General features: G+C 44.8%; 1 long non-coding RNA gene and 1 pseudogene across 1 annotated transcript in view; one reads left to right on the plus strand and one right to left on the minus strand.

The window, feature by feature from the left end:
• Positions 1-33,261: 33,261 nt before the first annotated feature.
• LOC112819808 (large ribosomal subunit protein uL18-like) lies at positions 33,262-34,513 on the minus strand (annotated as a pseudogene).
• A 30,814-nt stretch (positions 34,514-65,327) lies between these two features.
• Positions 65,328-72,089, plus strand: part of LOC141372416 (uncharacterized) — a 146,897-nt gene continuing 140,135 nt past the window's right edge. The window contains exon 1 of the long non-coding RNA XR_012377652.1: positions 65,328-65,402. This is a non-coding gene — a long non-coding RNA (uncharacterized lncRNA). The remainder of the gene's footprint in view (positions 65,403-72,089) is intronic.

Here is a 72,089-nt window from a genome sequence, read left to right on the forward strand (position 1 = left end):
GAAAACATTCTGGTGGGAAAGGGGAAGTTTCCCAGGGCAGAGCCAGGAGGATCAAAGGGAACAATGAGTTACTTTGTAGAATCAAGTCATTTGATTTTGAGATTTCCCAGGGCCTGAAAGATGTCTGAGAGGTGACAGGCAATGTGAGGAAGTCTCAGAGCAGATGGTGTTTTCTGAAGATGGGCCCCTATAACATCTCCTGTTGCCCCTGCTCTTCTAGCCAGAGGTGAATCTGTGTCCTTCCTCTGGGCCCTGGGTGGACCTTTGTGATGGTCTCAAAGCTGCTAGAAACATCCAGATGCAGGTCTTTGTGTGGATGTGAGTTTTCAGTTTCTTTGGGTAAATACCAAGGGGTGTGGTTACTGGACCGCATGGCAAAAGTATGTTTAACTTTAAAATAAATCGCCCAGCTGTCTTTCAAAATGCTGTACCATTTTTGCATTCCTTCCGGCAATGAATGAGAGTCCCTGTCGCTCCGTGTCCTCGCCAGTGTTTGGTGTCATCCGTGTTCCTGATTTATGCCATTCAGATAGCCATGTAGTGGAAACTGGTTTTTACTACTTAGTTGGCGGTGGTTTGTGAATGGCAGTAGTGACGGGAGGTGGGGGTGGAGAAGCTGGTGAAGAGTGTGTGAGTGAGCAGCACACCCCTGTGGGCAGCAGGACATGAGTCCCCCAGGAGTTCTCTGGGAGGCCATGTGTCATTCCCCCTTGGGCCGGGGGCGGGGGGAGACACTGGGCATGTGTTTCCTGTCCCCATTCCTGTTGGGGGGCGTCACGTCGGGAGGGTCCCCTGGGTAGCTCCTCCCCTACCCTGTGCTTTGAGTGAGCTCTCCAGCAGCCAGAGAGAAGCCTGGTCGTGGGGGACGTGGTGCTGGAGGCGGCAGCGGTGGCTTGTACGGGACCGTCTCCTGGTTGGGCAGTGGGGTTGGGGTGGGAACCAAGTACATTTCTTGCCAGGCTGCAGGAGCCTGGTCTTGAGTTGCTGCCTGTCCCTACCCACATCCATGATGCTGGGCACAATATTTAAGCTCTGTGTACTGGTTAGAGTCCCCAGGGGTAACAGATGGTATGTTCTGTTAGGATAAATTGAGGAGGTTTTATTTGTAAGGCAGTTGTTACAAAGGCATGGCAGGTTTCGGGGAAACCATGGCATAATGCAGGGACCAGGGCTAGCAACCGTGGAAAACTTGCCATCCTAGGAAGGGAGAGGTTACTGAAACCCAGAAGGAGGGATTACAGCTGAAGCAAGCCTCCTTGAGAGGAACATTCTGTGACATTCTGCGGAAGCCTTACCCGTCCAAGTTGTCCTCAGTGAGGAACCAGAGAACAAACACTCTGATTCACTGTCGTCTTCCTCCTTCTCCTGCTGTTTTTTTTTTTTAAGATTTTATTTATTTGAGAGAGAGAATGAGATGGAGAGAGAGAGCATGAGAGGGGGGAGGGTCGGAGGGAGAAGCAGCCTCCCCGCCGAGCAGGGAGCCCGATGCGGGGCTCGATCCCGGGACCCCAGGGTCATGACCTGAGCCGAAGGCTGTCGCCCGACCAACTGGGCCGCCCAGGCGCCCGTCCTGCTGGGCTTCTCACTAGCTGAACCCAGCTGGAAGCCAGACTTCTCCAGCGTCCTGTTCTAGAGTTTCATCAGTCCAGCATCCTGGGGCAGAGACGAGGGTGGAGAAGGATGGAGACAGACCCAGAAGAGCAAATGGAAGGTTCTGGGGCCAGCATCCGTTCCTCTCCTTCTGGATGAGGAGCCCACCTCCCCAGCAGAGGGAATGTGTGAAGTCCCAGCTATTCTCATGCAAGGTGATGTTAATTTGCTCAGTATTTCCATGTGAAGCCTGTATCGTTAGCCAAGCCTGTGTGCTTTATACCAGGAAAATAGAAATGGGGCCGTCATAAAGAACTAGGAGTGGAAACCCAGCTGCTGCAACCCCCAACTTGGTAGCCACTCAGGAGGCCTAGAGAGGCAGCCTTTCCCACCACCCAGTGTTTGATACCCCTGCCATGAGCCAGCCCTGCACTGGATGATTCTTTACCTGGGGAGGTGACCCACAACTTCATTCCTGCAGGATATAAGATCTTGGTAGTCGCCTAGTTCTCTTGAAACTACAAGGTCTGCAATTTCATGCTGACCAGGAATGTGGGGCAAGGGAGGAAGAAGAGATACCCCAACAAATCCTCCAGGCTTCAAAGTCCTTCTTGAAACAACCCCTCTCATTTTCCACTGGACCCCGACTCTGGCTATTGGCTCACTGGCATGAGGAGGGCAAAATAGACTCATGGCGGGGGTGGGGGGCGGGTCTCAGCTTCCTGTTGATCCGTGACCGTTTCCTGCTTTGGTCACAGTTGTGATCATACCCAAGGTTATGGGCATGGGATGCTCAACTTCCAGTCTGTTACTAGCTAGGGCGGTAAGAGGGGCCGCTCCTACCTCCACTCCCTGTTTCCCGGGTCCGTGCTCCCGGCTACTGGGAGGAGATCACGCCATATGTTGATCACTGGCTGAATCCTTAAATTTTAAGGTAGACATGTACCCTATAACCTTGTAGATGTTTGCTTCCAGCTGGTACTGTAATTGGGTTTTTAGCGCACCATTCCATCATTGTGTCAAGCGAACTGCTTCCGGACAATAGGCATGTGCTAGACACCGGGAATGCTTGAGGCATGAGACCATCCAGTCACTTCCCTTATTGAAAATGTCCCTTAGCTGATGTTCTGTGGGCTACCAGGGTGCTGGCTCAGACATTCTGACATTCTGTAAATCCACTACTAGTGAAGCTGACAGAAGTGCTGAGGGCAGGGGAAAAAATTCATACTTGGAATATGTGGTACCCTATGAGGACGAGGCATTGTGCCCTCCATAAAGGGAGGAGTCCAAGGTCGTGAGCCTGCCAGCAGGGAGCCAGCTGGTCCCCCTGGGGATGGTTCCGTAGGGGAAGCTCAGTACTGTCCTCTGCTGTTGCAGGTGGGGCACTCAGCAGTGATGGTCACCATATTTTATCTCAGTGAGGGCAGCCATGCCGTTGGGCTGTTGCGTTAATGTGTGGTATCCATCCTGGCCCCGTGGCCAGGTCTTCCTGTCCACCTGTTATAGGATGCCTCTTCCACTTGCCCACAAGCTAAATGTGGAGTTGGAAAAGTATCATCTTCTAGCCATTAAAGACCAGTTCAGGCAAAAGGCATCACCCGAGGGGGCAGCTTTGAAGAGCAAGGTGTCTGCATGGTCTCCCAGTGTCGCCCTACAGACTGCTTGTAATTACAAGGGGGGGGGGGAAGAGCGACTATGCAGGGGAGAAATTAGGCACTACTTTGACCAGGTGGTAAAAATCAGCATCACCAATGAGGAGCAGATCGGATATCATGATCTTCCAGGTATGATGCTCTAAGAAGGACAGAGCATCACTCATGGCATTTTTTGGTCCTAGAATGGAGCAACCTGAATCCAACCACAAGGGACCATGAGACAAACCCAAAATGAGAAAGAGTCTGTTTTTTAAAAAATTTTATTTATTTGGTGGTGGGGGGGAACGTGAGGAGGGGCAGAGCGAGAGAGAGCATTCTTAAGCAGACTCCCCTCTGAGCATGGAGCCTGATGTGGGGCTTGATCTCACGACTCTGATATCATGATCTGAGCCAAAATCAAGAGTTGGCCGCTTAACCATCTCAGCCACCCAGGTGCCCCAGGAAGAGTCTATTCAAAATAAATTGTATTTTTTAATGGTATGCCTTAGTCCGTTTTTGCTAAAAAAAATACCATAAACTGAGTGGTTTAGTAAATTTTGCATTAAAATGAGCCACACTGAGTCTGTGGGCTGCAGTACGGATATTGGAAGGATTTCTTTCTTTTGGAGCCTTTTATTTTAACCAAAATTCTGACCAAAACTCTCCCATATAACTACATCTCCATTTGGGCCAACTAACAAGTCAACTAGTGGGTTTTAAGTGTTATGTCTGTACATAGACTCCCATTCCACAGCTTCCCAGAATGCTTCAAGTGGCCTTTAACACAGCTCTTCGTAGAGCTGTCCTGTGGGCATTGCTGTATCAAAATATTTTCTTTCAAACGGAAATCCCAGTAGCTCCAAATCATCGTGCAATGAAGCAGGAGAAAATCTGATTTAATATCCATCTCTGCAAAGTGAGCACTTAGGTGAGGAAGGCAGGGGCCGAGGAATTCCTTCAGAAGGGGGAAGGAAGCCAGCGACCTCAGGCAGCCACTCATCCATGGACAGCAAGGGAGGGAGGAGAGGTCTGGCAAAGGCCAGGATGTCACACGGGATTTCAGGGGAGCGCTCCTCGGGGGAGGAGTAAACTGGGTTACCAGTTTAGGAAATGAAGTTATCGAAACCCCACTCACCCTTCTGTCAATCCCAGTTCCAACTCTTTTTTCTCCCTACCCCTCACCTTCCCCGCTGTACTGGGTTGAATAGCGTCCTCCTAACGTCATCTCCACCCTGAGCCTCAGAAGGTGACCTTCTTTGGAAAGAGTGTTTGCAGATGTAATTAGTAGCAATGAAGTCATACCAGAGTGGGGTGGGCTCTAACCCAACGGCTGGTGTCCTGATAAGAGGAGAGAACAGGGACACAGACACAGAAGGGGGCCACGTGGTGACGGAAGCAGAGAATGGAGGGGTTGCATCTATAAGCCAAGGGACGCTAAGGGTTGCTGGTGAACCAGCAGACGCTAGAAAGGGCAACAGAGGCTTCTTTTCCGAGCACAGGACCCTGCCGACACCTTTACCTTGCACTTCTGGCCTCCAGGACCGTGAGAAAAAAAGTTTCTATTGTTTTCAGCAACTCGGTTGTAGCCATTTGTTTCAGCAGCCCTAGGAAGACAACACGCCCTCTTAGAAGAAGCGGTGTAGCTATTTGGGGGCCATTTGAAGGACCAGAAACTTCTTTATCTTCTTGGGTGGCCCAGGGTCTCTCAGCGTGGCCCCATTTGCACTCACAGGTGGGTTAAGTAGCTGAACACAGGCTAGTTTGGGGTTTGAAGTTGTTGAACTGTCAGGCTTATTTCAGAGATGGTGGCTTATTATGTCTTTCGGTTGTCTGAGGGCTCCCTGGAGCTGAGTCTCAACTGGTCTCTGAATTCTATGAGAGTACGCTTACTCAGGTATTTAATGAAGTTCTTAGCTCTGTGTCTGGTGCTGCGGGGGCTCCCTCCCTTCTGGATGAGGCGGAGTTGGACGCTCAGAAATGTAAGAAGTGCACAAAGCAAAGGATGGGCTGTCGGGGTGAGCTGGGTGTTCTCTGCTGGGAGGAGGGGAGATCACATTGGGACAGGTTAAGGGGTGGAGAGCCTGGGCGGGCATTGTAGGACATGCTGGAAGAAGTACCTAAGAACTGTTGTCTTCGTAGGAGTTTGCAGGATGGGTCAGAGGAGGGGGAAGCCTGCAGATAGGGAAAAGGAGAAATCCACCGGGACAGCTTCTTTTCCTGGGTTCTGTGCTGGGACCGACTGCCAGTTCCAGACAGCATCACCACCAAGACAGCCCTAGCTGGTGAAAGGCAAATGGGGCCAGGACCTTGCAGCCCATGGCCCTGAGGGGACTTTGTTTTCCACCCCAAAATACCAAATCACCCGCTATCATGCCCAGTTTCAAATGGCACATAAACAATTGTAAAGTGGGTTGGAAATGTGAACGGCCCAGAAATGATAAACCGTGCTTCCCACGATCAAACCAGTCTGGCATTAGCTTTGTGCTGCGAAGCTTCTGACTCTCTTTACTTTCCACTGACCTCTGAGTATTTGACGGTGAATAGGTTTTTTTTTTTTTTTCCTTGTATAAACACACGCATGATGTCCTCTATGTGGAAGTAAACGTCCTGGTTTATTTTTCCCTTGCATTTCCTTCCCAGCTGTTTTTTGAGGACCAGATCTCCTACGTCTACTAGCTTCGTGGACGTGATTAGGAGCGTAGCAACGGCAGTATGCATGCACCATGTGATATTTTGCAGAAATCGAGCTCTGCAGAGCTTCTGTAGTTGAGGGAAGGCCTCGAAGTGTGGTGGGCGGGACTTGAGATCTGTAGGGCTGGGTCCTGCTTGCCGGTCACTGGTGGTGATTACCATTTGGTGGGTATTATGCTCAGGGCCCTGTGCCTCATGAAATGTTGCTGTCTTTTGCAGGTCTTTTCAAAAATTGACATGAAATTCACATAACGAAATTGACCATTTTAAAAGGAATACAATTCAGTGGCCTTTAGTATATTTACAATGTTGTGCAACCACCACCTCCATCTAGGTCCAGAACATTTCCAGTACCCCAAAAGGAAGCCCTCTGCATGAAGCTGTGGCTTCCTTCATGCACCCCCGAGCATCCACCCACCTGCTTTCCTTCTCCGCGGATTTACCGGTTCTGGATGTTTTGTATGAATGGGATTGGACAACCTCTTGGTTCAGGCTTCTTCCATTTACTGTAACATTTTTTTTTAAAAAAGATTTTATTTATTTATTTGACAGAGAGAGGAGAGAGAGCATAAGCAGGGGGAGTAGCAGAGAGGGAGAAACAGGCTCCCCGTCAAGCAAGGAGCTGGATGTGGGGCTCGATCCCAGAACACTGGGATCGTGACCTGAGCCGAAGGCAGACACTTAACCGACTGAGCCACCCAGGCGCCCCCATTTACTGTAACATTTTTGATGTTCATCCACGTTGTAACTTGTCAGCGTGTCATTCCCGCTGATGGCCGGATACTCTCCATCGCGTGCATGGCTGTGCCATACTTTGTTTCTGCGTTCATCTGCTCGTGGACATTGGAGCTTTTGTCCTCCTTTGGCTGTAGCGTAGTGTTACCATGACTGTGTGCACATACATGCATTTATTTGAGTACCAGTTTTCAGTTTTGGAGGGTATATCCCTAGGAGTGGAATTGCTGGGTCATATGATAATTTTATGTTTAACTTTCCCCACAGCGGCTGCCCCATTGTATGCTTCCACCAGCAATGTACGAAGGTACCCACTTTTAAAATTAAAAAAACCCATTTTTATTGAAGTATAATCAGCATATAGTGTTATATTAGTTTCGTGTGTACAATGTAGTGAATCAGCAATCCTATAGATTTCTCAGTGCTCCTCAGGATAACTGTACTCCTAATTCCCTTCATCTCACCCAACCCCCACCCGCCTCCCCTCTGGCAACCACCAGTTTTTTCTCTGTATTTAAGAGTCTGTTTTCTGCTTTCTCTTTTTTTACTTTGCTTTGTTTCTTAAATTCCACATGTGAGTGAAGTCATATGGTATTTGTCCTTTTCTGTCTGACTTATGTCACGTAGTGTTATACTCTCTAGATCCACCCCTCCATGTTGTTGCAAATGGCAAGATTTCATCATTCTTCATTTGCTTTCTTCATTCATCTATCGATGGCCACTTGAGCTGCTTCCATATCTTGGCTATTGTAAATAATGCTGCAGTAAACATAGGGGTGCATATATCTTTTCAAATGAGTGTTTTTGCTTTCTTTGGGTCAATACCCAGTAGTGGAATTACTGGATGATGTGGTAATTCTACTTCTGATTTTTTGAGGAAGCTCCACACTGCTTTGCAAAGTGGTTGCACCAACTTACACTCACACCCACAGTGCACAGGGTTCCCCTTTTCTCCACATCCTCACTAACACTTGTTATTTCTTACCTTTTTGATTCTGACCATTCTGACTGGTGTGAGGTCCTATCTTATTGCAGTTTTGATTTGTATTTTTCTTTTTTTTTAAAGATTTTATTTATTTATTTGACAGAGAGGGATATAGTGAGAGAGGGAGCACAAGCCGGGGGAGTGGCAGGCAGAGGGAAAGGGAGAAGCAGGCTCCCCAGTGAGCAGGGAGCCCAGTGTGGGGCTTGATCCCAGGACCCTGAGATCATGACCTGAGCCGAAGGCAGACGTTTAACCGACTGAGCCACCCAGGTACCCCTGATTTGTATTTTTCTGATGACTAGTGGTGTTCAGCAGTGTGCACCTTTAGGGAGGCGCTTAACTCTCAAGGGTCACACGAGTACCAACCGTGCATTTGAAAGACCCCTGGCAAGTGCCTTCCTCGTCATGTGTCTGTCCCTCTGGGATCGGGCTCAGATTTGTCCATCCTGGGTTAGGTGCCCACTGCAGACCAGTCCACAAGGACAGGAGTGGGGTCTGTAGGCAAGGGACATCTGCTGTTGGGAATCTGTGCTTGGAGTGAGTGGGAAACATTTTCCGGAATGAAGGAAGAACTTTCTCTGTGGAAGCAGGGAGGACTGGTGGGAAGATTGTCTCTCGAATGGGGGGCAGGTCTCTCACTGCACCTCCAGTCCCCGAACGATCTAAGGCAGGAGAGTTTTATTAGCATACCTACTGCGAGGAGGAAAATAGGAAATCTGATTGCATATTGAGACTATCTCAAGCTTGGACAATTTGCTTAGCAGCACTTCTGTTTTCTATAAAATTGACAAGGTAATTTCCTTGGCTTACGTTATACTGTACTTTGATACCTTTTTCTACATTGTGGCATGTGCAGAAAATGACAGCATAAATGGAGTACGTGGAGGCAGCTGCCCATGGCCCGGGTGGGGGGTCTGGGCTCTGGATATTCTGGGTCTAAAGGTGTGCAACCCCACAACCACCTTTAGCCTATTTGCCAGATGCCCTTGAGCTGTGGCACCCCGCTTGGGAGACTCTCTTCCAGGGGACAGTTTCAGTGCCAAGTCATTATCTTTATTAAGAAAATTCGCACCAGGGCACGATGTGGGTGGCTCAGTCAGTGAAGCGTCGGACTCCTGATTTTGGCTCAGGTGGTGATCTCAGGGTCCTGGGATCGAGCCCCACATTGGTCGGTCTCCATGCTCAGCACAGAGTCGGTTTGGGATTCTCTCCCTCTCCTTCTGCCCCCCCCCCCCCCCGCGCCCGCTCATGCTTTATCTCTCTCTACGGTAAATAAATAAAATGTTAAAAAAAAAAAGAGAAAATCTGCACTTTGTGGCAGCCATTGTCTGTTAGTAAGGCAGCAATTCACATACGCGGAGTCCTAAGGAAATGATAACCTGCTTGCACAAAGAAGTGTAATGGCTACATACAACTCTTCATGCTAATCATTCATTCATTCATTCACATTTAGTATTCTCTGCACCCAACATGGTGCCTGAACTCATGACCCTGAGATCAAGAGTTGCATGCTCTACTGAGCCAGCCAGGCGCTCCCATGCTAATGGGATCCAAACACAAAATACCCTATCGTTTTAAATTCCATTGAGTTCAGTTCATCCAAAGAAGAGTTAACCCGCAGCGGAGAATGCCTCCTCCTTACTTTGGCTACTTATTACGTCTAAATGGCTTATTAAATGCAGAACGTTTTCCATCTACACTCATCACAGATGAAGAGATGATTCCTGTGGTTGGATGTAATATCTATTCTTTGGTTTATAGATCCAGAACACCGCAGAGAGTTCCATGGGAGGTCTGGCGCTTGTATAATAAATCAGAACTAACTGGAAAAGGTTTCAAAGTGCACCTTGTACTGTTATCTATGCTACAGAGAAGACTTCTCTGGAAAGTGCACAATAGGTCTTAATAATCCCTTCTGTTTTTAGTGGAGGTAGAGGTAGGAGAGGGGGAGTGGCTTGATGCCACTACCCTGTGGCCTCCCTTGCGCAGAATGAAATCCGTTCCCATCATGGAGCAGGGCAGGCTTTGGTCTTTGTTGGTTCTGGGTAAAAGCAGCTAACTGAGGAAGTGAGGGGACGGACGGAAAGTCACTGAGTGTCAAAACTACCAATCATCCCAAACCAAGGAGCTGCTACTCAAAGGCATCGAGGCCATGGGGTGGATGGACTGAATAATTACATGGCAAAGACTAAGGGAAAGGCTACAGAGCTCAAAATAATTTTATAATTTATTATTATATAAAAAGCTAAGAGGCAACCGCTTGCCCTCATCCCCCCATATCCCCAGCGTTGGGAAGAGTACTTGGAACATGGTCAGGGATCAAGAAATATTTGCTGAATGAATAAATGAATGAACCCAAGTGTTTCTCTGCACCCCTTTTCCATATCCTGGGAAGATATCCCCCATAACAGAGGGCAAAAATCCGACTAGTCAGATACAAGAATAAAATGTTGTGTTAGAAATGTGAAATGTTTTAAAAATTGAGAAAACGGCATGGGGATGGAAGGTACAGCAAAGGGAATATAGTCAGTAGTAGTGGGAAAGCGCTGTATGGTGACAGATGGCGGCTACACTTCTGAGCGCAGGGTAACATACAGAGATGTCGAATCACTGTGTTTTACACCTGAAATTCATGTAACGTGTGTCAGGCATATTTTAAAAAATTGAGCATAAGACAATGTCGAAAACGAAAGTAATCTAAAAACTACTCAGTGATGTAGTGGAATGAGCACCAGGTTGGGAATTAGGAAACCTGACTTTTATACTACGTGTTTTTCAACTTGATACACACCGTTACGAAGGACAGATTATTCAGGGCTGGTGTGGGAACCCTTGGTAAGGAAATGGGAAAAAATATCAATCTTACCCTACGACTGAATAAATTCCAGCTGTATTAAAAAGTTAAATGAAAAAGTGATAAAAGTGGTCAGATGTGAGACCATAGAATTTGTGTACTTATTGAGCTCTTGATGGAAAGAAATTTTTGTTCAAACGTTTTTTGGATTAGTGTGGGTTTTAAGAGCTCTAGAACATTATTTTCTTATTTTTGTTCAAACTTCTTTTGGATTTGTGAGGGAATTATATTTATAAGATAAACCGGAAAATACACAGGCAATGCACAGACTACTGCCCGACGTGAGGGTGACCAGAGTCTCGCAATTCCAGCGCCCCTCCCCTGCTCCCCTCCCCCTGCCCCCAGGGAGCCACCAGGAGGTCCCTTTTCAGATTCTCCTGATATACAAGGTATCACACCTTATAAATTACTCCAAGACTTGTAGTTTTCATTCAGCATTGTGCCTTGGAGAACTATCCATTTTAGTACATATTGATCTGCTTTTTTTTTTTTTTTTTTTAAGTGCTCAATGCAGGATATGAAGACAAATAGGGCAGTACCTGGAAAATCCTGGGGGAATGTGACTTCATACAAGAATGACAGTGGAATTCTATGCCCAAAGTATCCATCAAGTTGGAGGGACGCATAGAGACGTTTTCAGATGGGCGTGGGCTCCAAGTGTAAGGAGCAAGCGTTCAGCCAAGTGGCTGGGAGTCACAGATGGTGGGACTACCTGAGGCTTGAACTTGCCCGGTCCCCTGATTATGTTACATTTGCTCTGACTCTCTGTCTGTCTCTCTGTCTCTGTCTCCATCTCTTTCTGTCTCTCTCTCTCTCCCTCCACTTCTCATATTTCCTGCTTGCTCTCCTCTTCAGGACCCTCACCCCTCCTCTGAGGGTCCTCGCCAAGCCCCGCCCCCTCACTTTATTACACAAAGCAATTCAGTCCTCCTTTTGTTCCCCTGGCCCACCTGGCTCTTTACTGCCCCAAACAGTCATGTCCCTCTGTGCAGAATTCTCTCCCCACCCCCGACTGCGCCTCGTGGCCATTTAACATGGAGCGGGCATTGAAATCCAATAAAAAGTCACTCAGTCGAAAGAAACTCTTGTCTGGGCAAGACTTGCCTTCAGATTTATTTTTTCTACTGTCTTTCTTCCTTCTAACTTATTAAGTCCTGCCTTTTTCTTTAATAATACTTCATGTGGCTTTCCTTGACTTTCCCTTGTGTCCTCCCAACGTTTTCAGTGGGGTTCTTCATTCATTTTATGTTCATTCTTTGTTTTTCTTCTCTTTTTAGTCAGTGGAACTGAAGTGTTTTCTGCTGAGCTTTTCTTAGCTCTCTCCTTTGGATTCTTACTGTGACCATTTCATGACAGTTTCTAGAAATTATGTATTTATTTGTCCATTTTCTTTAACTCAAGGAAAGTGTAAGAGCATTTCCCTCCGTCCCAGGTGGATAGGACTTTTGTGTTCTAATTTAATTTTCAGTTTCTAGTTTTATTGCATTGTGATATAGGAAGTGTTCTGCCCTGTCTTTCTGGAGATTTTCTTTTTGGTGCCTCACCGAGTCCAGGTTTTCTGATACTTTCATGGGCACTTGAACTGAAGGTATTTTCTTTGTTTTTAGGGTGTGTGTGAATGTATGCATGGGTGTATTTCTGTACGTATAAAACAGACCTACTTATTAATTATGCTACTTAGGTCATCATCATCTATAATTTATTTTTTGTCTACTTTATGTTCAAGGACAGAGGGAAGTGCACAGAAATTCAGAGCTGTTATCTTTATTGTGAGATCATACCATTTAACTTCATAGAGTGCCCATTTTTGTCTTTTTTGTTAATGCTTTGTGGCCTGTAGTCTATCTTGAGTGATGTTAGGATCACAACCCTTGCTCTTTTTTTGTTTGTGCTTGAGTTTTGAAAACCTTTGATTCATAAAGACTGAGAAGTCTATGAAATATGTTGGTTCGGGAGTGGCTGCTGTGTATAGCTTGCAGTTGGGTTTGCTTTGGCCCCCGGTCTCTTCCCTCATTCCCTTCCATCATAGATGAGTTGAACTCATTTACCTCTATTAGTGGTAGATGGGATCGATTTTTAGTTTTTCATATTATTTTACATTACGATTTTAATTTTTATGCTTTTATATATAGTCATCTACCAGGTGGTCTATTGTCTTTGAACATCTTGCTGAAGTTTAGGAAGGTTTGCATTATTATTCTAATGGTTGCTTCTATAATTTCATTTAAAATTAACACCCTGGGTCCTCTAGTTTTTACACAGTATGTTCCCCTCAACAGAGTAATGACAGAATCACTGTGTGCTTCCCTCCCATACACCCAGTTTTAGTCAATAATACCCATGTGTTTTAGCACGCATCCTTGTAAGACAGACATATTTATACGTCTACTACATGATTTGTCAGCTGTTAATGACTTGTTGCTTTTCAGTTCTTGTAAATGAGGCAATTGACAAACTTACTCTGCCTCTCACCTTCTTATTCCCTTCTTCTGCCCAGTTTTGTTTTTATATCATTTCTACATTGTCATGGCCTGTGGCATTTACTTCTGCTCTGTGAAACTGGTTCACACGTTTGTTTTGGTCTTATTTTTCAATCAGACATATCCGGTGCTCACTACTAGGTTCTTTCCCTGTGGTTTTCCTAATCATCTTCTGGTTGGCTGAAGTTTGTTCTCTTGTAGCTTTCTCAAGAAGGACTCATGATAACAATGCTCCCTAATTTCTTGCAGTTAAAGAAAAAAGTACACTTTATACTTGAAGGACAGGTCATACTTTCCCCATCAGTACCTCTAAGATGCTGCTTATCTTTTGGTGATTAATGGTGGATAAATCCGAAGCCAGATTGAGTTCTTTGCCTAGAAGTTTTTTTCTTTTTTTAAAATCCAGAAACTTTACTGTGATTAAGTCTTGGCGTTGACCATTCTAGGTCAGCTTTTTGTCTGATACACAGTATAATCTTTCAGTTGTCCAGATAGCATTCTTCTTTTTTTTTTTCATGAAAAATTTCATGAATTGTGTCATTAGATATTTGCTTTGTTACATTGCTTTGTGTTTCTTCAGGGATTCCAATGATGTAGGAGTTGCATCTCCTTTACCTGTCTTCCAGATCTATCATTTTCTCTCTAAGAAAAAAAATCCTTTCTTTAATTTTGTTTTATGATGCTCATATTTCTTGTTATTATTCTCTCTGCTTCTTAGTGAGCTTCCAGAGTATCTATACTCATTTTTGCTCCTTCTAACATTTATTCATGTAGTCTTTCGTGGAGTATAGCAGCTCATGTTTTATTTCTTTCTGATAAAAATTTTATCTTTCCTATGTTCCCATGTTTCTGATTGTCCTTAATAGAGATAACGGCCACACTGAATATTTTAAAATTCACGGTGAAATACTTAGTTAAAATTTTTATTTGCTCTGTGGCAACATTTTTCTGGTGAGTGTTCTTCATCTTTGATATGTTTTGTTGCTCTGTCCACCAGTATTTCCTAGCTCATCTTTGTATTAATGCTGCACTAATTCTCTTTTTATCACTGATCACTGAATGATCATATTCTCCTTAGTCAGTCTGTAAGCGGTTTCCAGTTTGGGGCCAGGGTATATTGGGACTAATATAGCTTTCCAGAGGCTGACTGCTTCTTGCAAATATGGCTTTTAGTGTGATTCTTTTCAGAAGATTTTATTTATTTTGGCGCACATGAGCAGGGGGAGCAGGAGGGAGAAGCAGGCTCCCAGCTGAGCAAGGAGCCTAACGCAGGACTCCATCCCAAGACCCTGGGATCGTGACCTGAGCCAAAGGCAGATGCTTAACTTATTGAGCCAGCCAGATGTCCACTTCTGGTGTGATTCTTAATGGAGGCTCTTCTGCTCTGTTTCTTTCAGTCAAACAGGATCAAGGCAGGCTTTTGCCCCTGACTCTGCCCCTGCCCATCATTCACACTCACTGCTGTACATAGGGGCATGTCTGTTACTAACAAAGTGATAGCCTCTCATCTTCAGGAGGGCCATTCGGTGGCATTTCTGGGCTCTGGCAGCTCTGAGTCCGCTCCATGCTCCCTCTGTTTTTTGTTTTTTTTTTTTGTTTTGTTTTGTTTTTTACTTCCTTCCATGTGGCTTCTGCACAATTTCAACTGCATTTCTCAGTCTTTATATAGATCTTCAAGTCCACCAATTATACTTTACTCCAAGTCTCACTGGGAATGAAATTCCTGGTTGTGTCGGCAATGCTCTTATTGCTTGTATCATCTAGGGGGCAAAGAGGGATGCGTACACTTAAATAGCCATGTTCAGACTTGAAGTCCATCTATGTTTCCTTAAGCAATCTTTATGATTTCGTTTTTGATGTATAACTAAGCCATCAGGCATTTACATTTTTGTAAAATATGAGCTTGAGGTCTGATATATATTTTTTCTAGTTGTTCGAATATCTTTTCTTGAATAATCTGATCTTTGCTTCTTGTTTTGAGAAATGGCATATTTGTCATATGCCATCGTCCTCTATTTACTCTTTTTGGAAGGTTTTTTTTTTTTATGCCTGTTCCTTCAGTTACTATTACCACAATATTTTAATACTGAATATTTATAATGTGCTTTTGTATCTTTTTTTTTCCAGAATTTATTTGCTATTTTTGCTGTTCTTCTAGATTTAATACAGTGAAGTATATTGTGAATCTCCAGAATGGGGATATGACATGTATTATTTTCTGTGTTTACTGAAATATGGAACTCTTTCAATAGTAGAATAAGAATTTCTCTCTTTGAAGCTGGTTCTATAAGGCAGTTTGAGAAATGCCACTCTAGTATTTTAGCAGTAAACACCATGCTTACTGTTGACATCAACAAAACATCACGGGGCACTTGGGTGGCTTAGTCAGTTAAGGTCTACCTTTGGCTCAGGTCATGATCTTGGGGTCCTGGGATCAAGCCCTCTGTTGGGCTCCCTGCTCAGTGGGGGGCCTGCTTCTCCCTCTGCTCTGCCCCTTCCCCGACTCGTGCTCTCTCTCTCTCTCACTTGTTCTCTGTCTCAAAGAAATAAGTAAAATCTTAAAAAACAACAACAAAAAAGAAAACATCTAACATGTTATATTGCTCTATACCTGTCTCTCTAAGTTTTTTTTTTTTTTTTTTTGAGAGAGAGAGAGAGGAGGGGCAGAGGGAGAAGGAGAGACCCTCAAGCGGACCTGACGTGGGGCTTGATTGATCTCACGACTCGGAGATCATGACCTGAGCTGAAACCAAGAGTCCAATGCTTAACTGACTGAGCCACCCAGATGCCCCTATTTTTCTAAATTTTTAAATAGTCAGAAAGGAGATTAAATTTTGCATCCGTTGAGAAGAATCATTTCCCTCCCTTGACTTGTTAATATAATGTGTTATGTCCAGAATTTAATTCTCACTGGGAGCCATCTCTACATTTCTATGATAAACCATATATGTTCAGGGCACATTATTATTTTAATGTATTTCTAGACGATATAATAAGATTTTTGCATCTATCCTTGTGAGATTTAGTTAGTAGTTAACTTTGTCACATTTTGATTTTAGGTGGTTCAAGCTTCTTAAAATAGAATGGAACGCTTCTTTTTTTTCCTCTTCGTTTCCTCCCAGACAATTGAAATTCTGTAGAAATGATCAGTTGCTCAAGAGTTTGAAGCAGCCCACTGAGGAGGCCATGGTGCCCTCCTGTCTCCTTAGGGGCTGTTCTTTGGCATGTTGTTCATTTTCTTCTGTATGTAGTGTGGAATAATGGACTGCCCAGATCAGAGTGTGCCAATTGTAGTTACTAGAGTGTGAGGAGCTTCTTAACCTTTTTAAACTTCTCTGTCTTTACCTGAAGAAACATGCATAATAACAGGACCTACATCACCAGGTTGCTGGGCGGGTGAATGGAGACAATACAAGGAAAGCATTTAGCCAAAGAGTCCTTGACACTAGCCAATGCTGGATAAACATTGGCCATTTTTCTTATTATTGATCTATTCAGATTTGCTCCCCCTGTAAGAGTCAATTTTAGTAAATAGAATATGTCTAGATAATCAGCCATTTCATTGAGAGTTAAACTTTTGTTATCATCTAGTTGTTGATAGTATTTGCTTATAATTAAAAAAAATTTTTTTTTCTACATCCGTGGCTCTGATTCCTTTCTAATTTTCAGTAATGGATATTGGTGGTTTTTTCCCCCCCTCATTTCTCTTGATTAGCATTGTTTGGGGTTTATTTTATTGGTCTTTTCAAATATTGGATTTGTTTATTGATGCTGTTGTTTTTCCTGCCTTCTCTTTCATTAATTTCTGTTTCTGGCTTCATTATATTTTTATTCTTGCTCCCTCTGTTTCACTGTTGTTGTTTTTCTAGCTTCTAGAGTGCATTACTTATTTCATTGATTTCTATTTCTTCTTATTTAGCAATAAAAACATGTAAAGTTAGGAATTTCTCTCTAGGTGCTTAACATTTAATTAATATAAAGCAAGAATTGGCAAGATTAAATTCAGGCTATGGATCAAATTCAGCCTGCTGTCTGTTTTTATAAATAAAGTTTTATTGGAACACCTGCCCAGCCAGTCATTTCTGTTGTGTATGGCTGCTTTCACATTATCATGGCAGAACTGATCAATGGCAATAGAGACCTATGACCTACCAAGCCTGCAATATTTACTGTGAGGTGCTTTTCGGAAAACGTTTGCTGATCCCTAATAGGAAGCATTCCATAATTGTTGATATATACTTTTGTCATTTCTTAAAATTTTCCAAATAGTCTGTAATTATACATCCCACAGGTTATCTTAGGGAGCATTTTAATTTCTTTGTGGTTTGAATTTTCTTGTTTGTAGTTTCTTTAAATTTTAGTTTCATTGCATTTGGCCAGAAAATAGTGCCTATACAATTTCTTTTCCTTTCGTTTCTTTTGATTTACTGAGATGTTCTTTTATGGCCTAAAAGTATGACTGATTTTTGTAAATGTTCCAAAGACATTGAGAAAGAATGCATATTTTCTATAGAAAACAAAAATTTGATACTTATAGACTTTATTCATTATATTATTTGAATCCTAATTCTTTATCTGCTTCGGATCTATATAAAGATTGAGGGCTGAAGATAAAGCTATGATTGTGTTCTTTGTTTCTTCTTATATTTCTGATAGCTCTGGTCTGGCTTATTTTGACACTCTGTTGCTTACCGGCGCGGCAGAAGCACGGCCTGAAAAGCACCTGTTCACTGGGGCTTGTTCTTGTGCTGCTCAGGGAACCCGTGCCACCACTGCCACAGAGACAAGCCCCAGGCCAGCCTGCCGGATGAGGAGATACACGTGGCTCAGTTTCTCTTATTGCCCCTGTCAGTCTTGCTTGCAGTCAGCCAACCCCAGCGGCTGACCCCAACAGCTGATCACAAATCCTGAGCGAGCTCAGCTGAGACCCTCAGCAGAGCTGCCCAGTTGAGCCCAACCCAAATTGCCAACCCACAGAATAGTGCACTAAAGAAAGGGTTGTGGCTTTAGGCTCTGAAGCTCTACTGTGGTTGGCTATGTAGCAAAGGCGGGCATGTTCATTGTGAATTTTGCCTTTCGTCAATATCAACGAACATTCTGTGTCCAATGATAAGCCTTCCCATGTATTGTATTTTAACCATACTATCTGTTTTGCTTTCTGTCTTATTTATATATTTTTCTGTCTATCTAAGGTATGCAACATGATGATTTGTTCTACATAGACACAGCGAAATGACGACTACCGTCAAGCTCATTATCATGTCATGTCTTCACATAGTTATGTGTGTGTGTGTGTGTGATGAGTGCATCTGAAATCTACAGGGGACAGTGTCTGGGAGCTGAGGGTCTCTGTCCTACAACCAAAAGTAAACTGAATTCTGACAACAGCCGGTGAGTTTGGGAGAAAATCCCAAGCCTGAAATGGGATCACATTCCTGACTGTCTCCTTGGTTTAGCCCGGTGTGACTCCGAGCAGAGGACCCAGCTAACCCATGCCAAGATTCTTGAACCATAGAAGTTATGAGATAGTACGTGCATGTTGTTTCGAGCAACTGTTTGTGGTATTTGTTACACAGCAATAGAAAACAGTTACACCTTTTTTAAATAATGTGCTTATGTTGCTATTTATGGAATTATTAGTTGTAGGCATCATGGATGACTTCTTTCTCTGATGGGTGAAGAGTTCATTCACTACAATGCTTGATCTCCTCTCCCCATTTGTACCGCATTGGAGTTTTAACAGTGGGCTGCCCAGGCTACTTGATTTCATCTTTGCCCCGAGGATGAGTCTTAACTGGGCTCTGTAGCTCAAGGCCTTCTCAGTTTTACCTCTTACCAGTTGGAGATGAGAAACAGTTCCATTTTCTAACCTGCAAATCCTGGAATTTATGGCCTCTCCAAACGCTCTTTCAATCCTGCTTGTAAAATGGCCATTTCTCCTAAGAGCTTATTTCTTTCTTATGGTGCCTTGTCAAAAACAGCCATTAGCGAATATCCAGTGTTACCAGTATTCTGCTTTTCCGCTTTGCTAAAGCCACAAATTCATTAGTTACACCCTCAGCCTTCTAGGTTATCACAGGTGATTGTTTTATCAAATGCCTCACCACTGCGTAAAAAGCCTTTCCTGGCAGTTTTCTTGCCACCTGTCACTCTGTCTGAAGACCCATGCACATATTTGGGGTATTATTATGGTAGCACCTCACCGCTGGTGTCAGTCTTTGAATTGTTCAGCTCTTTGACCGTGACAACCAACACCAAAATCAAACAACCAACCTTGTGGCTTATGGTAACCAAGGTTTATCTCTGCTGGTTGTGGGTCTGCAATGTGGGTCTCTTCATTCCAGGATCCAGGCCAAAAAGGCAGCCCCTCTCTGAGAGTAAAGTACACGGTGGTTTCATGCAATGAGTCTTAAAACTTTTGCTTGGAAAGGTTGCTTGTCGCTTCTGCTCGCATTTTATTGGCCAAAAGAAGTCATGTGGCCATGCTTGTTATCAATGGGTCAGGCATGTGTAATCCCCGCCCAGGGATGGGCAACAAGTATCTGCTCCAGCACCAGAGCCCCTGTTAATAGATTGGGAGATGATTTTTTTTTTAAAGTTTATTTATTTATTTGAGAGAGAGAGAGAGAGAGTGTGTGTGTGTGTGTGTGTGTGAGCACACATGTGAGTGGGGGGAGGGGCAGAGGTAGAGGGAGACAAGCAGACTCCCTGCTGAGCTGGGAGCCCCACATGGGGCTCCATCCCAGGACCCTGAGATCATGACCTGAGCCAAAATCAAGAGTCAGACTCTTAAGTGACTGAGCCACCCAGGCGCCCTAGGGAGATGATATTTTTTAAGACACACAGCCAGAGAATGGTTAGTTTCTAGAGTATTTAAGGAGTACCTGTAAATCAATAAGAAAAAGGCAGGAAAGCAATAGAAATATGGGCAAAGGGAATAAATAAGGAGTTCACAGAGGGGAGAGCTAATGTTTGTAAGCATATGGAGAGTTGCTCAATCTCATTAGCAATCAGAGACATGCAAATTAAACCAGGATATCCATGCAACTGTCAAAAATTGTAAAGTTGGAAAATGTCAAGTATTGACTTCAATGTGGGGAACTCTTTGTGTCCTGCTGGTGAGAATGTAGACTGGGGTGGCTATTCTGGTGAGTAATTTGGGAGGAATACGTGAAATGGCATGGACAGAGTGAAATGAGGAATGCGTTTTGGATTTGAAAGATCTGTCTTTGTGAGGTTATTATCCTATCATCTTTCCAGTTCCGCCTCTCCTTCCCCATTCAGTACTCGAGTGGTGAGCAGTCCCGTCAGACCGTAAGATCTGAGAGGGTGGGACCATGTCTGATTTGTACACCATTGTGTCCCCTGTACCTTCCACAGTGCTTGGCACAGGTAGATATGTAGTATGTGTTTGGTAAATAGATGCATGTTTTAAAAAATTCATTAAAGTGAGTGACTTGCCTCCTTGAGGGCAGGAAAATATGGATTGGCTGGTGTATACTTGTATTGCCTGAGTCAGTCCTCCTTTGGGATCTGTTTTGGACTGAATTGTGACCTTCTGCCCTGTTCTTCCAATTCTGGCGTTAAAGCCCTAATCCCTGATGTGACTGTATTGGGAGATGGGGCTTTGGGGGCGGCAGGTAAGGTTAAATGAGGTTGTAAGGGTGAGCCCCTAATCGAATAGGGCTGGGGTCCTTATGAGAAGAGGAAAAGAAGGGATCCCTCTCTCCGTGCACCCACAGAGAAGAGACCAGGTGAGGACACAGGGAGAAGGTGCCGTCACTAAGCCAGGAAGAAAAATCTCACCAGCAACCAGCCCTGAGGGCACCTTATTCTTGGACTTCTAGCCTCTAGAACTGTGAGAAAATAAATTTCTATTGTTTAAGCCCCCCATTCTGTGGCCTTTTGTCATGGCAGCCCAGGCAGACTAATACAGAATCCAATTTATCATTTGATATAAACCTGCAACATTTGGTTTAATTTGCACTTCTATATAGTGATTCATACAAGGGCAGAAAAATATCAAGCTATTCAAGTCTCACCTATTGATCATAATTTGCTAAAATAGAAATGTATTTTGGGAAGCCTTCTATTTGAGGTGGCTGGGAACTTTGATAATACAAAGTTCACCAAGGAACCTTAAGCAGAAGTTTGAAATGGTTGAATAAATGTAGGGCATGTCGTTCTTTCCAAGCTGATAGGGAGTTTTCAGATCACCTACTTTTTGTTGGTTTGAGACCTGGTATAGGAGTTGGGTCATCATGGTGTGAAAACCAGGTTCAGAATGGAGGGTCCACCTGGAGAGACAGCCCAAGTTGCATTAAGAGAAAATAATGGCCCTACCCACATTGGGAGGCAAGTTTACAGTGTTTCCAGTGCTTTTGTAAATATGATTTCAGTTGATCTTCCCAACATGCTAGTAAGGTCGCTGGGGCAGGAGGTATTGACCTTGTACTGGTTAGCCTTTGCTATATAATAATCCACTCTGACTTCTTTATCCTCACGGATGGCTCAGCTGGGTGGCTTTGCTCGTCTCAGCAGTGTTTGTGCATGTGGAGTGGGAATGGGTTTGACTTGGCTGGAGAGACTTGGCTGGGACGCTTGGCTGTGCTCCACACATCCCTCATCCTCTTCAGGGGGCTTGCCCAGGCATTTCCTTCCCATGGTGATGGAAAAAGCTTAAGAAAGCAAGTGGAAATGCTCAAGGTCTCTTGGCGTAGACCTGGCACTGAGGAACTTTTATTTCTGTTGTATTCTATTGACCAGAGTCACATGGCTGAGTTTAGAGTCAGCATGGGAGAGGATTATCAAGTTACTTGGCAAAAGGTAAGGATACAAGAGGGGTGAGGAATTGGACCATTAATATATCAACTACTGCGCCCCACTTTACAACTACTGAAGCAAAGGCTTAGAGATGAAGTGACGTTTTCGGGGTCTACAGCTCCTTGGTGGTCAACCTAGGATAATACCCCATCTTACCCACCCATCTAATGTGTTCTAAAATGACAACTGTGACCCACAGGGGAGCAGTGGGTTTGTTATAGTTCTGTTGCGGTGCCTGGTGGCAGTGAACACTTGAATAAATCTCTGGAAAAGAGATTCAATTTTTTAAAAAGACTTGGCTGTCAAAATCTGATTTCCTGGTTGAATGAAATGGCTTTGTTGTTCAGATCCTTTGAGTCTAAATTTATTTTACATGAATTTACTTAAGAAATTGATTATAATTCCCTCTCCATTTGGTCCTGCGGGGGGTATAATTGGACGTTTAAAGAGAAAAGACAAGACAGCTTTAAACTATTCCCATACCACCTAAATTTGCAGAAGGCTAAAAAATATAGGAGACTTTGAGGAAACTAGGCTGCATTAGACTCTCTTTGGGTTTAACTAACCTCGGTCTTTTCTAACATCCGTGGTCATTGGGACTTTTATCTGTTCATTTTGGAAAACAAGCTCAAAGGGTTTTTGCTACTTGTCACTCTTCCCCCCCCCCACCTGCCCCTCCTACCATTTTTAGCACACATTGCCCCAGGAGAAACCCGAGGCTACGCACTGTCTTTGCTACATGCCCTTCAAGATGGAGCCCGTCTGTCTCTGTGTCTCTCGCCATCAGTGATGGAGATACTGATGCGGTCAATTTTCAGTTTGTTGTTGAATATTTGTCACTCACTCAAAACCTATTCGAATCTCTACTACAGAGGAATGGCTTTGGGGATTTGGGTTAAATCTTTGGCACCAAAACATCCTGGGCACACAGGATCTTACCTGAGGTAAGCACTCCATTTACAGCTAAGAAAACATTTGGAAATTGTAACTTGAAGGTGAATCTTAACCGTTTTTGAGGCTGGACCAGGCTGGGGGAAATCTCTGGTGATAAGGACATCTGTGACGCTCAGATGTTTGGGGTTGAGGCCCCTGAAGAGGTGGCTTTTTCATACAAGGCATCACAGGACAGCAGTGATGACAATGTTGTTGGCTTCTGGATGGTGGGCGTCCATGTTGTGTTGGAGAAATGAGTTCTTTTATTCATCAAAGTTCTTTAGTACAACCATGGCCCATCAACAACATTTGGTTCTAGTGGTCTGTGATTCTACTTGTCCATCTCTACGTGCTCTTTACATCACCCCTGTTCCTCCAATAAACTCACCATGGATATAAATGCATGTAGTGGGGCTGAGGGGGCTGTTGTGGCACAGTTCTGCCCTTTGCAGCTTGAGTTCTGAGCCTCTTTTCTTCTCCTGTCTTCCCTCCTTGGTCTCTTCCATTTCTGACCCTCCCCTCTGCAGATAGGGGAGCTTTCAGTCTTGCTTCTATACTTTCCCATGGGCTTAATGCTTGGCCCATTTTCCTGACCATGACCCTACCCCCTCTTGGTAATGACTGTGACCCCTCATACTTACCTCTGCTGCCTTTAGCTTCCTTGCATATACACCTTCACCTCAACCAGCCAGGGGACCCTCCCGATTCCAGGGAGGTGTTCTCATGAGACCCTCCTGTGCGCAGGTCTGCCGAGGGTTAACTGGATCCCTCTGATCTTTCTTGTGTTCTAAAAGTGTTCATGTCCAGGAGCCTGTACCTCCAGCACGCATGCTCTATTACCTGTACGCCCGGTATCCTGAACATCTTGACCACACTGCTTTGTGGTGACGTGTCTTCACCACTAGGTGTAAGCTGCTTGATGGTAACAGCTATCACTTACTGAGTGTCCTTAATGGGCTGCAATGGCTAATTTTATGTGTCAACTTGGCTTGGGCCACCAGTATTTGGTCAAACACGTCTAGATGTTGCTGTGAAAGTATGTTTTAAATGAGTTTGACATTTAAATTAGGAGGCTTTGAGTAAAGCAAACTACATTCCATAGCTTCCGTAATGCAGGTGGGCCTTGTCCAGCCAGGCAAAGGCCTTAAGAGGATAAAGACTGACCTCTGCTGCGGAAGACGGAATTCTGCCAGCAGACGTCCTTTGGACTCAAGCTGCGCCAGTTCTTCTCCGGGTCTCCAGAGAAGGCCCATCAGCCTACCCTGCAGAGTTTGGACTTGTCAGCCCCCACAAAATCACATGAGCTAATTCCTTGAAATAAAGCAGGTGCTCCCACCTGGCCCACACCCTGTTGATTATGTTTCTTTGGAGGACGCTGACTAATACATGGACCAAGCACTCTGCTAAGGGCAAATATGTATTATCTCATTTAACACTCGCAAGCAGCCTTTTTAGGTGGGTATTCCTATTCCCATTTGAAAAGGGGATAAAGAGAGTCACGGAAAAGGCAAGGAACTTGTCCAAGGTCACCTAGCACATGGCAGAGAGGAGAAGCAAGCTGGCACTTGCTTCATGCTAACGCCAATGGGCTTCCCATGACTGGCTTCTCTTTGTCTTGGAATTGTCATGGCTTATCCAGTGCCTGACACCTAGTAGGAGCCTGGTGAATTTTTTTTTTTTTAGTGGCTTAAAACAACACAAATTTATTATTGTACAGTTTTTGTGGGTCAGGAGTCTAGAGACAGGCAAGGTCCTCTCCTCATGTTTCATCAGCTGAAATCATGGTGTTGGCCATAGCTGCCATATTCTCTGAGGCTCAGGATTCTCTCCCAGCCTTACTAGCTGTTGGCAGAATCCAGTTCCTTGTGGTTGTAGGACTGAAATCCCCATTGCTTTATGGGCTTTGGTTGGAAGCTGCTCTCTGAGCCCCCTTGCTGACTCATTGGCCCTCCCACAACAGGGCAGTTTACTTCTCCCTTGAGGCCAACAGGGCAGCTTCTCTCCAGTACTTCACCTTCATCTGAAGGGTTCCCCTGATGAAGTCAGGCCCACCCAGCATAATCTGCCTTTTGATTCATTCAAACTCAACTGACCAGTGGCCTGAATTACATCCGCAAAATCGCGTCTTCTGTAAAATGTGTCACGATCATAGGCATGATATCCCTTCACACTCACTCAAGGGAAGGGGCGTCTACAGGGCATGAGCACCAAGGTGGGAAACTTGGGGCCCATCTTTGAATTCTGCCCACCACAGTTACAGACACCAGAACCAGATATGGGAGTGTCTCCCAGCAGAAGAGCCTTTCCAAGTTCTTTAGTCTTTTTGTTTCAGTAACTTGTTATACATATGACTCTGAAAAGAGGTGAGGGGGAGTTCTGGTTTTCCCTCCTGCCTGTGTGTCAACTCTAACTTCCTGTTTTCACTTGGCAGCATGAGACCAAGTGGGCTTGCTGTGACACTGCACCAGCGTGGGTAGAAACAGAGGCCCCCTTGGCCAGAGTGCACCCTGGGGCTCTCCCTGCTGTGTGTGTCATGTGGGTGGTCACCTTGCTCCGGTTCCTTAGGACTTCCCATTTGTATTTTTAGACACTAAAAAATGATTCCACTAATATATGCACACTGTAGAAAAAATAAACAGGCATAAGAAGAATAATTAGCATAAAGAAGCATGAAGAAAATGAAAATCGCCCTCAACCATGCCACCCGATTGTTAATATTTTGCTTGAGAGCTTTTCAGGTTCTTTTCAGGCACATTTTAATATATTTTAATATATGCACTTTTATTTTATTTATTTTTTTATTGGTTTCAGAGGTAGAATTTAGTGATTCATCGGTTGCATATAACACCTGTTGCTCATCACATCACGTGCCCTCCTTAATGCCCATCCCCCCGTTACCCCATCCCCCACCCACCTCCCCTCCAGCAACCCTCAGTTTGTTTCCTAGAGTTAAGAGTCTCTTAAAGGAGCCTGGTAAATATTTAAGCAAATGAATGAAGCTGCAGATTTCATTCTATTCTGTTACTTCTTTCTCTTACAGAAGAAAAAAAAAATTGTAGGTAGCTTACGCAATACCTTAGACTTTGTAGTACATGCTCACCTGGAAAATCTTGATCTCCAAATTGTTGTGTCTTTGTCTGGATAAACATGTGGTAAGAAATTGGTTGGGGAAGTCATGTGTTATAATTCAGCTGTGATTTGTTAGCCAGCATGCCTTATGACTGTCTTTAGGATCCTGGGGAGGATTTTACTGGGGCCTTCCATCCCACCTGTGGTGGATACGGTGGACTGGCCCTCAACATCTCTTCCAGCTTCTTTCTGGAATGTACCTTCCAGTACTGCAGTCTGGAGGGCTGTAGGTCACCTTCCCAGCCTCCCTTGCAGCTCTGGCTGTGAACATGAGTTGGATTCTCGCCCTGGGAGCCTGCTCGCTGAGGCTCAGAGGGCACCGGTGCAGAGCCCCTCCTTCTGCTGCTTGGGTATTGCTGCCTTCGGGGAGGGTCCTGGGATGGTGGGGTTGGCCGCAGGAGTGTTTCGGGTGCTTTACTGGCCTCTGGGGGGGGGGGGCGGGGGCAGTGGTGTGAACCTCCCAGCAGTACTTGCGGCTGGCTCACTGTTCCCGTATCACTTGCTCTGAAGGTGGGGGATGTCAGTGTCGTAGCCGGTGCCCCGTGCTTGGAGCAAGAGGAGACACAGCTCCCCGTAGCGAGGTGAGGTGTCCTGGGGCAGACTTTCAGCCCCATCTCTGACTGCGGCACAGGTAGCAGCCCCCGTCGGGGCCAGTTTGGCATCTCGCTGTGGGAATTCCTGCTGGAGGCCCAGCGCCATCGTCCAACCCTTCTGATGATTTTATAGAACCCTAGGTTCCTGTATTAAGTCTCATTCTCCTTCAAATAGCTAGAGTGGTTTCTGTCGCCTATAAATGAAGGCTGCCTGATGCGGCAGCCTTAGCAGGGGTAGAAAGGTATAGTTGATCCATTTATTGGCTCATTAGCGGGTTTTCCGCTTTGAGCCTCAACGTACAGCTAGAGTCTGTCTGTGGTGATCTGCCACGTTCATTGGAGGGCATGGGTGAAGGAAGGGAGCCCCCAAAGAGAACTTTTACCGGTGACCTGAGTTGGAACTGACCTCATCAGAGAGAAAACTGTACCGCATGCTTTCTGGGGCTGTTTTCTCTGACTCTTACTGCTGTTGATTCCTTCTGTCTTGAAATCTTCTCTTCCCTCTACTGCCCGTTTTAGTCCCTGAATGCCGACATGTTTTCTTGTAAGCCAGTTAACCGGGAGCTCTTTGCTACATGAATATTTCTATGTAAGCCCCCCGTTGCTTACTTCTGGATACAGAAAAATTATCCCAATACCCAAGTCATGTATTTTTGTCTTGTGCCATTTCATTCGAGGGCAGTGCACATGGAATTTTGCCAACTTTACTCTTGTCACTTGTCAATTAAAGGAGTAGAAAAATCATTTTGGGAATAAAGAATGATGTCATAGGTTAGATTCAAAACTGTGAAATTTTATCTCTCGTAGGGACCTTGGTCATCATGTGGAATCTGTCTTTCTCCTCACTTTGAGACGAGTCAACTGAAGGCCAGAGAGATGTAGAGGGAAATGCTCCCAAGCTCACAAGGTGACTGGCGGCAGAACCGGGTTCAGGGCATGGGGTTACAAGTGCAGGGAATGTTCTTCCCGCCCCATCATGTGGCTGAGCTCACAGAAAAGGCTTTGGTTTATACCTGTTTATTGTGTAGTTGAGTGTGAGCACATAATAAGGGAAAGATGCAATTTTTTTTTTTTTTACCATCTGTTTTTGCTACATGTACATGTATTAATGGAGACGATTTTCTAAATAGAATCGTGTTTTTGTAATCATAGGAAGTGGCATGTTGGGGTTCTTTTTACACAGGACTGCTACAATGCTAAACACATTTAGTACATAAACATTTGCTAAATATTTAATACAAATGGTTAATTTTTAATCATCGATTTTTGGGGGCTGATATTAATTATCATCATCATTTATTTAGAGAGCATTAGAGACATCTAGGATAGTTTAAGAGAAATCATATGTCATTTTAAAAGGTCAAGGGCAAGTTGGCTCCATTTCCTCTGATTACATTCTGAATGTGCCAGAAGGTGTATATGGAGCTTTGTTATCCAGAGAAAGTATCATTCCAAGGGAGTGACCGCTGAAGCCTTAGCAAGCCGCCCATGGTTCAGTTGACTTTGTTGAATTTTTAGAAAATGAGAATTTAATGAATTCCAGATGGGGAGATGATTAGTTCCGCAATGTTTTAAATCTTCTTTACAGAGCATGTAGAACCACACTGTTAGGGTTCTTCAGAGAAACAGAACCAAGAGGGTGTATGTATATATAGAGAGAGATTTATTATAAGGAATTGGCTCATGAGATTATAGAGGCTGACCAGTTCCGGGATCTGAAGTCAGCAAACTGGAGACCCAGGAGAACCTATGGAGTAGTTCTAGTCTGAAGGTTGGCATGCTTGAGACCCGAAGAGAGAGGATGTTTCAGTTCGAGTCCAAAGGCAGGAAAAGACTGATGTCCTTGCTTGAAGGCAGTCAAGCAGGAAAAGTTTCCCTTATTTGAGGGAGGGTCAACTTCTTTGCCCTATTCAGGCCTTCAGCTGATTTGGATGAGACCCACTCACAGTAGGGAAGGCAGTCTGCTTTAGTCAGTCTACCAGTTCAGATGTTAACTTCATTAGGTAACATTCTCAGAGACGCAAAGATGTTTGACCAAATGTCTGCTTACCCTGCAGCCCATTCAAGCTGACACGTAAAGTTACCCATCATAAGCGCCGTATACAGTTGAGAGTTCAGGAAAGGCTTTCTGAGAATATTGAATTTTCCAATGTTGAAATGTTTGGGCAGGTAGGATAACATTAGCATGGAGTGTCCGAATTCTACCTGCTAATAAGAATGGTGATCTTGGCTTTCTACTCTTTCCACTGATGGACATGTGCCAATTCCATTTGTTAATTCAGTCCTGGGTAGGGTGCCATGGGGGATGGCAGAGGACAGGGCCCTGCTCCCGAGGAGTTTTCAGTCCTTTGGGGGGGGCCAGACTACTACACATGACCCAGACAAAGAACAATGAAGTGATTACAAGTGGCAGAGAAGGTGTTTTGAGAAAGGGAGAGTGGCCAGCATGGGTCAGTGGTTCTCAAGTCTCAGGCTTCAGTGTCTTGAGACAGTTGTGATCATCGGGGGGTTCCTGGTATTTAAGGATGCTGTTGACCCTCTGTGATGTACAGGACAGCTCTCCATAACAAAGAATTGTCTGGCTTAAAATATTAATAGCACTAAGTTGGAGAAACCCTGATTTCGGCTGGAGCAATGAGATCAGGCTTTATGGAGGTGGTGAGGTTTAATTTACTTTTTGATTCATTCATCCCATACTCGTCGAATATTTACCTAGTGCTTACCATTCTCCAGTGTCTGTCTTGTCCTGAGGCTGTGATAGGGAACAAAGTAGTTCTGTGGGTATGTGTCCTACTGTTTCATGGGAAAAAATAACATTTAGAAAAAAATCAAAATCAAGTATAATGATTATTAGGATGGGTGCCAAGGGAGCACATCACAATGAGACCCATCTTAGTCAGAAGCTCAGGAAAATCCTGCCAAAGGGAAATGTCCTTTAAAATACAGCTCGAAGGGTAAGTGGGAGATGTGAGTGGGTGTGTGTAGGAGTTGGAGTGTGGGGAGAGGGGCACTGTTTGAGCCGGTGGAGCAGCTTATGTTCAGGATGGGAGGCGAGGGAGGCAGAGCCCATGTCTGGGAGCACCTTGAGTCATGTCAAGAGTTCAGGTTGCATCCTAAAGACAAGAGGACATAGTTAAGACTTTTAAAGTTTTAAAGCAGTGGAGTGCCAGGAGGGGATTTAAGTTCTGGCAGGTTAACTCCAGCTACAGTGGGGCCATGACGGGGGGGGGGGGGGGGGGGGGGGGGGTAGAGCAAGGACGCCTGCAGGGCAGGTGGGCTGGGCGGGGCCAGACTGGATGGCGGCTTGTAGGGCGAGCGTGGCCAAAGCAGACAGACTTGACTGCTACCTACCGTGGAGGTAGGAGAAAAGGGAGAAGTGAGAGAAGGTAATTAAGGAAGACATCCCCATTTCCGACCGGGACGAGTGGGTATTTTGGGGTGCCGTTTCTAGGGTACATTGGAAAGGGGGCATGCCCCTTTGGGAGTAGTTGGAATCATGTGCATGACAACACGGAATGGTGTTGAGTTCAGCTCTGGATACGTAGAGTTTGAGCTTTCAGAGACGTATTCACCTAGATGTGCGGATTAGCCCTGAGAGCTTGGGGCCCGAGATAGTCCTCTGAGTTTTGTCTGCTGGATGAGACTGTAGAGTGAGGGCAGGAGAACAGTGCTCTTAGAAATGGCAACATTTAAGGACAAGGGGAAGGTGAGGGGCTTGAAAAGACTCCTAAAGGAGGGACCAGAAGAGTGGAAGCAAAGCCAGAGGACTGTGGTGTTAGGGAAATAGGGAAGAGTGATTTGGAGAAAAAAGGAGTACTCTGTGCTCTCCCACTGCTTACTGTTGCTCAAGATAAAGCCTCAGACTGCCCATGCCTTTGGGAACACGGTGGTCCCTGGTGATCCTGACAGAGCGGTCCAGATGGAGCACGGCAGATGGAAGCCAGGCTGGAGTGGATCAAGGAGAAGAGGGGAGCAGAGAGCATCTGCAGAAATGGGTGACAGCCATAGCCAGGGGTACGGCATGGGGGCTGCCCCACCGGAAAGGCTGCCGGCTGATGGAGTACCAGAGCGTTCTGATCGCTATCAAACCTGGCTGGAGCTCTGATGGGCATATTTCCCAAATAAAGTGGTAGGGCAGCTGGTTTGGACATGTAGTCCGGGGGGCGGGGGGGGAAGGGACAGTCTGGGACATGTGGTTGTTAAGGGGTAACCCGTCCCTGGAAGGCTGGTGGTTCATTGATTCACTTGGTACAGTATCTGAAGCACTGAGAGGACAAGATAATGTCAAGGTCATTTGAAGGTGACGTCAGTAAGGTTTTTCAGTACTCACATCTGTGAAATGTAGCTATTTATACCTGTAACCTAATTTGGGGCACTTCTGCAGAAAATTATTAGCTAAAAAGAATAAAATGCACGGAAAGATGAAATTTTCTATACATTTTAGGGAGCGTATGAGTCTTACCTAGCAAGACACTTCCATTAGCACAAAAAATAATGGCCTTTTTCAACAAGATGACTGTCACAAAGGAAAAACGTAGACAGTCAAATGATTTATTTTCCTATCCGTATTGAGTTTATTCATGGGGAGATTCACCTTGTGAACTAGTAATTTTCAGGGCTAAGGAAAAGCAGCAGGAGGTTTTCTTTTTAGGCAATGCTTTTTTTTTTCTTTTTCTTTTCTTTCTTTCTTTCTTTTTTTTTTTTTTACGGTGGGTTTCTTTTGGACTAAAAAAAATCATCTAAGTCTATGGCTTTGATACCAGGGAAAAGGCTTCTTTCAATTGCTTTAACCTTTTTCAAAAAGTGACGTGTTGGGATAAATGTCCTCATGCTGAGAATCGAGGTTTTATCCAATGTCTAAAGTAAGGCAGGCAGAGCAGGATGCAGAGCACTTTCTTGAAGTGGTTTAAGAAAAAGTCAAGATCTCAGACAGAGAGAAAGAACTCCAAGGAAAGGTCAACTTTAAGACCCATACTCTAGGCAATTAAACAAGTGAAAAGACAGACCTTGCTGTCATGCCAGGTGTGGCTGACCCCAGAACATAGGACCAGGAATCCAGGAACCAGTTCAGAGGAAGGGTTCTGGTAGATTCCTTCTTTCCTTTGGGGTGAACAGTGGAGACCAGTTCAGGCAAGGAGGTGTGGGCAGGCACGGGAGTGGATCTGGGTGGCAGGGTTTGCTGTGCGGGAGGTCCGAGAAGTTAGAACTGAACTCATAATTGAGGTCCTTGGATTTCCCATTAGAGGCACGCATGATTATGCCCTGTTCTTCCCGCATCGGGTCCTCATAGTGATGCTTAAGGGTCTCTGCTCAGGAGAGCAGGCATCTGGGTCTCCCCTGTTCCTCCAGCTTCTTTGGATGCTTCCTTACCACCTCTCCCCCGGCCCTGCACTCACCAGCCTCTGGCGTTGGTACCCCTGTGTGGGGTTAGCTGCTCATTTCCTGTCTTGACCCTGGTTAGGCTTATATTCCCATTCATTTTCTTTTCCTTTTCCACATTCATGTTCTGTTCTCATTCTAGCTCTTTGCAGATTTCCTTACCCATCTCTATCTTCTGGACCCTGACCTTGGTCAGGGATGATTTCTGGATTTTTAGAATTGCTTCTCACAGGTCAGTACCTTAAAGTGGCACTGATGATAACACTACATTTCATCCCTTGCAGGCGGCATGTATAAGCCAGAAGGACTGTAATCCCGCACAGAAGGACCCTCTGTGGGAACTCAGGTGTGCAAGTGGGAGGCAGAGAGGACAGCTTGGGAGCATGGGCTTCATGACCAGTCCCCTACACAGACCATATCCAGAGGGCTTACTGTTCCCCACTTACCCAGGCTTCCTTCCCTGCAGGTAGGCTGGGCCGTGGCACTGGCAAGAGGTGTGGGAAGATGCAATTACGCCATCCCGTGTGACCCAAGATCTTGCCCTCTCTTCCCTGGCTGTGGCCGCCTTGCCGGACGTGCTGTAGGTGATGTACACAGCTGCAAGGTGGGGGAGCGGCTCTGACCCACTTGAGCAAGAAAACTTTTGTGATGTTAGGCCACCTCAGCGAGTCTGGGTTTTCTTGTCTGGCAGCACTTCCAGTGAACCTCTTCTCTTTCAAGGTCTTTTCCAAAGTGGTCTGAACAGGGGAAGGGCATTTTCCCTGGGATTGACTGATACATATATTCAGCTCTGTCCTCCCGGTCAGGATTTGGGATTTGGAAATCTGCACGCATGACCGTGACGTCTTGGCTTGTGTCCTCCGTGGCGTGGGCTTCGGGGGCTGTTGAATGGTGGGGCAGTGCTGGCAGCTCTGTGGAAGTTCAACAGAAAACCAGTTTGTGTCTCCCGTGAGCTCCTGACCTGAAGGTTCTGGCCCACAGTGTGCTGTGTTCCTCAGGCCAATGTTCTTTGGTGAACACACACGGGCTGAGTCTCAGGGACCCTCCTTTGTTCTGTGGGCCTTTCGCCTTTTTCCCGAAATCCTGTGCTTTTTCTACATACGTCCCAGTATGATGAAAGCAGGTCAGGATGGAGCCTGAGGCAGGGTCTTGGATATAAAGGGGGTACCCAAGGAACGTGGTTTAAGCAAACACTCTGAAAGAGCAGGAAGTCCTGAAGCTGGGTTTTGAGGACTACCTACTTTCCTTCTTCCCCACTTTAGGGACCCGGAGTTCTGAGACTCCTCTTTGCTTCTCATCGGGATTTTGGACTACTCTCATCTTGGGGGAGAGGAAAAGAGCTTCATCTTCCCTTTTTTATTTTTTATTTTTTGGCTTGGTGAATAATTATTGTCTGTATCTGAAAAATCTTCAGAGAAAATTGTGGCTTGGTTTGTTAGCTCTCAGCAGCCCGCGCCTGAGCTCTAAGGAAGCTTCTTCGGAGCTACCCAGTCTTTCTTCTGGGTAAGAGCCATCTGGGGACGGTTCCCCCTCTTGTTTTTAACCTCTTTCTTAGGCTGCTTCTCATGGACTGGATTCTCCCGTAGCAGCGTGAGCTTTCTTCTGTGTCTCCTCCCCCATGTCTGGAGTTACCTTGCTCTTTGTGTGTTGAGAGACTTGTTTCTTGTAAGCATCTTCATCTTCTTCCATGAGGCAACGCATATAATCTGCGATGTTCTGACCCATGATGTGCTTCCGATGTCCTTCTGCATTGAATACCTTGCGTTCCCAGTCATAACCAGGGAATCGTTAGACACCATGAGGGATAGACAGGCCTCCGTCCACAGCTCCAAAACATTATTCCCAGTCGCAGTTCTGGCGAGCTCTGCATCCAAAAACAGTGGAGGGGGGCGGGGCGCCTGGGTGGCTCAGTCGGTTAAGCATTTGACTTAGGCTCAGGTCATGATCTCGGGTCCTGGAATGGAGCCTCGTGTTGGGCTCTGCACTCAGCAGGGAGTCTGCTTCAGGATTCTCCCTCTCCCTCTGCCCCTCCCCACCGCTCATGTGCTCTCTCTTTCAAATATATAAATAAAAAAATCTTTAAGAAAAATAGCAGGCGAGGCCACCAGGTTGACCATCAGTGCTGTCCACATTGTATTCATCTCCACTCACCTCCACTTGACCTTTACAGATCTCGTCCATTTCAAACCTACTGAGAAGCCAGCAGCGGGCCGGTAAAATATGCCGCAGCGTGACTTGTCAGGCCAGCCTTCACACTGTACTTTGGGGGTGCATGAGCCTGAGCTGCACAGACTATCATGTCTGCTTCTCTAGGGGCGTAAGCGATCTGACAGATGATGTCTCTGTTGGTCACCCGAACTACCATCCTGTACTTAGGTGTGCTAGACTGATGTCGATCCTGAATTACCAAGCGTTTCCAAGCATAGTTATCAGTTTTACCCTCTCCTCTTCTAAATTTCACCTGGTATCTCTCTCTTTTTTTAAGATTTTATTTATTTATTTGACAGCGAGAGAGGGAACACAAGCAGGAGGAGTGGAGAGGGAGAAACGATTTGAGGCTCCATCCCGGGGCTCCAGGATCATGACCTGAGCCGAAGGCAGATGCTTAACGACTGAGCCACCCGAGCGCCCCTCACCTGGTATCTCTTGAAATGAGCCTTATTCTTGACAACTTTAACAAGACCCATCCTGTGGAACAGAGACTGGCGTCCATGCCTCACCCCTTATTTGGGGTTGGCCAGGGAGAAGCAGTTCTGTGTTGAAATTGTTTTTTGTACAGCCCATCTTCCCGTGCTGCAACCTTGAATGTGGCCTCCTGGCTTTGGGGGGTTTCTTCTGGTGACTCCATGGGGGGTGGAGGGAGCTGTCTTTAGCTTTAGGGGCTTCCCCAGAGCTGAAGAAACTTGCCCTGTGTCTTCCCCCATGAAGCTTACAGGCGCAGGCACTGCCAGCACAGACCTACGCCTGTTTGGTCATGTGCGTCTCTTGGGTTCTTCTTGGTTGATTTGGGTAGCAGCTAGAGAAGTCTGAGGCAGCTCAGGGCCTTGACATTGTGCTTCTTGGTTTTTGTGATAGCAATTCTCAAACCAGTTTCGGTCCCACACAAGACCTTTATTGAAATAGCCTTGATTTGCCAGCAGGTCCCAAAGTGTTCATTCAGCTGTTCTCTGAGCCTAATGAAGTCCCAGCTCCTGCCCCTTAGGTGTTCTGACTCCCCACTGGGCAGAAGGAGGCTTGAGGCCAATGCCAAGGGTGTGGAGGCACATGCTCTCGCCCTGACAGCCAGCGTCAGACAGACAGAATCCTCCAAGTCCAAGGCCTTACCGTGGGTGGGGGGTGGTTTAGGGCTGTTGTCACACATCTTCCCCCAAGGGAAAGGGTTCGGGCATCGATGGATTCTTGTACCCTCTTCCTGTAGGATGTTTTAAAAAATATTTCAGCCAATCCGTGTAGCTTGAATACTTTTAATGTCACCATGGAGAGCTTATGTCTAGCAGCCATCGTGATGATTAATAGGTCACTAATTGCACTTACGGGAGCCATTTTTGATATTCCATAAGCCTTGTTTGATGACAACTGAAATGCCTGCAGTTACCAGCCCCGTGTCTGGGCTTCCTGCACAGAACACCAGCGGTCCACCTGGAGATCTGCTCTCTTGACCCTGGGGCCTGAGCTCGGAACATCTCTGCTGCCCACTGGATTGGACCCAAAGCAAATGGCAGTCCAGGCAGCGAGAGCCACGGGCAGCACGGCAGACCTCAGAAGCTGGCTGGGGCTGCCGTTGCTCTGGTGATGGCTGGACCTCATTGGACATTCCTGATCCCAATGATGAGAGGCCAATGCAGAATGTCTTGACATAGGAGCCTCAGTTTCCCAGGTATCTAGAGAGGGTCTGTCCAGGCGGGTAGATGAGGGTTGGAGTTAGGTCATCTCACAGCTGCCCCAAACTGTGCTCTTGTCCTCTAGCTGTGCCCCCCAGATGGCCATCCAGGAGCTGTGAGCAGGGTGCTACTTCAGAGCTGCCTGCACAGGTCTCCCTTCACTGCCTGGACCATAGGACTTGGTCTTGGTGTGTCCCGTTGGGGGCTCTCGTCCTCCCTGCGTCAACTCTTATAGATAGATCCTGAGGAAGTCCTCGTTTTTTATGAGCCCCACCTTTCTGCTCTGCATGATAGCCATTTGTACCAATGCAATTTACAGATGAGTTTGATGAACTTCAGTTCCTTGAAAATTTTCACTTAACATGTCATTTATGAGACCAGTATCAGTGCCTGTGGATTGATGGTAGTTGGGGTAGTGTATCAGGGTGGCTTGAGTACCCGGGCTCTGGGGTCAGGCAGGTCTGACTCTGGCTTGGCCACTCCTGTGCTGTGTTGAGCCACATATTTGACATTCCTGTGCTTCTGTTACTTTATCCTAGAAGGTGGATAAGGTGGTACTTGCCTCCCAGGATCGTTGGGGGGTTACATGAGTTAACCTACGTGACTGTCCACTCCCCAGCCAACTAAATTGAATGGATTTATGGTGAGATTTAAACAGTAATCTTTTCTGGAATTCTTTTTGTTGACCACATGATTTGGGGCAGAGAGTTTCGGGAAGGTGGGTGAATGGGAAGAAGGCACTGGAAGTGGCAGCAAGAGACACCTTGTCAAGAAGCGCCAAGGGCAGCCATGAGTTTTCAAGCCATTGGGGAGTGGCTTGTTTCTCACCATCTTTATCTGAGTTTTACTTTGCTAAGTACCGTCCATCAATTTTTGAATATCTCCGTTATTTGAGGTTGTTCATTCAAGGCAAAATGCTGAAAGTAAAAGCGAAATCAAGGAGAACCCCGGGGCTTTGAAGGCTTTTCTTAACTTCTGGCCATTTTCCACCTTTAAAAGCACTGACTTTACTTTTACAAGAGTCTGTAGAATAATCTAACAGAAAATGGAAACCAAGAGCACAGTCATTCCCTTAAATATTTTATATTGCATTTGGATGTGCATTTTTCAAAGATCATTTCCTTGACATTTTCTGGGGGTATATTTCTTGGGAAATAAAATAAGTATGTTTGGCTGATGCTCATACCAATTTATTTAGAGCTATAAATAAGATAAAGATGCCTCCTGTCATTTGTACTAGAAAATATAAGGATCAGAGGAATATCTTAGGAGGACAGGGCAAAAGATTAATAAGACTGTTCAGATCGTGCCGAGGTTGGCTAATGCTTTAACCCGGTTTAGTGGATCCTCATGTGAATCACTCCTAAGAAGAATGGTGTTGGAGATCCTTATGGCCCAAGTGCAGGCCAGAGACACAGTGCCCCTGGCCACATTCTTCATTAGGGGCTGCTGAGTGGCAGAATCCAGATTTCCTAGTTTTTCAATCTGTGCATGCCGTGTAGATTCTCTGGGGTTCCCAGATCATTCCGAGTGCTTTTCTGAGGCTGGGAATGACCCTTCACAGGTAAGAAATTTGCATGCAAGCCCCCCAGGAAGGAATAGGGGAGGAACGAACTGGCCGCCTTCTCCCAGGAAGGAATCTGTTCTCACACTGAATTTGTTGACTCATTGCTTTGCTGCTGTGGGAGATAAGATGGCAGTGGCTTCCCTGGGGGTGGAGGATGGGGCAAACTGGAATATGCAAGACCCATAGGACCAAGTGTGCAACTTTAGGGGAAGTAAAGGCAGAGGTTAGAAAGCACAGGAGATTGAGAGACGAGGCACCCAAGTTTGGGTTGGACAGGACAGGAGGTGGGGAGGCAAAGGGGCCAGGGCTGGGGTCCAAAGGAAGGGAAGATGTTACCTAGGTGTGGGGGAGGGCAGGGCATTGGGTAGGATAAAGGAAAGCACTTTGAGAGACAACGGAGGATGAGTGACTCCGCCTGACCCTAACGGGGTGCTGGTTGTGGGCAGGTGGGGAAGAGAAGGTTCGTTGGTGGGCTGTCCTCTGGCTGTAGTCCCCAATCCCAGGAATTCAGGTTTGGAAAATAACAGGAAGCAGTAGGTGATTTTAAAAATAAACCAAATCAGGGGTGCCTGGCTGGCTTTGTCAGTAGAGCATGTGACTCTTGATCTCAGGGTCTTGAGTTTGAGCCCCACATTGGGCTTGGAGCCTACTTAAGAAGAATAAATAAATTTTGAAAAGTTAAAAAAATAAAATAGATCAGAAAGGAAATACTTCAGAGGAATATAATCTTCTGAAGCACTCTTTTGTAAATCCCTTTAAAAACCAAAGAATATCCTTTATCATGTAAATGCAGTGAAAATAGTAACTTTTGACTTCAACGATCCTCTGAGTTCAAATTTTGTACATGGTTTTCCTGAATTAGGTGAAGTGCAACTCCATTTCTCTTATCCCATCACCAAAATAATGCCGTCCTGAAAGAGAAGCAAAGTATGGCGAGAAAAGGGGGAAATAAATATTCAGTAGAAGAAAGAGCACTGCTATCAGGTACTTATTTTGAGTTTTGTCTCAGAACTGAAAGCAAGGTTTTTTATTTATTTCTTCTTTTCATTTTTATGTCAGTATATATAGGGTCCAAGTCACTTCAGAAATTTGGGACATTTTTTATCTGGAATCATTGATGAAGAAGGAGGCAGTGGTGGTAGCTAAGGACTCATGGTGAGACTCATGGGATGGCTGGCAGGTGGCTTTCCAGTTCCTGTCCCCTTCTCTTTCGTGCCCAAGAGAGTCCTTTTAAAATCAGAGCTCAGAGTCTGCTTCAGAATCCTTCTTAACACGATGTTCTTGGGCATTCTTAATTGAATTTGCAATCAGCTGGAACCAAGTTGCCTCCTGGCTTTGAGTGTAGGAGTGATTCTCATGCCTTAGCAGGCATCAGAAGCACCTGGAAGACTTTTTCCATCACTGGAATTGGACCGCACCCCTTCTGATTTAGTAGGTCTGAGGTAGGGCCCGAGAATTGGCTGCTGATGCCGCTGGGTGGAGAGAACACTTTGAGACCCGCCATCTTGGATTTTAGAGGAACCATCAATAGGTGGCTGCTTAATGTTCCATTTTCACGGGGATCTGATGGGTGAAAAGAGCAGCTGTTTAGAATTTCCTTACATTTTTCTCTCACTTCCTTGTTCTCTGTAGTTCTTCTCTTGATTCCTTAATTAGAATGCTTTACAAACCAATGACCTTAAGCAAGAAAATGTCATAGTCCAGAATCACTTGCTTTTTGACATTCCAGTGACCCTAGCACCTTAGCTGAAATACAAATTAATGTTTTAGAATATGAAATGAGCAGCTTCTGAGTATAAGAAGAGCTGATGGGTTGACAGAATATACCAAAGAAGAATGTGCTGGAAGTTTATGGAAAGTCTCAATTTTCACTCCAGGTCAAGGGTTTGTACCAGTGGTGATGTGGCTGGTGACTGGGAGTTGAGATGATGTTTGAAAGAGTGACAAAGGAGACTGTTGCCGTAACAAAGCACCCTAAAACTGGGTGGCTCCAACAGGAGAAAGGTATCGTGTCGGGGATCAGGAGCCTGGAATGTGGAGGTCAAGGGTCAGCATGGCTGGTTCTTCCAAGGCTGTGGGGGAACCTCTGCCTGCGCCCCGCCACTTCTGGTGGTCTGCTCAGCTTGTGGAAGCATCACCCCCTCCTCTGACTTTATTTTTTTTTCCAGTTTTATCGAAATATAATTAACAGAAAATTGTAAGATCTTTTTTTTTTTTTAAAGATTTTATTTATTTATTTGAGAGAGAGAGAGAGAGTGAGAGACAGAGAGCACGAGAGGGAAGCGGGTCAGAGGGAGAAGCAGACTCCCCGCTGAGCAGGGAGCCCGATGTGGGACTCGATCCCGGGACTCCAGGATCATGACCTGAGCTGAAGGCAGTCGCTTAACCAACTGAGCCACCCAGGCGCCCCAGAAAATTGTAAGATCTTTAAAGTGTACACTGTGATGACTTGATACACATATACATTGAAAGAATTCCCCCCATTGGCTTGATTAACATCTAACATCCAACACCTCCCCTATTTTGTGTATGAGAGAACACTTAAGTTCTCTTATAGCAAATTTCACTTATATAGTACAGTGTTGTCAGCTGTCGTCACCATGCGACACGAGACCCTCAGACCTTCTTACAGCTGGGAGTTTGTACCCTTTGACCAACCTCTCCCTATTTCCCCAGCCTCCCAGCCCCTAGCGATCACTTTTGTGCTCTGTTTCTATGAGTTTGACATTTATTTTTTTCGATTCCACATATAAGTGATTCCATGTAGTATCTGTCTTTCTCTGACTCTTTGTCTTCACATGGGCTTCTCCCTGTATGCATGTCTGTGTGTCCCAATTTCCCCCTTTTATAATAAGGACACCAGTCATATTGGATTAGGGCCCACCCTAATGGCTTCATCTTAACAGTTTACATCTGTAATGACTCTATTTCTAAATAAGATCACATTCAGAGGTGCTGGGGGCTAGGATCTCAACATAAGAATTTTTGAGAGACACAGTTCAATCCCTAACAGTGACCCTGAGCTAGTTACTGCTCAAGCTGTCTTCAGGAGGCCTGACCACAATGAGAAGAAGCCTGCAGGGGTGGGGGCTCTAGGCCACCCTCCCCGCACCGCCCTGGCGATTGACCAAAGATGCCACAGAACGTGTCTGGGGACATGTTCGTGACCATAAAATACCCTACTACATGGGAAACCTACACCGCCTTGTGTTCTTGCTTTGTACGTTGAATTGTTGAACTTTGAGATTATACCATTGCAAACCGGAAGATCGGTTACTAAGCTTGAAGAAGCACCGCTTTTACAAAGGTGGGACCTTGTTATAACCGATCCTGCAATTAAGGAATCCTATTAACCCTTGACTCCCAGACAAAGGCTTGAATCTTCTGAGACCAGCTATCTGCCAGCCGTCTGCCAAGGACAGTGCAAGTAGTAAATATGTCAGTGTCCGTGTGGCCTCTGACGAGCCGCTCTGGTGCACGGCGGGCCTGCCAAGGCCAGTTACACGGCTTGTATTTTGATCTGAGGAGCTCTTGCTTAGCTTGATGTGGGGAACATTTCTCTCTATCTGTCAAGAGTATTACCTTGTTCATTAATGTGTCACTAAAATTTAAAATGCCACCTTTCTGCTTCTCAGGTAATTCTTGCAGACGGGTTCAAGGCATATTGTGAAAAGTATGTTTCTCAGCACAACTAGACCCACAGACCATTGGTGGGATGTGTGCTTGGGTTTTAACTACCTGTCATCCTTGGATAACTAATTTACCTGCAGTGGGCTTGCTCCTTTGCAGTTTCCCCTTTGCAAGGCTTTTTGCTTAATTTCCACATCTGGATTTCTCTGTACTCATTCCTTCCACGAGTGACGATTCCTGGGAGGAATATTGTGTTGCTTTTGTTATTTTAGCACCTTTTCTCTGTTGCCGTGGTCGTTTGCTCTTTTCCCCTTCCTGGGGTACCATCACCCCTGGGCAGCTAGTGCATGAAGAAACCCCACAGCGGGGCATTAAGGGACATGGCTTGAGGTTCAGTGAGAAATGGGGAGTTGTTGACATGTGGCTCTGGTCTTTCTTTTTTCCCTCTTTTGTTGGAATATTAGTTTCATGTTTCTTTTTTTTTTAAAAGATTTTATTTAATTGACAGAGAGAGAGAGAGAGAGAGAGAGAGACAGCGAGAGAGGGAACACAAGCAGGGGGAGTGGGAGAGGGAGAAGCAGGCTTCCCGTCGAGCAGGGAGCCCGATGCGGGGCTCGATCCCAGGACCCTGCGATCATGACCTGAGCCGAAGGCAGTCGCCCAACCAACTGAGCCACCCAGGCACCTGAGTTTCGTGTTTCTTAATAGACTCTTTAAAAGAAATTCGGAAGATAGAGTAAGGACGTCTTCTGCAGTCCTTCTATTTCTAATTTTGTGATGACTTCGTAGGGGTTCTAGGTTGGCCCAACTTTTTTTTTTTTTTTTTTTTATAAATCCTTTCATCGTATCATTTGGAAGCACACTGGAAGTTCTGATGAGGAGATGACACACTGTGGAAACAGTGCTTTACAGAAACGACTCCTAAACATATGCACACGTAGGATGGGTTTGGACACAAGTCATTCTTTCAGACAAAATGGCACAGAGGGTAGCATTCAGGGTTCTTATGTCCAGGTGTGCTAGCCATACTCACCTCATCTGTAACTACTTTGCTTTACTGTTTTGCTTGTTTTTATAAGAATTCTTTTTAGGGACGCCTGGGTGGCCCAGGTCATGATCCCGGGGTCCTGGGATCGAGTCCCACATCGGGCTTCTTGCTCAGTGGGGAGCCTACTTCTCCCTCTGCCTGCTCCCCCTGCTTGTGCTCTCTCTCTCTCTCTCTCTCCTTCTGACAAAAAAATAAATCTTTTTTTTAAATTCTTTTTAGAAGTATCCATAAAAGTGTGGAAATAAACAAGATCAACCCAATGAGAACAAAAACAGCCTATTGATTCCTGATTTGCTATAGCCAGGGAGTCAGCCACCATCACTTGTGTTTGGCAGAGACTCAAAGGCAACCCATTGAGGAGTGGGAAAGATTTACAGGGAAAATAGGGATGGCTCAGGGGCACCCTGACTGGAGGCAGTTGGAGTGGGCCAACTGGAGGCAAGGCATTCTATGTTGTTGGTTAGGGGTGAGCCTTTGACTGGTTTGGTTGGTCCTAAGTTGAAAGTGGCAAAAAATTAGGGAAGCTGCCAGTTATTAATCAAGCCCTGGCCATTTTGGACTGATTGTTACAGAAGTCATTGTTTGGCTTCCTGGATGGGATGGTTATTAAAGATAGTGGTTGACTCCCTACAAGTCTGACTTACAAAGAGCAGGCTAGCTTCCTGGGCTGGTTACTGGGTTAGTTTCTTGGGCTGGTTGCTGCAGAGTTCTATTTTTATACATATACTCAGGTCATTGTCTGTTTATATATTCAGTCTCTCAAAAGCAATCATCACGAGCAATCAACACTAGTTGTGTGTCAGTTACCTTTATTAAAATACAGCTGGGCCCTATTATCCCTCCTTTTTCCACCAGACCATTTTAGATGTATCTGGAGTGAAAGACAGTCCACAGAAATTCATATACATTACGTAAGCTGGTTACTCCTTAACAGTGAGATTAGTTCTGTGCCTAGAATTGCATTATGTAAAAGGGATATTTATCAATATATATATATATATATAGTATAATTATCATTCTTAGAAAGCAAAATAAGTCAATCAGAGAAAGACAATTATATGATTTCACTCATACGTGAAATTTAAGAAACAAGATAGAGGATCACAGGGGAAGGGAGGGAAAAAATAAAACAAGACGAAATCAGAGAGGGAGCCAAACCATAAGAGACCTTAATCATAAGAAACAAACAGGGTCGCTGGAGGAATGTGGGTGGGGAGATGGGGTAACTGGGTGATGGGCATTAAGGAGGGCACGTGATGTGATGAGCACTGGGTGTTATACGCAACTGATGAATCACTAAACTTTACCTCTGAAACTAACAATACACTATATGTTAATTAATTGAATTTGAATTGAAAAAAGAAATGGAATTTTTTAAAGGGAAAGTATTTAAGATACTAATATACAAATAATTATATAATGATAATTCAGTTGTAAATTAATTTTGACACCCTTTTTACTCTTCACTATTAATTTAAATACCATTTAATAAACGTCCTCCTCCGGCACTTTGGTTTGAAGAGGAGGGACTCACATGTGTTACTTTAAGTATTTAGGGTTTTCTTGTAGGATACGCAGACACAGGAGCCTGGGAGAGGCCACACCTCACCCTGACAGTAGGCATGTCAGTCCTTCCCTCTTTCGTCCACCCACTGGGCCACTCTCACTCTCTTTTGGGGGCTTATTAAGTATTCAGCCTTTGTAATTTTATGTCACTAGCTCCCGGGTCTCCCCCAGGCCCAGAAGTCCTGGCAAACGTTACACTCTGTAGTGTGTGTTGTGAAAACAGCATGTGTTAACTTCTTCCAACCATCCACTTCCATCTCCAGATTGCATTTTACTGTCCTTTGAACTCACCGTCCTCCCCAAGTCCCCTGCTGCTGAGATTCTGGCTCAGGTCGCTGGTCAGCCGGCTGATTGGCTGTCCCTGGGCCAGGTGTTCACTGGCTTGATTGAGTTCTGCCCAGTGGAGGAGTGTGGGAAAGTACATTCAAGGTAATTTCTTCCCTAACTTCCTTGTCCAAAGGGACTGTAGATCCCAAGACTTGTGCTAGAATCTGCAACTCAGAAGGAGAGGACGCGGCGTCATCCTGAAGCATGTGGGCTGGATCCAGGAAGAAGAGAAATAAGGATGCCTTTCAGGTCTGGAAAATAAGCAGTGCAGATTCAGGCTCTGTGCTTGATGAGAGCTGGAATCTGGCAAAGGAAGTGATGTCCTGCACCTCCACTCCTGTTCTCTGTAAGATGCTCAAAGAAATGACTCTGGATTCTTGCAAAAGTGGATAGACGAGCTCTAAAGATTCTTACAAACCCGGATAGGAGGGCACACGGGCGTGTGCATGAAACAGTGAAGAACCTTTGAAAGGGAAATTGCCAGGCTGTTGGCCTTTAAATTAAGGGGTGCTTGGAGCTTTAAGGGGTGGACATTAGAGTTGAGGGACATTTCTTCATTTTGATAAGTGATTATAGACCTTAGATTTGTGATTCCTAGGTAATCTCTAGAGAACGACTCCCACGTTCATAGTGGGTTTGTTCTTTCCACCCTTCCTTCGTGGCAGAGCTCGGCCAAGTCTCAAGAGATCTGATACTTCAGTTCTAGTTCATTTGTGGCACCTTATCATAGCTGAGCTACTCAACAGAATAGCTGTTTTCCCAACAACTCATCCATATTTAAATCACTTCCTGAAACTTCCCTCAGCATAAGCCTCTCTTCCGTCATTATAACACACAATTTAAATTTAAACACTAATGTTCTTAGCCGATCATCCTCCTAAGACACATGCAGGATAATTGGTTGCGGGCTATCCTCTCGTGACTTTTGGTAAATTGGGAGAATACCTTAAAATCAGCCATAGGTGAGCACAGAAATTCCCAGATGGAGTAAATAAGCTGTTCTTGTCACGTGTGTTCTCTCCGCCCGTTTGAATTGTGCTGCTGGTGGCGCCGGCGTTGGCAGCACAAAGAAATACGATGTTCAGCTAATGGCTTGAGAAGGGGAGGGAAGGACTCGGGGTTACCTGTGGCATATCCTATTTGGAGCTGAGCCAAAGGAGATTAATACTGTCACTTGCTTGATTAGCATTGCCACTTGCTGGGCTCTCGACTTTGAAATGTATCAATTCCGAGAGAACAGCTTGAATCGCAGTTGTCTTGTCCACGCTTGCGACTAACCTTATAAAATCCCACGGCAGTGGGCTGACTGGAGGCGGGGGCTGAGCCTTGGCAAAGCCTGGCTTGTTTTTTGTTATGACAAGGCCTTTCAAAATAATGCTAAATTGCTTAAGATTGAGCCTGCAAAGTAATTGGTGTTTTGTATCTCCCGTGCAAGCCCCCTTTTAGCAAAGAGTTCTAGAGCAAACTTGCATCCTTAAATCTATTCAGATGTGTACATGCATTTATTCATGTGAGTGTCAGGGAATTTCTTGTTAAGATGACCTTCCTAGGTATATCATTGTGATGTGAATTGGTAATGTGTTCCTATAGTCGTGAATCGTCTGTGCTTGGGTTTTAAATGCCCAATGCACTGTCTCACTTGGCTGGGAATTATCTAGGGTCAGGTGCTCCGAGGGTCAAAGCATGGATTTCACCACTTACGGGGAAAGTGTTTTTGCACCCCGATCTGCTGATAGAGAATTCTACATGTCAAGTTTCTATTCCTAGCTCTGCGGATCCACTTCCCTGCGTGTGTGGCAGGCAGAGAACCTGGTAGGTCCCTGAGCTCTGGAGCGGACAGAGCCTGAGTTCCAACCCTAGTTCGGGCACCTACCGGGAGCATCCATCTTTTATGTTCAAAAAGCCTTGCGGGGCGAATTGGAGTAAAGTATAAACATTGTCATTGAAAAGCAGAATATGAATTTTAAAAACTTTTTGATATCTAGTGCCAAATTTTCCTTTGAAAGCTTATGTGAATTTTATCCTCCCACCATGCTTGTTCTGAAATTCATTGGATATTATCATTTAGATAATCCTACCCAGTGTATAGGAAAATTGTTTTGTTATTGTTCTAACGTGTGTTTCTTTGATGACTGATGAGGTGAAACACATTTTTTTTTCATGTTTATTGCTTTTTGCGGTTTCTTTTTTGAATTGCCTGTGAATGTAGGTCCTCTTGTTCGAGCTCTCCTCTTAATACAATGAAATGATAATATGAATGATAAAGACACGGTACTTCTTTTGGAAGTTATACCAATATTGCCATAGCTCTTTTTTGACATTTTTAAAGGATTTTATTTATTTGTCAGAGAGAGAGAGAGAGAGAGAGCACAAGCGGGGGAGCGGCAAGCAGAGGGAGAGGGAGAAGCAAGCTCCCCACTGGGCAAGGAGCCCGATGTGGGGCTCGATTCCAGGACCCTGGGATCATGACCTGAGCTGAAAGCAGACGTTTAACCGACTGAGCCACCCAGGTGCCCCAACTGTAGCTCTTTTTTTAAAATGCTGGCTCCAAAATATGTTGTATGGACCTGGTGTCTCTGCACCCTACACTGTGCAAACCTATCCTTTTGCATGCAGGGGTTCTTCTCAGATTTGATTGTTCTCTTTCTGTGCCACGGATAGTTTCACAGATGATTCCTCTCTCCCTTTTCTTCTTATTTGGTCGTCTATCCAAATCTTCACTGCTTCCTGTTAAAACCACCCTTTCCTGGCCTTCCGCAGATTAGGGCGGTCCAGGCAATCGTCTTCTTCCCTGGCCAAGATCTGGGCGCTCCATTTCCCAGGCAGCCCCACTCACCAGGGTCAGACTCAGTGTTGGTGTCACGGGCAGATGGAGAGTGATTTCACTGGGTCTGACAGGAGGTCATGGGTGTGGGGAAGCATTTATTCCTTCAACCATTCAGTAAATATGGTTGAGGGATTGCCATGTTCCAAGCACTGTTCTAAGTGCTATGGGTACAGCAGTGAATGGAGTGGGTAAAATCCTCCGCCTCCATCACTGCCACTACCTGAACGTGTAGATATCAGAGGGGGTGCATGCTATGGAGAGGGCTGGGGGTAGGTGCCAGGGTGAGGGGGAGTGTCATGGCTCTGTGGGAGGTGCTCAGGGAAAGCCTCCACGAGCAGATGGGACCCGAGGGAGATGAGGGAAGGAAAGAATGTTCCAGGTAGACGGAGAAATAGGTGCCAAACCTCTGAGTGGGGCGCACACAGGGGACAGCCAAAGAAGACTGAGGAATGGGAGGGGAAGGCTGTGAGGTCAGACGGGGCCAAGGAACCAGACCATGGGGGGCCTTGTTGGCCGTTGGATGGCGTCTGGCCTTTCCTCTGTCTGAGATGGGACCTCAGTGGAGGGTGAGCAAAAGAGCGATGTGCCTTCAGTTGATTTTTAAAGAGAAGCCTTGGATTACTGTGCTGAGAATTGATTGTTGGCGGAAAAGGATCTAGGGTGGAAGTAGGGAGACCGGGTAGGAGGCTACTACACTGATCCAGGCAAAGGATGATGGAGGCTGGAAGCAGGATGGGACAGTGCGTGTCGGGGGATGCGGTCAGACTGCTTGGTGTAGGGTTCAGAGATTTGCTGCTGGATCAAATGAGGTGTGTAGATGAGTTTGCTAGGGCTGCCGTAACAGAGGACCACAAACTGAATTACTTAAACAACATAAATGTGTTGTCTCCCCTGTCCGGAGACTAGAAGTCCAAGATCAAAGTGTCAGCAGGGTGGGTTCCTGATGAGGGCTGTGAAGGAGAATCCGTTCCCTGCCTGGTTCCTAGCTTCACGTGGTTTGTTGTCAATGTTTGGTGTAACTTGGCCAAAGCATCACCCCGATCTCCTTTATCTTCACCTGGCTTTCTCTCTGTGTCCAAATTCCCCCATTAATAAGGATACCAGCCGTATAGGATTAGAAGCCTACCCCCCCCCCCCGTCCTACCTCATCAAACTTAATTGATCACATCTGCAAGGGTCCAGTTTCTAAATGAGATCACACTCTGAGGGGCGGGGGGTTAGGACTTGAACACATGTTTTTTTTGGTGGGGACACAATTCAGTCTCTAACAGGCTGGGAGGGAGTGAGATGAGTCCTGTTTCCATCCACGGCTTCTGGTTGGATCAACAGGAAGAATGGAGTTGCACTTTGAGATAGGAAATCTGTGGGAGAAGCAGATCTTGGGAGAAGGATGAGGAACGGGGCCTCGGATGCTGAGTTTGAGGTGCTCCTGAAGCAGGTGCTCATTTGGGGCCCTCAGGTCAAGCTACTCAGTGCCTGGCTTCCGTGGGGATCTCTTTGGGCCTGGGGCGTGTGCGGGGGCAGGGCCTGGGCTGGAGGCCGGTGCAGGCTGGTCCAGGTGAGCAGCTGCTCTCCCAGTGCGCCAGAAAAGCACAGCCATTGTCCATGACCACGGTGTGGAACAGGCTGGAGAGGACTGCCCTGAGCCAGGGCTGCAGCTCCTGTCCCCCGTGAGCTAAGCAGCTCCGAGAAGACCAGACACGGAAGGTTTTTCAGAATCTTCATTATCCAGCAGTGGGCCACATGTACCCAGCTACACCTGGAATCACTTTGGAATCTGCTGTCCCCTTCCATTCCTTTTCTATAGTCCTGTCGCCACTTCTTTGGTGGGAATCTTCCTTTTCTACAGTATTCTACCATAAGGTCATCTAACAGTTGTCTGGAACTCTGATCTCTGTTCTCACTGGCAGACAAAACAAGGTAGACGAGATCGCCGTGAGTACCATTACTGCTGTTGTGTTGGTGCGAACCAATAAAAACAGACCTACAGCCCTGACTGTGTCTAGAATGATGGGTCCTGGTTCTAGTTACAGCCCGAAGGCTCTGCTGACCACAGGGTTCCCAAGAGCACTTGTGCTTTCCACATTTTGGAATTTTCCCATCCATGTTCACTAAATTCATATTCATGTTCTCTAAACTCTGGAATATCTTCCAAGTAAAAGCAGAGAGAACTACGTATCGCACCAAACATAAAAATTACCACACAGCAGCTCTGTAGTCTTTATCAGTGAGTTTGACTGTGGTTTGGCTCACAGATTCCCTCTTTTTAGCATGGATTGCATGCTACCTGATGTGATATGTCCACGTCCCTCATTTGTGTTTTCTGCTGCGGGTACTTTGAGCTCAGTCTTGAGTATATGAAATATGAAAGAAGACCTAAATTTAGTGATTTTCTCTGCTTATTCTAACAAAGACCCAACTCACAGGGGTGTTTTTAAAATCCAGCTGTCTTGAGTACTTTATCTTGCCGGACCGTGGGAAGGAACATTTTGGCTTGGAAAAGCACAAGGGCTGAATCAGAAAACACTGTGAATTGCTTAGGAACAAACGATTTCCCACATTCCACAGGAGAAAAGATCACATGAAGTCCAAATTAACCTCTTATGCACAGATTCAAACGTTAATTTTGTCCTTGGGCAATTGGTGGTCATTCCCTCGTGGTCCTCCGTGAGAGTCCTAAAGAGGATTCTGTATGGCGCCGCACCTTACCAGCCCCACATTATTTTGCTATAACCAAATTCATCGTAGTCTGAACTTGATGGTTATACCAAATATATTTTTTCTGAGCTCTGTTATTGATTTCTAACAATGGCATAGAGGTCGGCATATTCCAACTCCTTTAAGACGTGTTCAAACCTGTACAAGTTTACAGCCCAATATATTGTTGATTTTTGTAAATCTTTCATATATGCTTGAGAAGAATTTGTGTCTCCTATTTTCTGGGTGCAATATTCTTTACAGGTAGCTTTAATAAATCTTACTGAGTACAGTTTTCAAGTCTGTTATAGCTTAATTATATTATACACTTGATTAGGCTATTTCATATATATATTTGACTTAATTGCTAAAAGGAGTATGAAAATTTTTCATATGATTGTTGATTTGAATTTTCTCTTATAGTCCTGGCATTTTGGCTTTGTCTATTTTTTTCAGGTGTGTACAAGTTTCAAATTGTTTTATCTTCCTGGTAAATTAAAATGTTATTTTCACTCCACATTTAGAAATGACTTTTACCTTGGGGTTTACATAGCGAATCATATAAATTCATCTGTGTGTGTGTGTGTGTGTCTGTATCTGTGTATCTAACTATGAATCATTTTATCTGTCTGTCTAATCTATCGTCTACATAATTTATAAAATACCTAACAGACCGGGGCGCCTGGGTGGCTCAGTCAGTTAAGCTTCTGCCTTCAGCTCAGGCCCTGATCTCAGGGTCCTGAGATCGAGCCCGGCATTGGGCTTCCTGCTCAGCGGGGAGTCTGCTTCTCCCCCTCCCTCTGCCCCTCCCCCTGCTTGTTCTCTCTCTCTCTCTCTCTCTCTCTCTCTCTCAAATGAATAAATAAAATCTTAAAAAAAAATACCCAACGGAGTGATACCAGCTTTCTTATATTACGATTTTCCTGGCCTCTCTCCTTTCATCCTTTCTCTTTGAACCTTCCCGTATTCTTTCAGTATATATGCGACTTTTGTAAACTATATGCAGTTTGGATATTTTAATCCAATTTGATCATCTTTGCCTTTAAACTGGAACACTTAGTCCATTGACATTTTCGGAATATGTATCCGGACTCATATCTACCATATGCTTTTGTTTTTATTATTTGTTTCTACTTGTTTCTGGCTTTCCCCCCTCATTCCATTTTTCCTTACCACTAGTTTGCAAGTTCTGTACTCTTCCAATTCTTTTAACATTGACGTTTGACATTGTAACATGCATGCTGAAATTAATTCTCTGGCTTCTCTGGCTCCCTCTTCCCCCCCCCCCCCCCCTTTGGAGAAGTTTAACTTTTTTGCTCTTTCTGAGTACTCTTAAAAGATGTGTTTATGTTTATTCAGCAGTTTTAGTTGTGTTGATGGGAGTCAGCCAGGGTCTTTTATACTGAGGAAATGCAAATCCTAAATGGATTCTATTTGTTATTTAAAATACAATTTTTATTATTGCAAATGCAGTAAAGGAACTTTCTAGGGAGTTAGAAAATGCAGATAAATACAAAGATAAAAACACTTGATGCCTATCATTCAGAGATGAGCACTGTTAATACCTTGCGATGTCTTGTTTCATGTGTAGACGGTGGATATCTGTGTGTGCTCTTTAAACCTAAAGCAAAGTCATACTGCCCGTGCTAAAAAGGAAGGTGATTGTTTGCAGTTGGTAATTGCCACCTTTCCATGTCCATCCATTTATTTCCGTGTCCATCCATCCAGCCTCGACTCAGATTTCTCTGCTCGTCCTTAAACGTCCATTTCAGCCGGTTTGTTCCAACCTAGGACCTTGCCCCGAGATCGCTGCATCTCCTTCACTTAGGGAAAGCTTCCTCTTTGTTTTTATGACCGTGACCGTGGAGCCGGCCTGGCCAGCTTTCCTGCAAGATGCCCACCTTCTGGGTTTGTCGCATTTGTCTCTCATGGTGTCATGAAAGTCGATCCTCTCTCCCTTCTGTTGCTTACAACCTGGAAGCTAGTTCTCTAGGATTAGTGGCTCCAAGTCACACAGTTCTTTATTAGAAACCATCTTCGGTGATGTCATGCGCCTCACATTGCGCCGGGGCACTCTATCTGATGACACCATTGGTGAGCTTGGCCACTAGGTTAGGATGGTGTTAGCCTGATGCGTCCAATCAAATCATTGATTTTTCTCCTTGACGTTCACAAATAATCTGTGTAGTGCTATCTTGGCACGGTAGAAATATCCAGTTTATACCAATCATACACCTGATAATTTTTACATCATTTGAACATCCTTGCCTGGGCTAGTGGCTTCCTGAAGTTTTGCAGAATGCTGATTTCCCAATTCCATTATTCCTCCTCAGTGTTATCAGCATTTCTCTGTAAAGCGGAGCTTTCCTCCATCAACCAGATAATTGATTTCTCAAACATACCATTTTTCCTGGGAAGGCTGGATAAAGGCTTAATTCTTCCATTTTAATTACCGGTTTTCAAAGTAAGTCACAGCAGATTATGACATAAGAAATTTTTCTTGATCTCTCTCTTTTTTAGTATTATTATGGACTTACCTGTGGTCACTGATTCTTTGTGCTTTAATACACTCTCGTCAATATTTTTTGTTGTTGTTGCTTCGATTGTCATCACTTTGTACAGTGGAGGCTTCTAGGCCATGTCAAGGCTCAAAACTAGAAAGTATATTTTACATTTCGTCAAAACTAAAGGCATCATTCTGCTTCCTCTTGTAAGGATACACATGATTGCATTTTGGGCCTGCCTGGATGATATAGGCTAATCTCCCCATCTCAAGATCCTTAACTCGATCACCTCTGCAAAGTAATTTTTTTTTTTTTTCCATTTAAGGTAACGTGCACAGGTTCCAGGGAGTAAGTTGTGGTTGACTTCTGGAGGGCATTCTTCAACCTACAGCAGTTGCTACCCTACTTTCTTATTACTTGATCATACAGTACAAAGTGAACGGCTTTCAGATAACTATGCATATATGTTTACAAAGTATAAAGATACTAAGTGAAGCTTAACTTTAATATGTCACTTTTTTTTGTCCTTAAAATTAAACCATTAAGGAAGTGGCTTCAGAGTGCTGTGTTGCAAGCTCACTTGAGAAAAATCCTTTCTCTGTGTTTAGGTTTCTTCGTCTCAGTTTGCCTTCAGTTGCAGGGATCCAAAAAAATCAGTCATCTCAAAAAAAAGAAACTGAGGGTTGCTGAAAGGGAGGTGGGTGGGGGGATGGGGTAACTGGGGGATGGGCATTCAGGAGGGCACGTGATGTGATGAGCCCTGGGTGTTATATGCAACTGAGGAATCATTGAACATCACATTAGAAACTATTGTATGTTGGCTAACTGAATTTAAATTAAAAAAATGAAAAAAAAAAGGGAAAAATTAGATAATATATTTCATGGTTCCAGGTGTCCTTCACCAGGTCACGAACTGGGGGGCAGAGTCATGTGTAGGTCAGCTGGGCCTGCGATAAGAGACAGGATCTTCCCCTCTTTGGACTCGGTGGGTGCTCTGCCTTTGCACAGCTGTGGGGGCTCCTTCCTCCCCCCCCCACACTGTGCTCACCCGCCTTTATGCTCAGCGCCATCTGTTTTCTCCCCTTTCCGTCCTTTCCAGAACTTTTTACTTCCTTACTTCCTTCTAAACCTTTCTGTCCATTCTCCGGCATGTACTTTTCCCCAGTCTCTCTTCAGCCCCTACTCTACCTAATTTGTACGATTTCTGCCAAGATGCTGGGAGTGGGGTGAGACGGGGTGAGAGAGCATGTGGAACTGGGGTCTTCTACTAGGGTGCCCGTGGTTTGTTCACCTTCCAAGTCATCTGGCGCTGAGGACAGGAGGGAGTGAGGCCTATATTGGATCAGTAACCTCAGAAAAACGCCCTTATGTTCTGTAAACATAGCTGCCTGTGCTTTTGTATTTTCTACTGCTTTATTTGTCCTTATGGTTCTGTTAAATATCCGTTGGAGAAATATCAAATTTGAATCAGCTGAATCAAGGAAGAAAGAGTGAAATCATATGATAGTTGTCTTTCTCTGGTTGACTGATTTTGCTTTGCATATTACCCTCTAGTTTCATCCATGTCATTGCAAATGGTAAGATTTCTTTCTTTTTTTTTTTTTTTTGCTGGCTAAGTAATACTCACATGTGGAATTTAAGAAATAAAAGAGAGGGGATCATAGGGGAAGGGAGAGAAAAATAAAATAAGATGGAATCAGAGAGGAGACAAACTGTTTCTATAGGAAACAAAGTGAGGGTTGCTGGAGGGGAGGGGGGTCGGGGGATGGGGTAACCGGGTGATGGACATTAAGGAGGACCTGTGATGTGATGAGCACTGGATGTTATATGCAACTGATGAATCACTAAACTCTAACTCTGAAACTAATTAAAAAAAAAAAAAAGGAAAAAAGAGATCCTTCCTTCTAGAGAGATCAGGATGTCCCTAGAGGCCATGCATGATCCTTGAATGACCATCTTCTAGCTGCAAAACTCAGTTTGGGGGCGCCTGGGTGGCTCAGTCGTTAGGCGTCTGCCTTCGGCTCAGGTCATGATCCCAGGGTCCTGGGATCGGGCCCCGCATCGGGCTCCCTGCTCCGCGGGAAGCCTGCTTCTCCCTCTCCCACTCCCCCTGCTTGTGTTCCCTCTCTCACTGTGTCTCTCTCTGTCAAATAAATAAATAAAATCTTTAACAACAACAACAAAAAGAATAGTGATCCCTTATAAAAAAAAAAAAACAACTCAGATAGTTTGTACAGCGAGGACAAAGGAAGTGAGCAGAAATTTTGAGAGTGAGGCAGCTTGGACAGGAGTGAGAATCTTTAATTTCGGTCTTCGTAACCCAGAGTGTTTCTTTACGCTGCTATTTTGCACACGTGGTACTGAATCTTTTCTTAAAAGCACAGGCAAATGAAGGCAACCTAGAAACGTCTGTGCATCTGAATTTGTTGACTTTGCATCTTGGTTCAACAAACCGAAGTCTTCCTGGGGGATGGAATATAATTCAAACCCTTTTTCTCCAGCTTGTCTTGATTGTATGACTTGGTAAAGGAAAGAAGACTACTACAAGGATAGGATAATTTATGTTATGGGAACTCTGGTTATTACAGAGACATTCTTGAAATTACACTGTTGCTGCTTTTAAATATTAATTCTGTTTCCTGAAAGAATGAGCTAAAGAATTCAAGCAATTCTAAAGCCCATGGAGGGGAGACTAAGTTCCCAAGAAAAGAAATTGCTACAAGGTGAAATATGCAGTTTGACAGCATGCATACATTACATTGTTATAAATGCTTCAGACTGTTTAGCATCAAACCGTAGGATGTGTTGTGACAGAGCGTAGTAGTTTTGAAGATGTGACAAGTGATTAATGTAGTACTTAGTGGGATAGTTTCTAAGAAATGAATTAGATTTCTTGGATATGGAAGTGGTTGAAGGTGTATATTAACTATTTCAGTTCATCAGGGTGGCATTTATCACATTGGAGGAATGATGGAATAAGATTCATTTTAGAGTTTAGAGAATTAGAATTCCAAGATAAGTTTGATTGGAATGATTTCAGGAATCACCAGATTATTAGGAATGCATGATCAAAACAAATTGGGGCAGCTGCCTGGGTGACAGTAATCTTTAGAGTCATTTCTAAGCCACCCCTTCTTTTTTTAACGTTTTTATTTAAATTCCAGCTAGTTAACATACAGTGTAATATTAGTTTCAGGTGTACAGTAGAGTGATTCAGCACTTCATACAACACCCAGTGCTCATTGCGACAAGTGCACCCCTTCATCCCCAACACCTGTTTACCCCACACCCGCCCCTCTGGTCACCAGCAGTTTGTTCTCTAGAGTTAAGAGTCTGTTTCTTGGTTTGTCTCTCTCTCTTTTTTCCCCTTTACCAGTTTGTTTGTATGTTAACTTCCACGTATGAGTGAAATCATATGGTTTTTGTTTTTCTCTGACTTACTTCTCTTGGCATAATACACTCTACATCCATCCATGTTGTTGCAACTGGCAAGATTTCATTCTTTTTTGTGGCTGAGTAATATTCCATTGTATGTACGTGTGTGTGTGTGTGTGTGTGTGTGTGTGTACACATATAGTGGAATGTGTATACATATATACGTATATGTATATATATGTGTGTGTGTGTATATACACACACACACAGACATACAGTGGAATGGTATTCTTTATTTTCTTTATCCTTTCATCAGTTGATGGATGCTTGGGCTTTTTCCATAATTTGGCTATTGTAGATAATGCTGCTATAAACATCGGCATGCATGTATCCCTTTGAATTAGTGTTCTTGTATTCTTTGGGTAAATACCTAGTAGGGCAATTGCTGGTTCATAAGGTAGATGTATTTTTAACTTTTGGAGGAACCTCCACACTGTGTTCCACAGTGGCTGCACCAGTTTGCATTCCCACCAACAGTGCACGAGGGTTCTCCCTTCTCTGCATCCTCGCCAACACTTGTTGTTTCTTGTGTTGTTGATTTTAGCTGTTTTGACAGGCATGAGGTGATATCTCATTGTAGTTTTGATTTGCATTTCCCTGATGATCAGTGATGATGAGCATCTTTCCATGTGTCTGTTGGCCATCTGTATGTCTTCTTTGGAAAAATGTCTATTCATGTCTTCTGCCCATTTTTAAATTAGATTATTCATTCTTTTTGGTGTTGAGTTTGATAAGTTCTTTATAGATTTGGATACTAACCCTTTATCAGTTATGTCACTTGCAAATATCTTCTCCCATTCCGTAGGCTGCCTTTAGTTTTGTTGATTGTTTCCTTTGCTGTGCAGAAGCTTTTCATTTTGATGTAGTCCCAGTAGTTTATGTTTGCTTTTGTTTTCTTTGCCTCAGGAGACCTATCTAGAAAGAAGATGCCATGGCCGATGTCAGAGAAATTACTTCCTGTGCTTTCTTCAAGGACTTTTATGATTTTAGGTCTCACATTAGGTCTTTAATCCATTTTGAGTTTAATTTTGTGTATGGTGGAAGAAAGTGGTCCAGTTTCATTCTTTTGCATGTTGCTGTCCAGTTTTCTTAACACTATTTGTTGAAGAGACCATCTTTTTCACATTGTATATTCTTTCCTCCTTTGTCAAAGATTAATTGACTATACAGTTGTGGGTTCATCTCTGGATTTTCTGTTCTGTTCTATTGATCTATGTGTGTGTTTTTGTGCCAGTGCCATACTGTTTTGATTACTACTGCTTTGTAATATAACTCGAAGTCTGGAATTGTGATACCGCCAGCTATGCTTTTCTTTTGCAAGGTTTCTTTGACTCTTTGGGGTCTTTTGTGGTTCCATACAAATTTTAGGAATTTGTTTGTTCTAGTTTTGTGAAAAATGCTGTCGGTGTTTTGATAGGAGTTGCATTAAATGTGTAGATTGGGTAGTACAGACATTTTCATAATATTTGTTCTTCCAATCCATTGACATGGCATGTCTTTCCATTTCTTTGTGTCATTTTCAATTTCTTTCATCAGTGTTTTACAGTTTTCAGAGTATAGGTCTTTCACCTCTTTGGTTAGGTTTATTCCTAGGTATCTTAATACTTTTGGTGCAGTTGTAAATGGGATTGATTCCTTAATTTCTTTTCCTGCTGCTTCATTATTGGTGTATAAAAATGCAACAGATATCTGTACATTGATTTTATATCCTGTGACTTTACTGAATTTGTGCATTAGTTCTAGAAGTTTTTTGATGGAGTCTTGGGTTTTCTATATAGAGTATCATGTCGTCTGCAGATAGTGAAAGTTTTACTTCTTCCTTGCTGATTTGGATGACTTTGTTTCTTTTTGTTGTCTGATTGCTGAGGCTAGGGCTTCCAGTACTATGTTGAGTAAAAGTGGTGAGAGTGGACATCCCTGCCTCGTTCTTGACCATAGAGCTCTCAGTTTTTGCCTGTTTAGGATGATATTAGCTGTGGGTTTTTCATATATGGCCTTTATTATGTTGAGGTATGTTCCCTCTAAACGTACTTTGTTGAGGGTTTTTATTATGAATGGTTGTTGTACTTTATCAAATGCTTTTTCTGCATCTAATGAAATGATCATATGGTTCTTAACCTTTCTTTTATTGATGTGACATACCATGCTGATTGATTTGTGAATATTGAACCACTCTTGCAATGCAGGAATAAATCCCACTTGATTGGGGTGAGTGATTTTTTTTTATGTATTGTTAGATTCAGTTTGCTAGCGTTTTGTTGAGCATTTTTGCATCGATGTTCGTCAGGGATATTGGCCTGCAGTCCCCTCCCCCTGCTTTGTTTTGTGGTGTCTTTCTCTGGTTTTAGAATCAGGGTAATGCTGGCCTTATAGAATGAATTTGGAAGTTTCCCTTCCTTTTCTATCTTTTTGGAACAGTTTGAGAAGAATAGGTATTAATTCTTCTTTAAATGTTTGGTGGAATTGCCTGTGAAGCCATCTGGTCCTGGACTTTTGTTTGTTGGGAGCTTTTTTATTGCTAATTCAATTTCTTTGCTGGTTATTGGTCTGTTCAAGTTTTCCGTTTCTTCCTTTTTCGGTTTTAGTAATTTATATGTTTCTAGGAATTTATCCATTTCTTCTAGGTTGTCCAATTTGTTGCCATATAATTTTTCATAATATTCTCTTACAATTGTTTGTATTTCTGTGCTGTTGGTTGTTACTTCTTTTCTCATTTGTGATTTTATTTATTTGGGTCTTTTCTCTTTTCTTTTTGAAAAGTCTGGCTAGAGATTTATCTATTTTGTTAATTTTTTTCAAAGAACTAGCTCCTGGCTTCTTCTATCCATTCTTTTTTTTTAGTTCCTGTATTCTTTATTTCTGCTCTAATAGTTTTATTTCCTTCTTTCTGCTGGCCTTAGGATAGGATTCATTTGTTGTTCTTTTTTTTAGCTCCTTTAGGTGTAAGGTTAGGTTGTTTATTTGAGATTTTTCTTTCTTCTTGAGGTAGGTCTGTATTGTTATATACTTCCCTCTTAGGGCCACTTATGCTGCATACCAAAGGTTTTGGACTGTTGTGTTTTCATTTCATTTGTTTTCATGTATTTTTCAGATTTCTTCTTTTATTTCCTGGCTGATCCATTCATTGTTTAGTAGAATGTTATTTAACCTCCATGTGTTTGTGGTATTTGTAGACTTTTTTTCTTGTGGTTGACTTCTGGTTTCATAGCATTGTGGCCAGAAAATAAGCCATCCCTCCCTCTCTCCCTTCCTTCCCTTCCCTTCCCTTTCCTTCCTTCCTTCCTTCCTGCCTTCCTTTTTTAAAGATTGTACTTATTTATTTGAGAGAGAGAGTGTGTGCACATGAGTGAGCATGAGCAGGGGAGGTGCAGAGGGAGAGGGAGAAGCAGGCTCCCTTCTGGGCAGGGAGCCTGACATGAGGCTTGATCCCAGGACCCTGGGATCATGACCTGAGCCAAAGGCACTTAACCGACTGAGCCCCCCAGGAGCCCTAAGACACTGCTTATTGATGGAAGTCATGCATTCTCCTCATCCCACCATGAGGTCTGTATAGATGCCAACTCCAACAGTCATTGATTAAACGGTAGTCACTTGACTTGAATCAAAGTGTTTGTAACTTGCCTTCCTAGCTACAATAATTGGTCTGGGGGCAGCATTTAACTAGGGTCACATTTGTTCTGGTTTGCTTGGATTTCTCCCACTTCAGAATTGAAAGTCCTAGATATCCCGGGAAACTCCTCAGTCTCAGGAATACTGGGCAGTTGGTCATCCAACATTGAACTAGGCTGGCGCAGTTTAACTAAGAGTTCTTTCCTGGGGCATTTGGACTGGAAATGGAGTCTTTCTTTTTCTGGCCACCAAACTATGAAGATGGAAGTCCAGAGTATCTGGCAGCTCTGTTTCCAACCTCGGGACTAAGCTCGTCTGGGATAGTAAAGTCCACTTGCAGAAATGGAGACAGAGTCCCCAAACCATTTGAGTCCCTGATTCCATCTACCCATCTTTGGCAAGGAAAATGTGCCTAATATGAGCCAGTGGACCTCCCCCTTTGCCCAAACTTTTCTAATTGGGTTTCTGTCAATTGCAACCAAAGAATCCAAATGCAATATATTTGCCCCAGACAAGCTCAGGAGTTTCTAACTTTTAATCTTTTTGTTATAATTTTTCCCAGTTTTGTAAAACTTAACAAAAAAAAGGTAGAAACATTTTAAATAGTAATTAGAATTTAGGTTGGGAAGGATCTTAGAGGCTTTGAAGGCTGATCTTGAAGTTAGACAGAATTCCTTTCTACAAAATGTCTGGAACAATTTACTATACATCACTTTTCTTCTGTTATCAAGCGCAGTTTTATCATAGCTTATGAAGTATCTCATGTTTGATCCATGAATCTAGGGCTTGGTACATAGAAGTATGCTACTCCTGTTAACTGACTTACTGTTGAATGGATGCATGTTTAATTGAACTTAACTCAATTGTAGTGATCCTTTAATTGTAATTTTGTATTTGGAGTTTGGAAGAGAGTCTTAGAGAGTTGTAGAGTCAGATTATTAAGAATAAGGGGAAAAAATCTTATAACCATAGTTTATCATGAATATTGTGTTATACAGATCAAATAAATTTTGGCCATTTATGTTTTACAATTCCTCTTTTAGAAGTTTGAGAATGTGGCTTTATTTTGACATATGATCATGTAGAATGTATAGGAGTGATGTCCCAAATTTCTCTTTGGAAAAATAAAATGTTCTGTTGTAACTTGTGTTTTTATGCTTTGGAAATGAACTGTCTGTTCACTTAGTCAATAAAAATTGACCAAGTGCCTCCCCTGTGCCTAGAAGTTTGAGGAGTTAAGAGCCTTCAATCGCCTTACCGTGTGTCTAGGAATTGGGAGATGTATCATCTGGACCCTTGCAGCTTCAACTAATAAAAAATACTATTCTAACTGTCCTAAACAAAAGTGAGAAGTTTTTTGTTTATATAATGGAAAAGGTGGACCAGGCTCCAAGGCGCTCACATAGTTACTACATCCTAGCTGGTCTTTCCAGTTATGAGCTTTACTTCTTCTGTGTGAATTCTTTCTCAGAAAGGACTCTGCTCCATCCCACGGTGGTAAGATGGCTGCTGCAGCCTGAGTCTCCCTTTGTTTTTGGTGGGGATGGAGAGGGAAAGAGCATGTGTCTTTCCATGAGCAATTGCCACAAAGTCTCCTTGTTCCTCTTAGTTTTGATTTTCTGTGTGGATTTTTACCTCCAAAAATCAATCACTGTAGCTTGAAGATTGCAATATGCTGATGATAACCTTAGGTTTGCGTTATACCCTCCCGTCTGGAACCAGGGTGAGACCCTCAGAAGATGTGAAGAGGGTTCGCAAAAGGATGAAGGAGGAGGCATGGTTGGTAGATGGAAAAACAGTTAACAAACAAACATTTTCTATGAATGATATCTCGCTAAACAGCACTTTAAGGCTGTGAAGCCTTTTTACACTTGAGTATAAGTGGTGCTGAAGTTCATGAATGTTTTATAAAAAACAACTTTGCAAGCATGACTTGCTGGTTCCTATGCTTACACTATTTCCATGCACTGAGAATGTTGGGTTTTTTTTAATCCACTTTAACCTGATGCTGTGGCTCCACAGGAAGCCCCTCCCTGCCTTGCTCCGTCTTGTTGCACAAGCTGGGCCCTCCCTGCCCCAGACCTACCAAGCTGGACTCGGAAGAGGAGTTCAGGGAATTTTAAACAAGTGCCCAGGTGATTGTGAAAGGCAGGTAGAGCTGTACATGTTGGCTCCTTTTGTCTAGAGAAGCATCCCTCCTCTGTGTCTGGCCTCACCCATCAGCCATCACCCACCAGCTCACAACATCGCTGTCTTGGGGAAGACCTCTTTGCCTCTCTCAGGGAGACTGAATGGTTGTCCTCTGTAATGCCACCACATTTTGCTCACTTTCGTGTTCCCGCATTTTTATCTTGTGTTTTATATATATATATTTTTTTAATTAATTTTTTTTTTTTTTAGAGAAAGAGTATGTGCACATGCTTGCACAAGCATGGGGGAGGGGCAGAGATAGAGGGAGAGAGAAAATCTTAAGCAGGCTCCATGTCCAGTGTGGAGCCCAACGTGGGGCTCCATCTCATGACCCTGAGATCATGACCTGAGCCAAAATCAAGAGTTGAACGCTTAATTGATTGAGCCATCCAGGTGCCCCATATTTACATTTTGTGTGTCAGTTTCCTCGGCAGATTTTGAGGGACTTGTGGCAGGAATCCTGTCTTCTGAGCACTGGATTATGGGGTAGTGGAGAACAGAAGGGATTCTGAAAGCTGGGAGAGTGGTGGGACTTGTCATCTCCTGTCCAAGGAGCAGGTTCTGCGTGCCCAGGGTTACCAGAACGGACACGGGCAAAAAGTATTAGAAGTAACATTTCTATTTATTTTTCCATAGAATCTTTTGTTACTATTTCTGGGTATGTTTATGGGGTACATCATGGACAGTAAAAAATACATGACATTAATTGATGGGTTTATAAATACACATGTATTGTAAGCGCAGTTTTCAAAAAATTTTAAAAGATGGAATGTAAGGTTGAAAACAGACTAGTGGTTTAGGTCACTGTTTTCCAATTATTTGGTAACAACAGTCCACCATAAGGACCATGTTTCACATGTGATTCTGCAAGTGTGTGGGTGGGTGTGTATCAACTGGACAAAGAGTTTGAGGAAGTGGCATTGACTAAGGATCCTGTGATGATTTCTGACATTTCCAATTCTGTGCTAATTCATTAAAAATGCTCAGCTCACTTTTAGCTCCCGAAACTGATTTCAGCAACTCCTCTGCTAGCTGGTCACATCCAGCAGCTTGGACGCGCGCAGGCGTGGACAACGCGCTCACTGCTTGGACAAGGAGGGTTCTTGATCTGGAGTCCTGGTAGTCCTGAGAACTGTGGCTTCAGAGAATGTGTGATGTCGATTGTGTGGATGGTGAGGGACGGCCCCTAGGAAGGGGCAGGAGAAGGAGAGAGGAAAGGTGGGGAAGGATAGCTGGAAGATCGCTGTTTATTAGACACGAAGCTGGCTTAGGTAGGCCTGGGCCTTGGGAGTCAGGTGAGGGACTTTTGGACAAGGTGGACGGCGATCCCTCATTAGCGCCGTTAAGTCCTAGCAGCCTTACCGGAGCCTGTCCCCTGAAAAGTATCGGCACGAGTTTCCGTGGCCCTTGATTAGTCTGTGGGCCTTGATTAACTTGAGTTCCAAGCACACACTTTAGGTAAGTATCTCCAACTTGCTTTATCCCTGTTTTGGGGACAATTGTAGATGAATATGATAATGATTCCACAGGGATGGGTTTTCAAGCCAACAGCTCCAAGCCTTTAGGACTTCTCCTGGGAAGGCTGTGGGCTTCTGTTTATTCCAGGCTTTGATGTCTTCTCCTCTGACTTAGGAATGAGGGGCAACTGAATCCAGACCGAAGTCTGTGTTCGATTTTGTGAAATCAATTCTGAGGTATGACCTATTTCTGCTTTCCTTATCTATACTTCTTTTTCTTTCCTTGTGATTGCCCCGGAGGGGGCAGAAAGGGAGGTTTCTTTACAAGCTTCGAACAGCTCCCCGATGGCCTGCTCTTCTTTCAGATGCCCCTGTGCTTGGCCACTATCTTATTTACTGGGAAATGCCTGGATGTTGCAACTTTCCCTTGGAAGCTGTTCTAAGAAAATAGTATTCCTTTTTGGGCTTAACCGGGCTATACCTTTTCAGCAAACTTAAAATCATCTTGTAGTAATAATTCTTGCATGGCAAACCATGTGTGATCTCGAGGCTTTCTGAAATGAAAAGCTTGACGTTTAAAATGGGATGCTATCGATAACCAGCCCCATAAGGCTGGCAAGGGGGTGTTTGAGCAGGGTCTTAATGCCCTAGTTTTCATTAACTAGTCACTGTGGCAAGAGTTCATTAAATCGCAAATCGGAAACTCTTAGTTAAAAGGGCTGCCTGTGATCCAATTAATATATTCATTTTAAATAGTGGGGCCCCGGGCTAGGAGAAAGCACTCACTCAGAAATGTGTGTGTGAGTTCCATCTGGGTCCTAGCTCCTGTGTCTTGAAGTTGAACTGGAACATCCTTGCCACACTCGGCCAGTGCCCTTGGGCTCACCTTTGAGAGCTTCTCAGAGAAAGGCAGGGGAAGGCAGCATGGGTTTTGCTCTTTTCGTAGTCCTAAGGATTTCCACAATCCCCAGGGTGGAGAGTTTCTTGCCAGTTGACCTTCTGATCAGCCAGGGGAGGTATAAAGTGAGGGTGTATCGATTGTCTTTGACTTTTGAGGAATAAGACAAAGGTGCTTTCTGCTGATGGCTAAAACTAATTACAACACAGGACTGCTGGGCTTTCAGCATCTGAAACAAAGCAATGCCCTGCAGTCTCCTAGGAAATCAAATAGAATCTCAGAGCAAAGGGGGAACCAACGTGGGGGAGCTCCCATTCATGCCCTATGTTTATTTGACTTCTGTAAGTGGGAATTCTGTTCTGAGGACTGATGTATTCCTTCTAATTGTCTTCCTTTGGTGACACAGGACCTGAGGAGGGTGGGGGTGACCATATTCATGCCCTAACCCACTCGACGCAGGGCTTGGCGTTTCTAAGCATCCCCGGAACAGATCTGATCTGACCATGCATTCATAAGAAAGGGATATTTGGCTCTGGGTTTTCTGGAGAGATGGAGAAGATCGTTCTCATCACTGTCTGCATAGCAAAAATGGAATCAGGTTTCTGTTGGACAGTTCTGACCCCTGCCAACATTCTTCTCTGCCTTCCACCCCCCACACACTGTCTGAGGTTCCCCCTCTGTTTTCTGGATCGGCTTTGGCTTTGCTGGTGGCCTGCAGGCTCACTCAACAGAGTAGGAGTGGGGGCGCCAAGGGCTGCCATCTGTCCAGTGCTCCTCAGCGCGCCCCTGGTGTGCTGGTCCATGTCCTTGTTTGGCTGAGTCTGCGTCCCCAACTGCACTCTTCCTTCCACTGTCCTGTTGGTTGGGTTTCACACTTCAACAGCCTTTAGCCCTATAGAACATGGGGCTTATCACTGGCCTTCTGGGCTGTTTCCGGCAAACGCTTGCCTCCTAACCTGAGGGTGTGACGGTCTGCCTTGCTACCAAGTCGGTGGGGGGGGGGGGTTCGAGGACCTCCTGAGAACTGGTTCTCAGACGCATGTGAGCCTTGTTGGCAGTGCTGCTCTGATCCTGCCCCAGTGAGCTTGCGTGTCCCTTTACCTTGTTCTGGAGGCCAAGTTTCCGCTTGTACCCCCGTCCCATTGGCCAGATCCCTGTTTTGTTCCCAGGTTTCCATTTTTGCTATAATAATGCATCCTTTAACCTGGGTCTCCTAAACCTGACATCCTGCTTTGCTCTTGGAAGCCTATTCCAGATTCTTAAACTTCTCCTTGGTATTGGGAGTCCTGCCCCTCCTTCCTGATTCTGATTCTCCCCTTGGATCGTCGAGTATTGCCTTCTCTAGATTCTGTGGTGGGCAGAACTCCCTTCCTCTGCACAAGAGGCCCTCATCCCAATCCCCAGAACCTGTAAGGATGTCAGGTTGCATGGAGAAGCGGAATGGTGGTGGCAGATGGAATTATGGTTACCGATCAGCAGACGGGGAGATGCTTGAGGGGTGGGTGGGCCCAGTGTCATCACAAGGGCCCCTAGAAGGGGCAGAGGGAGGCAGAAGAGGAGGTCAGATGTGACATGAAAAGGGCTGGCCTCGCTGCTGGGTATGGCTTAGAAGATGCGAGAATGGAACATGAGCTAAGGAACTCAGGTGGCCCTTCGAAGCTGGAAAAGATGAGGAATGGGCTCTCCCCTTAGAGCCTCCAGAAAGGAACACAACCCTGCTGACTCCCTGATTTTAGCCCAGGGAAACCCATTTCAGACTTACAACCTTCACAAGTGTCGGACTGTACACCGGCGTTGTCTTAAGCCACTGAGTGTATGGTAACTTGGTTACAGCAGTCACGGGACCTGCCCACAGGTCCCGTCGCCCAGCATCTTCGGCCCCTCCCGATGCTGACCACCTGCCTGGACCACACCTGCTGCTTCACTCTAGCCCGCATTTGGTGAGCACACAGCTAAGTGCCCAACATGTGCCGGGTGCTGGGTGTCGATTCACTTACCACTGTATTTAACCCGCCTTGTGCCGATACCAGGAACCCTCTAGGTTGTGAGCTGGCCTGAGCCAAGCTGGGTAAATATGGCTATGCCCAGGTGTTTTTTGGTAGGTAACCAGGGAGGCAGACAGGTGTTGTCCCCTTTTCTGCCTGCAGACTGTGGACCTTGCCTTGCAGGTAAAGCTCTCAAAGGGGCCATGAGTGGAACGACCTGCCTTCTTGTGGCAGCTCAGCGCATGGGACTCTGGACCAGCCACCTGCTCTTCTAGGCCAGGCGGCTGGCCCTGCCTGATTCTTATGCCTCTTTCCTGTACGTGTCTACCAGCCACCAATCTTAAATGCCATTAATTTCACACACACACACACACACACACACACACACACACACACACACACAACTGAAAATAATTTACAGCAGGGGATTTGCACATACATTTGTATGCCCGTATTCATAGCGGCGTTATTCACAATAGCCAAAAGATAGAAACGACCCAATTGTTCATTAAAGGATGAATGGATTAAACAAAATGTGGTCTTTACTTACAGGGAAGTATCATTCAGCCTTACGAAGGAAGAAACTCCTGTCACGTGCCACACCATGGCTCGACCTTGTGGACATTATGCTAAGTGAAATAAGCCAGTCACAAAGACAAATGTTGTATGATTCCATTTATATGAGATACTCAGAGTAGTCAAATTCGTAGAAGTGGAAAGTGGAATGATGCTTGCCAGGGGCTGGGCCGGGGGGGAGGAGAAATAGGGGCTAGTGGCTGGTGGGTACAGAGTTTCAGTTTTGCAAGATGAAGGTTCTGGATGGAGGTGATGGCTAGATCGCAGTGTGAATGTATCTAATGAACTATACACCCGAAAATGGTTAAAATGGTAAATTTTATGTTATGTATATATTTGCCACACTAAAACATTTCCTAACAGCTTCTTACTCTAATTACTGAACTCTTTTGGTGTTGTTTTTGATAAGGACATTTTGTATGCATTTAATTAAGCACCAAGACTATAAATGTGTGCAACCACATCACACAGTTAAGGTGTTCTGGAGTCTTCTTGTGGACCTTGTACCTGCTGACATTCTGGGTGGCCATCTGACCTGAGCCTGGTGCCTTCTTTTCCCTCTCACTGATAACCTAATCTCTAGGTCAACCCACTTGTTCAAGGTGTGCCTTGTTCTTTCTGCTGGTTCCTGAGCTCCAAGCTTTCATTCTCAGACACTCAGTACATCTCTTTGGGGCGGTGGTTGTAAATATTACCCAACTACATGAAAATGAAGTTTTCTAAGTCCTGTAATTGTGGCTAAGTGTCGTCAGCTATGGATGGACAACATAGGCCTTGCAGAGTGTCAGGGGATCATCTAGTCCACCATCAGTTTCAGTGGGCCCATTTCAGATGCAATGACTTTCCCCCACGTTTTAAAGTTTTCCAGAAGTTTCTCCCAATAAGGTTGCATTCTGAAGTTGCAGGAGGACATATCTTTCGGCAGGGGACACCATCCAACCCACTACATCATCTGAACAAAATAGAGAACGCCAATGAAGGAGTTTGGGACAGAGCAGTGAGTGAGTTTGGTTTGGGGCATGAAGAATCTGAGGTGTCTATGGAATATCTTGGTGGAGATGTGCAGAAGGTATATGAGTTGGGGACTCAGGAGAGTGGTTTGGGTATGATTGTCTATGTTTGGTAGGTGGGAGGAGGTAAGATTATTCAAGGAGAGCATGTACCAGAAAAAGCAGTGGGATGAGACTGCATTATCCATGATGGATATCCATTATCCATTATCCAACAATTAAGGGGGGGGGCGGTGGAAGAGTCAGGGTCACCAAGGAGACCAAGAAGAGGAGAACCATGAGCCAGTCCTGTTACTACTAAAAGGGAATAGAAAGTCTCAAGGACAGTCCCCAAGGTCAAGTGTAGCAGGGATACTAAGACAACTGCTGGGTTCTAAGGTATCTAGGTTGTTGTGTTTGTGTGGACTTGAATTAGGGAGAGCCCTGTCCTTGCTCCTGCCTTGCCTGATGAGGCAGCATGTTTGTTTCTGTAATGACAGTTGTAATATGATAATATGTAATGGACAACACGACGGCCGTGACTAGGAGTGACTTGGCTGTGAGTAGGATGCTGCTCTGAATTCTGGTTGTGGCATTTGAATTTGGGGATAATTACCTTCACTGGGTAGGGCAATATGCTGAATGGATCTCATTCCCCCTTCCAAACTTCTGTCTGCTTTCATGCTCCTAATGATCACAATTATAAGGTTGTTTGACGGTAAAAAGTGATGGGAAACAAAACTGTAGGAAATTAGGTTAAAACAATGTGCAGCTAAAGGCAGAAAAGTGGGAGCCCAATTTTGTGTTACTGTCGGTGTCAGGATTGGGCTGCACAGGCCACTGATCTGACTGTAATGATGTTTCTCATGAAGGCAGTGGTCTGGTATGCTCTGGGTTAATTAGTCATGGTTTGTTCATGCAGTCCCAAATTAATTGGTAGTGTCTCAAGTGCTTTTGTACATTCAACTCTCAGAATTGAGTAAGTTCATGGTACTTTCTCTTTCCACTTCTAAAGAACCAGAAATCCCTGTTAATTTTGAAAGGCGGCTCTAAGTACCAAAGGCTTTCTGTGAGCCTTTTTTGTTGGCTTTAGGTCTGAGTTTGACTCACCTGGAACTTAATCGAGCAGATTGAGTGTATTAGTTGGAATAGCCTGTGTTTTGCTGCAGTAGGAAACAACCTCAACATCTTAATGGCTTAACACAAGTGTTTATGTTCGCTCATACTTCATATCCAACATGGTGGGTGGAGAGCTGTGCCCATACAGTTGTCAACGGTCCAGGACATTGGAGCTCTACCATTTTTTGGCTCTGCCATCTAGAACACATGGAACTTCAGGTGGCCACAGCAGGGGAAGAGACCGTGGCTCTTTGCTACCCTGGATCCATGCATCCACCAGAAGCTAGTCTCATGGTCCCTTAGCTTCCAAATGCAAGGGCCTGAGATGTGCAATCTTCCACTGGCCAGAGTGGGAGGAGAGAGGCGTACTGGTGATGGCTAGTAATGTCCATCAGGACCTGATGTAGAGAGCATCAGTGATATGTACCTTTCAGCACTAGTGTTTGGTCTAATGACTAAATACCCTCATGACTGGGATACCAACTGGCCTTCCACACCATCACCGGTTTGCCAGAAAATCCTTCCTGGGGAACTACCTAGTTTTGGATATGTGAGTAAATGTTTGCCAGATATGCTTGGGGTACCAAGGAGCCCACGCTACCTTCTGGGGAAGCTTCCCGCCCCAGAAGATCCAGAAGACATGCCTAGGTAGCGCCCCACCCCACCATCTAGGGACCCTCTACCACTGGACATCTCTGCTTGGGCCAAGGAGAGGTAACATCATTGGCTGATGAGTGACCAATCAGATTCTGTTTCTCATAATTGTAACAAGATGACCCAGAGGCTGTGATTGGGCTGTGAGTCTAGGGAACCTGCTGGGTGGATCCAGGCTATTGAGTCTTTATACCACAAAGAGTCACAGAAAGCCACAGTACTTCTGCAAGTGTGTGAGTCCCCTGTCCGTCCTGGTCCTGGGACACATGTCCTGGCAGGAGAGGCTGGTGGCCTGACCACCAAAATGTTGGTCAGGCTTTGATGGCTTCCTCTTGCTATATGAAGCATCACTCAAATGATGCCGTGGAGTTGCCTTCCCCTCTTCCCTGGGGGTTGGGGTGGGGAAATGCAGGGAGCAGGGGCACGGAGCTGGAGGTGGCTCAGGTTGGGTCAAGGCCGAGGTGAGGGAGGGAGGGAGCCCAGTACTGAGACCTGCCATCTGTTATCTGGACGACAACTGGAGGCAGATGCTCTGTGTCTTAGGCTGTTCATAGTGCTATAACAAAATCCCACAGCCTGGGTGGCTCAAACACCAGACATTTGTTTCTGGCAGTTCTGGGAGCCTGGAAGGTTTGAGGTCAGGGTGCCAGCATAGTCAGGTTCTGCTGAGAACTCTTGCCCTGGCTTGCAGATGGCTGCTTGCTTGCTGTGTTTTCACATAGAAAGATAAGGAGTCCAGTTCCTGATTCTCCATAGAAAAGGGCACTAATCCCGTCATGGGGCTCTGTCTTCATAATCTCCTCTAAACCTGATCACCTCCGAATCCAAAAGCCCCATTTCCAAAAACCACCACTGGGGGCTTACAGCTTCAGCATGAATTTTTTGGGGGGGGGCAGACACAAACCTTCAGTTCATACACCGTGCAAAAGGTTTTAGCTGATTCTCCATTGCTGGGCGACCCAGAGGAATGTTTCACCCAGGGTTATACCTACTTTCTGCAGCTGAGCATGCTGGCTTTTAAGGTTGGTGGCCTTGGGAAGGAGAGCTTTTGAGTAACGGAACTGAAGGTCATGTGGGGCTGGGCTTGAGCCAGCCAGGGGCACCGCCCCGAAGCAGGGAAGAATGCTTGTGTGCCTGAGGAGTAGGGGGAGGAACGGGCCTGGAGAGAAGAAGGAAGAGAGGTTGGAAAAGCTCACAGCTCTAAGTCATTTCTGGTTCCAAGTTGTGGTTCCTGAGAAAACTTGCTGAACCTCCTATCTGTAAACACCCTTGAATGAGATTGTTTAGGTGAGTGTCTATTCCTTAAAAGAAAGAAAGGGGGTGCTGAGCATCTTCATTCTTGCAACCAGAATTGTTGCTATACCATTCACTCACCCAACAAATGTGTCCTGACCTCTCACTGCATAGGGTCTTCTGCTGCACCCTGGGGATAAAATGGTAAGCAAGACTCTGGCCCCTGCCACAGGGGGACCTACTCTAGTCCAGTGGGAATGCACGTAAGCAAACAGGGCACGGGAGATGGGGTAGATAGAGGGATGCCCTCTCCGCAGGCTTCTCAGAGAAGGTTAGGCTTTCAGTGGGGTGTCGTGGATGAGTAGGGGCGTGTTAGCTGGGGCCAGATGAAAGGGCAGGAGGGTGAGCGCTCCAGGCAGAAGGGCAAAGGACACAAGGCCATTTGGGCCTCGGTGGTTAACAGTCCCTATTGCAGAAATGTCTCTCTCTATTACCTACAGTTCATGCTAATATAACAAGGGTCAGTGTTCACCCTGATGCCTGGCACTGTGGACAGCTCAGTTGTCCTTAATAATATGAACTGTTCTTAATTAAATAGGTTCTTCAGATGATACCTGATACCTGATACTAATTAGGAACTTAAAAAAACATTAGCAGTGAATCACTAGAGATTTCTTTCTGAAAGGCTGGGTTTTAGAAGGACCCAGTGGGGAACACAAATTAAAGCTGTTTTCCCATGTTAAAATGTCAGTCCACCAATTATGGGCATATTCCTTTGGCCTGTGTCTGTTGGAAATGTGTGCTAAATATTGTCACGTGCTTATGGTCCATTAGTGTATGATTGATCAGATTTTCTTCATTAAAATATATATATATTTCCCCCCAAATCCTGTACTGTTGCTCATGAAAAAAATACTAGGATTCCTTCTGAGGGACTGTTTTCCTTGTCTTAGTCTCAGCCAAGCAAGGACTTTTGTCACTGCTGGTCCCATTCAGATGCGGTGACAATTATGGACCACAGAATTGCTGAGGTTAGGACCTGGCCAAGGCCCACTCTGGAATGTTCTGGAATAGGACCCAGAATCCAATTCTCCATGCTCCCTCTTTGGTCATCTCTCAGTTTTTTCTTATTATTCTGTTGATTTCCTAGCTAATAGAAAAGACCTGATTGGTTGGTTGTTTGCTTGTTTATTTATTTATTTTTTTAACAAAACCATTTTTTTTTTAAAACAGGGTCTGTTATGAGAAGTCAAATGTGCTAATTGGGATGATGGCTTACTGAAATGTTTTGCTCTTCTTAAAAAGCATTGACTTTTAGAACTAGAAGGACCCCTCAAGGTGACCACACTCACCCGTGGACAATGGCTCACGGGGAACCTTTCTTCAGAGAGCTGGGTGACGTCAGCCCATAGGTAACAGACCCAAGTTTTCAGTTTTCTCAAGTGTGGAATTTAGGGATTAGACTTGATTACCTAAGAGATTTCTAAAGCTCTTATTTCCAAACTTCTTTTTTAAAAATTTGAGTATAGTTGAGACCTGATGTTGCTTTGGCGTCAGGGGTACAACGTAGCGATTCAGCATCTCTCTGTTCTGCTGTGCTTCCTGTAAGTGCAGCTACCAGCTGTCACCAGGCAACACCAGACAGTACCATTCACAGTATTCCCTGTGTGGTACTTTCTGTTCACGGGACTCGTTTATTCCATTACTGGAACCCTGTGTCTCCCACTCCCCTTCACCCATTTTGCCCTTCCCTCAACTCCCTCCCCTTTGGCAACCATCAGTTTATTCTCTGTGTTTGTAGGTCTGATTATGCTTTTTTTTTTTATTTGTTTTCTTTGTTAGATTCCACATATGAATGAAATCATATGGTATTTATCTTTCTCTGACTTATTTCACTTAGCGTAATACACTCTAAGTTCATCCATATTGTCACAAATGTCAAGATCTCGTCCTTTTTTATGGCTGAGTAATATTCCATTTTCTGTGCTTGCATGTCTACCACATCTTCTTTATCCATTCATCAACTGATGGACGCTTGGGTTTGCTTCCAGGGGTGAACTTATCTTTTTGA

Source organism: Callorhinus ursinus, unplaced genomic scaffold (genome assembly GCF_003265705.2).
Source record: "Callorhinus ursinus isolate GAN/ISIS: 27379988/994484 unplaced genomic scaffold, GSC_fseal_2.0 scaffold3, whole genome shotgun sequence".
Classification (NCBI taxonomy): domain Eukaryota; kingdom Metazoa; phylum Chordata; class Mammalia; order Carnivora; family Otariidae; genus Callorhinus; species Callorhinus ursinus.